Source organism: Cyclopterus lumpus, chromosome 14, assembly GCF_009769545.1.
Source record: "Cyclopterus lumpus isolate fCycLum1 chromosome 14, fCycLum1.pri, whole genome shotgun sequence".
NCBI lineage: Eukaryota > Metazoa > Chordata > Actinopteri > Perciformes > Cyclopteridae > Cyclopterus > Cyclopterus lumpus.
This window is the reverse complement of record NC_046979.1, coordinates 18,328,170-18,399,833: the sequence shown is the minus strand read 5'-3', so window position 1 is coordinate 18,399,833 and position 71,664 is coordinate 18,328,170. Positions and strand designations below refer to the sequence as shown.

The following is a 71,664-nucleotide window of genomic DNA, read 5'->3' as shown; positions in this document are numbered from 1 at the left end:
AAGCATCCAGCAACTCTTCAACGGGCACTGCACCAGTACATGCAGTTTTCTTTTTCTTTTCTTTTTTGCCGTCAAGTTGCACCTAAAAACATTCTAACTCCTGGCACTCCTGCATTGCCTCTGGATCTATTTTTATAGAGGCCAAAGTTCAATAGAGACGAAACTGCTCGGTCCTGGATTGTAAACGGTGGCCTTGCTGTGCCAAACTTAATGCAAATGTTTGACGATTGATATTCAGAAAGCAAGTGATTACTGCCACCAGTGACTCACCCAAAAAGCACCAAGCGGAGCCTTGTTTACGTCTTCTGTGTTTGTATTTAGAATACTACCCCAACTGCGAGGTGATGTTCATGGGAATGGCCAACATCCACGCCATCAGAAACAGCTTCCAGGCTCTGAGGACCGTCTGCAGTCAGATCCCGGATCCAGGAAAGTAAGTCGATCCGTTTGACCTTTCTCTCTGAACGGCTCTGCCTTCATTTGTGCCTCTCCCCACCCCTCCACCCCCCACCCCTGTTTTTAATGGCTTCACCTTGCAGTAAGGCAACACCTCGGAGAAATGGGAACGCTGCCACCATCCAGTGCTGGGGTGGCCAGCTGTCTGTCTGAACACACTGACAGTGGATACGTGTGTAATGCATTTCCATTTGGTCCTGGGTTTCCATCTGGGTTTTTCTTACAGCTCCGATTTGTATGTGTATTTTATGCGTGATTGTAGATGCATAAGTTTTCCCAGCTGCTCTGACGTCGCATCAGGTTATTTTAAGACTTGATGTTATTCTGATGGAGGTGTTTCACGATGTAGGGAGGCCTCTATCGATATAGGTCAAAGGTACCCTCCGTCTAACCCCACCAGCCTCACAACCCAGTGTAACCTAACCCTGGGTTACTACAGTATCTAGCCTCCAGACAGGCTCTATATTGATTTGTACTTATCTAATCAGTCATCTCTGGTGTTTCCAGCTGGCTTTCGGCACTTGAGAGCACCCGTTGGCTGCAACACCTGTCCGTCATGCTGAAGGCAGCCACCCTGGTGTGTTCTGCAGTGGAGAGGGACGGCCGTCCTGTCCTGGTGCATTGTTCGGACGGGTGGGACCGCACACCCCAGATTGTAGCCCTCTCCAAGATCCTGCTTGACCCTTACTACAGGACATTAGAGGTGAGAGTCTGCACACGTTGGCCCCAAAATGTATCATGCTGTTAGATTTTAGACAAAATGTCTCTTTAAGTATCCATTGTGAGTCTGACAATGTTATAGGATTAGATTGCTAAATCATATCCTCAAATAATATTATCACCCTCAGTTCTGACTACCGTGTCGTCCACAGGGCTTCCAGGTGCTTGTAGAGACCGAGTGGCTGGACTATGGTCATAAGTTTGGGGACCGCTGTGGCCACCAGGAGAACGCTGACGACGTCAGCGAGCAGTGTCCCGTCTTCCTGCAGTGGCTGGACTGTGTTCACCAGCTGCTCAAACAGTTCCCATGCCTCTTTGAGTTCAACGAGGCCTTCCTGGTGGGTGGTCATACAGCTTTTGACTTTTCTGTTCCTCTAGTATGGACTATGTACATCTTCATTTTGTATTTCACCAATAAACCGAGTGTGAGACATGTTGCTTGGCATTACATGAAACCATATTTAAAGACGGACCGTTCAAGTTAATTTATTACATGCATTCTGACTTCATGTCCAGGTCAAGTTGGTGCAGCACACGTACTCGTGTCTTTACGGGACCTTCTTGTGTAACAATGCTCGCGAGAGGGAGATGAGGAACATCTACAAACGCACCTGCTCCGTGTGGTCTCTGCTTCGCAACGGAAACAAGAACTTCCAGAACTTCCTCTACATCCCCAGTCATGATATGGTACTTACTACTTTTTACAGTGTAGTTATTATGCTATTACTGTTTTGCTATTATTCATTTGTAGTAGACCGACCTGTTAAATACAGAAACAAATGGTGGTGACTTACTTTTAGCCACTGAGCCTTTTAGTCAGAAGAGAATGTGACTTACTTAAAGTAACAGTGTTCAGTATGACGATATTTTCACTTTCATCCTCAAACTGTATTTTTCATCAACGATTTAAACTCACTTCAACATATGCCACCCTAATCCTCTGAATGATTTTTAAGAAAATAGAAATTGGTCCTAATTCTTCGGAGTACAACAGTACTATTGAAGTCATGGGCACCATCATTACTGTACGTTGACCTTCCCATCACTTGTTTGTCTGCCAGGTGTTGCAGCCGGTGTGCCACACGCGAGCCTTGCAGCTGTGGACAGCTGTCTACCTGCCCACCTCGTCCCCCTGCACTGCTGTGGACGATTCTATGGAGCTCTACCTCCCCCCGAGTGTCACAGGAGATGAACTCACCTCCCGGTCCCTGGACAGGTGTGTTGCTTTGATGCAAATCTGATCGGTTACCCAGGAACTGTACTCATTGGCCTTAGCGGTCCCTAAAGAATCATATTCCTCCGGTTACAGAAAGCCAGACTGCCCTCTACAGTCCCAAACAGAGAATTACATCATAGCCATTTCTTCACCTGTGGAAAAAGATAAACCCTTTTTAATGTATTTTTTTGGATTTCCAGACTTCCCAAGACCCGCTCCATGGACAACCTGCTATCAGCTTTTGAGAACGGGATGCCCCTGACACGTACTTCCAGTGACCCAAATCTCAATAAGCACTGCCAGGAGGGTCGCTCTGCCCCAGAATCTTCACCAGCCATGGAAGAAACCTCGGCAGACATCTCCGATGAGCTCACGGCTGACACTGGACTGGACAGCAGTGACGGGGAGCCTCTGGAACAGAGTCCTGCGAAGACCCCAGAGTGTCCCCCAGGTGCAGAGAGCTGTGAAGACGCAGTGGAGGAGCCCTGTCTCACCACACAGCCCCTGCCCTATTTGCCCCTTTCCCCGGTCCTTCTCAGTGAGGACGTCACACTCGCTCACACTCCCTTCCCCGCTCCTGTCCTTCAACAGGCTTTGCCTCCGATCACTAACCCTCCACTCCCACCACCTCCGCTGGAGGCTGAAAACACCACCAGGACTGCGGAAAGCACCACGTCACCCGCTCATAGATCAGAGCCGTGCTTATCTCTCCCCTGCAAGGGCACCGAATCTGAAGTCGCAGCACCCACCCCGCTGCTGGCCGACCACACTGACGGCCTAGCAAATGGCCTCCAGATATCCACAGACCTGCTGGTTTTTAAGCAAACACCACTCCATCCCATGGAGGACTCCACAGAGACGCTCACGGGTGAGGGAGAGCTTCCCCCCGCCCTGCCTCTCACAGCGAGCCGGGACCTCACTGAGAATAGTTATGATGATGATGATGATGATGATGATGATGAAGAGGAGGAGGAAAAGCCTGAGCCACAGACCCAGGTTCAACCCCAGAAAGGGAAAGAGTCCACAAGGACAGATGTAGTGAAAGTAAAAGAGTGTGTGTTAACAGTTGCAGTAGCTCCTGTAGACGGCAACCAGGCGGCACCTCGCCACCTGGTCTCCCAGAGCCAGCTCACAGACCTGTCCCTGCTCGGCTCCCACTGGGAGAGCGTCCAGGGTCTGGTACAGTCCGCCTGCAGCAGTGCCAGCCACTATGGCGTCAGCCAGGCCTTGCAGCACAACACCTACCAGAGCCGTCGGCTTGCCAGTAAGCTGCTCCGCTCCCAGGGCTTCGCCATCGCCAACGGGTCACAGTGCTGCCGCAGAGACGCTCTTTGTCATCCCAGCAGCCCTCTGCAGGCTGGGTGGCTGTCCACTGCCAGGAATGCAGGCTACACCGCCGCCGCCGCAGCCCTGAACAGCTACTCCTTGGCAGGGCATCAGCTCCTGCCCGTGTCGTACTCCTCGCCCTCTGCTTCCAGCTCCCCTCCCCCACCCCAGGCCCCAGCTTACCTCGATGACGACGGGCTCCCGGTGCCCATGGATGCCGTGCAGCAGAGACTGCGGCAGATCGAGGCAGGCTACAAACAGGAGGTGGAGGTACTGAGGCAGCAGGTGCGACAGCTGCAGATGAGGCTGGAGAGTAAACAGTACAGTACCCCTCCCTCGGAGCCCGACATTGACTACGAGGACGACATTGTGAGTGCCATTATTGTCATCACTGAAAAAGCTAGAATGCCCAGTCCTGGAAGCTCTTTTCTGACGGCAGCGTTTACAGAAGTTACTTTTGATCCTCAGGAAGTGTTCTCTCTTCTGTGAGCTCGTCTTCTCTCTGTTTTCAGACCTGTCTGCGGGAGTCGGACAACAGCAACGAGGAGGATTCTTTGTCCACCCACAGTGAGGACCGTCTGTCTGAGGGCAGCTGGGATCGAGTGGAGCGCAAGGACACAGAGGTCAGTGTCCTACAATAATGCTTTCTGTGTCCGCTTCACACCTTCCTTCTTCCCCCTCACCTGTATGGCTGGGAGCATCTCCATTTACAGCACTGTTCTGATAGAGATGTCTGTGTGTAGGTCACAAGGTGGGTGCCTGACCACATGGCCTCCCACTGTTTCAACTGTGACTGTGAGTTCTGGATAGCCAAGAGACGTCATCACTGCAGGTGGGGCTTCACTGTGGTTTACTTGCATATATAAGAACACAAAGAATCTCACTTTCTCTTCAATTGAATCAACTTCTTGTCCATTATTGAAATTAGCTATAGTTCATCTTTTGTTACAGTACCTCAGCAGCAAGTGTTTAGTTTGAAACACACTGTCAGTAGCTAAGTAGCTCAGAGTGCACACACACTGACGTCAGAATTAATTTTGTTCCAGGCCTGGCTGCTGATTTAAAAAATGCAGAGCACAGATTTATGTAAAATACATAAAGTATAATAACTTCCTTTTGTGATCTTCATCTTCAGGAACTGTGGCAATGTGTTCTGTAAAGACTGTTGTCACCTGAAGCTGCCCATCCCAGACCAGCAGCTGTATGACGAGGTGTTGGTCTGCAACACCTGCCACGACCTGCTTCTCGAGGCTCGCAACCGCGAGATCCGCAGCCAGCAGCTCAAGAAGGCCATCGCCACAGCCTCCAGCTGAGAGAAGTGTTGTGTAGCATGGCCCGCCTCGGCTCTGTCCGGCTCCTTTTGGACTGGTTAGCTGAGCGCCCCGTTGTAATCCCCAACCCACTGTGGTTTTGGCTGCAGGGGGAGAGGGGAAGCTGCAGGAATTCTTGCTCTTTGGGAGGCTCGGTTTGGGAGCGGAGATGCTCTGTGAGACGGTCTGAGAGGAGGAGGAGGAGGAGGAAGAAAGGTGTGAGATGGAGGAGAAGGAGGAGGAGGAGGAAAGGTGTGAGATGGAGGTGTGTCGGCGGGGGAGGTTTTCCTGGAGAACAAAACCTTCTGTTCAAAGACATTTTCAGCCTGAAGCACTGAGGCGTCGAGTGGCCTCCACACAGCTCGGTCCTCTAGCGGTGCCCTGTCCGAGACACATCTCCACCCTGTCCACCCCATTAGAGTCACGCACCTTTAGTACCAAACACCTGCACCCTCCTTATAGACACAGTCTCGTACTTCAGAGGACAATCTATCACCCTTCCACGTGTCGGGGACTTCAAAGCCTTTACCTGTACTACTGGAGGCTTTCAACTTTAAAAGAAAAAAAAATTGCTGCTACAGTATTTAAAAGTCTAATTTTGTATTCTTATTTTGTGCACTAGCTGTTGTGTATTTGAGGGGATTTGAGACCAAACTTGAGCAAAAAGGGAGAAATCTGCTGTTTACTTAGTCATTGCATCGTATTCTTGGAGCCTGAATGTAATACGTAATGGATAACTGGATCGAGTTTATGTTCATGTGCATTTGGTGGGTCGTATATGTGTGTTCATTGCTGCGATGTGTTTTCAAAATGATGTATATGCACAGTCAATGTGGTTCCGTCTTTATCAATGCTTTTCTCCAGTATAGCCACGCCGTGGCATTCGACGCTCTGAGGGATGCGCGTGCGCCGATGGATGCGGCGTTGCCCGTTTGTTTGTTTTGTGGGAAGTGTGCTTGACGTGTTGAGAGGAAGAGAACGCGGTAACGTTGGGCAAAGCAGATTTCTGTAATATCTACTTCTGATGTGAGAATATTGCATTCGAAGGTACAGTTTGGCGTTCTGTGGTGGAGATGTGTGAATGAAAGGTGTCCACCTGACTGATGACGCCTCCTCAGATCGCTAACTGGCGGTGAAGGCTGCGCGGGAAAAGACTGAACAAAGTGCTTTGAGTTTCTTGCTCTGCTTAGGGGAGTTTGGCCACAGTCCTTTTTAAAAAGATGCGTCTACTGGTTGTTGAGACGATGGTGCCATATTACGTTCTGTCTAATTTTACAGCCTTTTTTTCTCATCTGGATGGCAGCAGGTTTCTAATTGGTCACCTATCTCTTTGTTTTAATGGTACAGATAGTTAGGAGCTTGATTGAGACGACTAAAGATTAACAGATGGGTCCGATTGATAATGAGGCTAACCATTTTAATGGATGATGGGATGTCACTGAGTTATTTAACCTGTGTGGTTATCCATTGTTCTTTTTCACACGGTGTTCATGAAGTCAAAATCTGTAAGAGGAACTCAGAAAATGTAACATACAGAGGTTTCTGATCTGTAGTGGTGGCTAAAACATGTCACTTAATGAATAATTGTTGTAAAGAAATGCACTGTAAAAGTTAAATCCCATGGGTTAAAATAAAAGATTATATCCTGGATCTCTTTCCTATCTTGCGTGTTCTTTACAGAAAGCCTTCTCAAATTCAAACTAAAATGCTAAACGTTTTAATAATATACACAACACCTCTTCTTTTTTTTTTAGATGTACCATTCAACATTTTCTTCTTGACATACTACGAATTTTTAAAGACTCTTTTACGTACTGTAGTATAACTTTTAATGACTTATTTCAAGATTGTATACTATGACGTTTTCTCACATACTACAGTATGACTTGTTGACATAATATAACTTTTAAATGACTTATTTTGACATACTATATGGTGTGTGTGTGTATATGTGTGTGTGTGTGTATATATATATATATATACACGTGTGTATGTGTGTGTATATATATATATATATATATATATATATATATATATATATGTGTGTATATATATATATATATATATATATATACATATATACATATGTGTATATATATATATATATATATATATATATATATATATATATATATATGTGTGTATATATATATATATATATATATACATATATACATATGTGTGTATATATATATATATATATATATATATATATATATATACGTGTGTGTGTATATACATGTATGTGTATATATATACACGTGTGTGTGTGTATATACATGTATGTGTATATATATACACGTGTGTGTGTATATATATACACGTGTGTGTGTGTATATACATGTATGTGTGTATGTATATATACATGTATGTGTATATATAGACATACATATACATATACAACTTTCATAGGATTCAACAAGGCCCCGCCTCCAACGCTGTATCCTGTTCTTCTTATGGCATTACGGTGTCATGTGGCACGGCCCACCAGAGGGCGCTGTTGTACAGAGGAACGTATAGGCTTTTCACTATTTCAGACACAATAAAGGCAAACTTAACTCTGTCTAGATCGATAGATACTTTATTCATCCCCAGGGGGGAATTTGTTTGAAGCAGCAGCAAGCATGTTTACAATATATACAATACAATAAAGTAAAATAGCAGGCCAGATTACATTTAAGAATGTATATAATAAAGGAAATGAAAAAATACAAATAAAAGTGTATATAAAGTATATCAAGTGAAAGCGGTGCAAGGTTTATTGATGTTCAATTTGAGGAGAATAGGGCCAGAGGTGATTTATTGTACAGTCTTATAGCAGTGGGCGGGAATGTTCTCCTGTATCTGGAATGTTCTCCTGTATCTGGAATGTTCTCCTGTATCAGGAATGTTCTCCTGTATCTGGAATGTTCTCCTGTATCTGGAATGTTCTCCTGTGTCGGGAATGTTCTCCTGTATCTGGAATGTTCTCCTGTATCGGGAATGTTCTCCTGTATCTGTCCTTGTGAAGCGGAGCTGAAGCAGTCTGTTGGAGAACGTGCTCCGCTGTCCCTGCAGCAGGTGGTGAAGAGGGTGGTCCGGGTTATCCAATATGGACAATCATTTCTCCAGTGTCCTCCTCCACTGTGTCGACTCATCCCTTCTCGTACAGCGTTGATGTTGGCCTTCCAGTTCAGTCACACACGGTCCGGATTGCACCACCTCTCAGTCTTAACCTGCAGCCCCGAGCCCTCCTCCGCAGCTCCTCCGGGATCTCAGGCCTGGCGCCGGGCAGGAGCCGCGGTTTGCTGATCACGGGAATGGCCAATGGCCCCGGTCATTGTGCGCGTCTCTCCGTCACAAACAGAAAAGTAACTGAAAAGCCACGAAAAAAGTTGAGAAAAGTTATACGGTCCGCTTTCTGACCGTAATTTAAACCAAACGTAAAAGAAAAGTGAGAAAAAAAGACAATAAATTAAAACACACACTGCACGGCGTCATCTACGCCATACCCTTATTCTTAAAGGTTTCTTATTAATGTTTCATCATAACCTGAATTAAATAAATTCTCTAGAAACATAGTGTGTGTAACTTTGTCTCTGGCCCTATTACGTTTTTACCGAACTACCCCTGAACATTCATATATTGTTTTCCTAACTTCCCAGGAACGTTTAGTAGAACCGGATTATTGCAACGTTTCTGTAGAGTTCATATCTTTAGTCATATTTACAAAACTATATTGTCTACATTCATGTTCTACAGCTGTTGTTGTGTAGCTCTTCCAAAGCTTGGGTTCAGTACTGGACAGGGCTACTGCACCCACACACAGCCAGCAGCGCTGTCCATGGTCCTGAAACAACAGCTCTAAGTACCAAAAGGTCCTTGTTCTTACATTAGAAGTCTCTATTACGGTTTTTTGAATACAGCTTCGAGTTATATTTTGTGACATCACCCTAAAGAAAGAATCAATTAGTCATTATTTTGGTATACACATTTTCTGCCATGAATATAACTTGTCAATGCATGCCTCTCTTCTGTGTGCAAGTAGTTGAGAAAAGTACATATATACATATACATACATATATATATATATATACACTTTTGTTATACAACTTTCATATGATTAATCAAGGCCCCGCCTCCAACGCTGTATCCTGTTCTTCTGACATTGACTGACATTGTTCTTTTGCATTACGGTCCCATGGGGCACGGCCCACCAGAGGGCGCTGTTGTACAGGGGAACGTATAGGCTTTTCACTATTTCAGACACAATAAAGGCAAACTTAACTTTGTCTACTACATACCCTTATTCAAAATGTTTCATCATATTCTGAATTAAATGAATTCTCTAGAAATATAGTGTGTGTAACTTTGTCTCTGTGCCTGAAGCTGCTTCCCGTTTCCTCTTGGTGGGGCACGGCAGAACTGGCCCTACTGCACTTCACCTACTGCGGTCAACCTGAACCTTTTAGACCTTGAGTTGGGCCTGAGGACCAGGGCCCCTCTGAGCATCCCATTGGTTGATTGTATGGTGGGAGGGAGACTGCAGGCTAAGGAACCATTTCCATACAACCGTATTTAAGGCCACTTTAGCCATTACTCAAAATTAACTTATGGATTGGATTGCATTTGCAATGTTTACAGGGATGAGGTTGCTCAACAGATGACAGCTGCACCTTTCATTGCTGTACCTGAGTCTGTTTGAGAGCTCTTTAAGATAAGATAAGATAAGATAAGATAAGATAAGATAATCCTTTATTAGTCCCTCAGTGGGGAAATTACAGGATTACAGCAGCATTGCTCACAGTAATGAGTAAAACAAGTAGTATAATAACAGAATTAAGATAAAAGAGTAAAAAACAAGAAGAATATTATATATACAGACGGAGTAGAAATAGAATAAAGTGGATAAAGTGTATAAAATAAATTTAAAAATTAAAAAGTACTTAAACGTATTAGTATTGCACAACTGGGCTAAAGTGCTGTTCAGTGTGAAGTCCAAAGTGTTCAAGTGTTTGTGGCCTACTGGGAGCTCAGCTTGTTGTGTAGCCTGACAGCAGCGGGGAGAAAGGACCTGCGGTACCTCTCCCCCAGACACCGGGGATGAATCAGCCGGTGGCTGAAGGAGCTGTGCAGCGCTGCCAGAGTACCCTGCATGGGGTGGGAGGGGTGGTCCATCATCCTCCTGTCTCCCACCACCTCCACAGTATCCAGAGGACACCCCAGCACGCTGCTGGCCTTCCCCACCAGTTTGTCCAGTCTCCTCCTGTCAGCTGCTGTGATGCCGCTGCACCAGAAGACCACTCCATAAAAGATGGCTGATGCCACCACCGAGTCGAAGAAGGTCTTCAGGAGTGCTCCCTGCACCCCAAAGGACCTCAGTCTCCTCAGCAGAAAGAGTCTGCTCTGTCCCTTCTTGTAGAGTGCATGAGCGTGGTCAGACCAGTCCAGTTTATTGTTCAAGTGAACACCCAGGTACTTATAAGACTTCACAATCTCAATGTCCAGTCCCTGGATGCTCACTGGTGTTGGAGGAGAGCGTTTACCACGGCGGAAGTCCACCACCAGCTCCTTGGTCTTGCTGGAGTTGATCTGGAGGCGGTTCCGCTGGCACCATCCTAAGAAGTCCTGGTTCAGTTCCCTGTACTCCCTGTCATCATCGGCCGAGATGAGGCCGACGATCGCAGAGTCGTCAGAGAACTTTTGCAGGTGGCAGTTGGCAGAGTTGTGTTTGAAGTCCGATGTGTAGATGGAGAAAAGGAATGGAGCCAGAACGGTTCCCTGTGGAGCCCCTGTGCTGCAGTACACCCGATCTGACTCACACTCCCGTATCCGCACATACTGTGGACGGTTGGTGAGGTAGTCCAGGATCCATGCAGTGAGGTGGTGTTCCACCCCGGTCTGCTTCAGCTTGTCCCTCAGGAGCAAAGGCTGAATGGTGTTGAAGGCACTGGAGAAGTCGTAGAACATGACTCTCACAGTGCTTCCAGCCTTTTCCAGGTGAGAGAGGCATCTCTGCAGCAGGACGATGACGGCGTCATCCACCCCGATGCCAGATTGGTAGGCGAACTGAAGTGGGTCCAGGGATGAGCTCACCAGGGGCGGAGATGGACAAGGACCAGCCTCTCCAGGGTCTTCATCAGGTGGGACGTCAACGCCACCGGCCTATAGCTGTTGAGGTCCTTGGGCCGCGGGGTCTTTGGTACCGGTACCACGCAGGATGTCTTCCATAGCTGTGGTACTTTCCCCAGCCTCAAGCTCAAGTTGAAGATGTGCTCCGCTATCCCGCACAGTTGATCTGCGCAGGATTTGAGGAGCCTTGAGCTGATGCCATCTGGACCCGTGGCCTTCCTCACCTTGATCCTCCTCAGTTCCTTCCTCACCTGGTGACGGGACACGCTGGGGGGTGTGGTGCTGTGAGGTGTTGGAGTGGGGGTGGGTTGCCGGTCGTAGAGTGCTGAGTATGAGTATGAGTATGAGAGGTGTGAAGGGGGGCCGAGTGCTGTAGAAAGGGGGGAGGTGCAGGGGGAGGGGGGGGGGGGCAATAATCCGCAGGGGGTGCAAAAGATGGGGGCTGCAGCGGCCGCAGCAGGGAGGTCTGGGTGGGGGGAGGGGAGGATGGCTGGTCAAATCTGTTAAAAAATGAGTTCAGATCATTCACCCACTTATGGTCCCCCTCAGGCTGTTTGTTGAGCCCCTTGAACCCAGAAATCGTCTTGAGGCCCTTCCAGACCCCGATGGTGTTGTTCTGCTGCAGCTGGTCCTCCATCCTGGTCCTGTAGACATCTTTACCCTCCCTGATCTCCACCCTCAGCTCCCTCTGCACAGTCCTCAGCGCCTCCTTGTTGCCAGATCTAAAGACCCTCTTCTTCTCCTTGAGGAGGGCCTTTATCTTTGGAGAGATCCAGGGTTTGCCATTTGAGAAGCACCGTTAACTATGTCCTTTGTGGTCCTATATATTTTCATATGGCATTATTTGGCTGGTGACACAGTGGTCAAAGCAATCGCAGTGTCTCCCCTCTCTCACTCGTGCACAGTTGTGAGAGTATATATACAAAATAAATAAAAAAGGGCACCCATTTCTGACAATGCAGCATTAGGCAACAGCTGATGCGGACTGTCCCACTATATATAATACATATCAATGCTTTCCGACTATAGTATGACATCCCAGGGAGTAGTAGACAACGTTATGTTGTTCTTCACACACAAACAATACTAGATCACTTCTTCTTGGCTGCTCTATGTACAGTAAACTTTACCTTTCATTGAAGAAGTTCTTCTCCGTTGGATATTCAAGACACTTTTATTTTTTACTGTTTACCCTGATAATATGTCAAATTGATGTTATGGAGCATATACAATGTGATGCTTTGCTTTTTAGTAAATAAATGACCGAAAAGTATATCAGCTACAGTAAGCTCCACATGGACCAGCTGAAAAAAACACCAATGCTTTCCCTCCATTTTCCCACTAGATGGAGCTTTTCTATCAAGGTGCACTTTTAGAAAATCAAATCAAGAAATCTTTGCATAATTTCACAATTATGGATTTCTTTTCTCTGGTAGAGTTCCTTCCTCCTCTGAATCAACACTCATTTCCTTTCCTTCGAAAAAGGGAATGTAATGGAAACGTACATTGCTACATGTTTTATTAACACACACACACACACACACACACACACACACACGCACACGCACACACACTCTAAATGAATCCAAGACATATCATCCCCTACACACACAGACCATCATGCCCACTTCCTCATATCCCCAAGAAGAGCAACGCACGCTAACTCGTGTTTTTTAGGAGCAAATTCTAGTGTCCCTCCCTGTACTCACTCAGCATGATCAATAACTCAAGCTCAGGGTAGGTTTCCACTCACTGAATGAAAATAAAGATGACAGCTTGAACCTTTCGTTGATGAGAGATGATGAGATGTCTTTGCAAAGTGTTGTACTGACTCTACAGATTTATGAATAGGGCGTGAAAATAAACCTTTTCAAAGACCTCAGGTGAAGGTGTGTGTGTGTGTGTGTGTGTGTGTGTGTGTGTGTGTGTGTGTGTGTGTGTGTGTGTGTGTGTTTACTGCTCGGTCTCACAGTGTTTGAATCATTAAACCCCACTGAGCTGTGGATCTGTCAGCACAAACCCCAGAATTGTATTTCAATGTAGATCCCACACTTTCCTATATGAGAATCAAAAGTACATTTGCTGCTTTCTTACAATTTCAGGTACTTGAGTATTTTCTTTTTACACTTCCAGTCCACTACAAATATTCGACTTATTACTGCACTACATTTGATTCAAGGCCAGTTACCTTTTTTAGAATAAAACTCAAGATCGCTTTATTTAATATGCTGCATTATAATAGAGTTATTAGCCCCACAATCACAACTAACATAGTGTATTAATACATACACAATAGCTGTCCAATACACTCTTCCCTCCATACATGTTGTTGCTAATACTTCTCTAATCATGTTCCTTTGCAAAGCTATTTTAGGCATTCTATAGCTTCAATCTGGGACACATCAGGTATACTATACTGACCGTGTGAAATACAAGGACATTTCTAACCTTAAATGTAAAGGAACACAGGGACGTAAGAGATGAAAAGGTTCAGACCACTCACAATCATATTCATATCTCCTCAAAGTTAATCTTCTGAGGGCCACCTCCAGTTACTGGAGCAATGAGCTGCCCCGCATTGATGATTAACTCCATCAGATTCCCCTCAGGGCCATATACCTCCCCAATCACCAGGATGTATTTCTATCAACGCCGTGACTAAAGATTGTATTTGGCTCCTGCACACCATGGAGCCCGTTGATGGGGCCCCGTCATTGGAGCTCTTATCAGTGAAGAGCTTGATTAGAGACGATGCTCGAAAGGGGAGGGGCCACTCTCTTTCTTTCCTGTATGCTGATGGATAAGTAGAAGACCCCCTGCGAGAATGCGATCACACTGGAAAAAAGAAGTCATTGTGTTGCCTTCCCTCGGCCGAGTCAGCCCCAACATGCAGCAACTAATCCTGCCCGTTCTCCTGGCATCATGTTGGGCAACCTGCGCCGGAGCTGGAGGTAAGGCTGCTTTCTTTTCATGGGCAATATGTCAAACAACGGGGTTTCTTTACATGTCATTTGCAACAGGAAAGGGAATTGGTTAATTAACTGAATAAATAGATATGTATCCTCTAATATTACTGCAGAATTTACGCCCTGTCTTTTATGTCTTTCTTATATTTCTGATCAAAAGCTGGGAGCCATGTCATCTAAGAATGAAAGTGATTGATTGTCAATATCTGTATGTAAGATATAGTTAATTCCTAGTAACACTGAACAATACCGTGAATGAATCAGAACGCTTCTCAATAAGACCATGAAGGATCAAGTTGCTTCTCTTGTCTTTTCTTTTCTTACACCACGTCACTATTCAATTAGAAAGTTGATCTATTGCAAAATCCCGAGAAGAACAACAACAAAAAAAGGCAGAACTCCAAAAATAGATTCAGAAAGATGTTCTGCAGTGGAAGAAAAAACAAAAAAAACGAGCCGACGGCTCCCCAGAAGACAGAGAGGCTCGCTGTGCGCCAAACGCGCCTGCGTGGCGCTCTCCACATGCGCACCTGCCCTGTCCAAAGCCCCGTGGCACCCCGCATTCCTCCTTATGGCCCCATTCTCATGCGCAACTTGTATTTTCACCTCGGGTTCCGAGTTCAAGAGCAGATCAAATTCAGAGAAGCTGTCAGCTAAGACAAAGGCAAAAGCTGCAGATATGAGATTCCCTCAGTACCACTGTGGTCTCTCTCTCTCTCTCTCTCTCTCTCTCTCTCTCTCTCTCTCTCTCTCTCTCTCTCTCTCTCTCTCTCTCTCTCTCTCTCTCTCGTGCACCTGCTCAGAACCACACTGAGCCAATGACGGTCCTTTGCGTCCTGGTTGCGGCAGACAGACGCGTCGAGCTGCGCACCGCCGCTTCGCAGCAGGTGATTCCGCGGCGTTAACTCCAGAGAAACAGACCCGCGCGCTGCGTTCTCTCTGAGGGCTAAATGAGACCCGGCTGGCGGCTGAAGTGACGGAACCTTTTGGTCCGATCAATCATAGTCACCCCGGAACAAATGCGCACATTTGGACGAACATTGCACAATCGCTCCCCTGATGTGTTTTTCTTATGAATTCCAAATGGGGATATTTTAAATATAACACAATTAGGATTTATTATTAATGTCGGGATACTCCAAATGTTGTGAAGTCAAATTAAGCAATTTTAAGAGACAGACCAACCCTCTAGAATGAATACAGCAGAGGGGTGGTTGGCCGTGCAATGGGAGAGACGATACTTTTTAATGTAGTCCAAAGCTTCAATATATAATAACTGACCGGATCTTTTGAGTTATTTAACGACCGTTTATATAACTGTAAATGTATAAAGTATCGTTTTTTTGTGATTTTTGTGGCCCATTCTTTGCTATTTGATGCGCCGCTGCGCGTGCAGCGTCCTCGCCTTCAGCGCCTTGTCATGGAGTTGTCGGTGTATTTCATTGCTAATAAACACCCGCAGCCATATAAGAAACGCGTGTGCTTAAAAACTAATTGGGGACCCTGAATCTTTCCGCCCCATCTCGCAGAGCAAGCCTCATCTCTCCTTTCCAACCGTGTTTTCGTGTGAAATGCAGCGTCCGCGTGAGCACAGTTCACGTCTGACTCAGACGACACGATGGTATGAAAAGATCCGCGGACTATTTGTTTTCCTTTCGTCCTCTTTTGTTTTTCTCCTCGACAGTTTCCACAGGTTGCTCTCTTGACAAAGTTCTCGGGTCCATTGAAACACGTTCATATTGTTCACGTGCACAAGAGATCAAAGCAGAGCACCGATTGGTCAAGAATTGTGCGGACAGTAATCTGATTGGCTGATAGAAAAACAAGCGACGAGGACAACACAAATATTTCTACTAATAGATAGTGATGGACGAAGTATTCCGATCCATTGACTTTTATACAAGTAAAAGGGGAACACAAAACATAGGCTAACTAATGTTTCAGTAATTAGTCATTCATTTGTTGTTATTAATTTGTTATTATTAGTTGTGTGCTGCTCAGCAGCAGGTTCAGAGTCGGAATAACTCATAAAAGTGGTCTGATAGATTAAACCAATGATTCGGTAAGATTCCCTCATCTGTGTTCCAGTAACTCATCATGTTCTACTATTGTCCTCAATTAATAATTATTAGGGGACTTGTTAATGATTCAAACAATATTACTTCAGTAAATAGCTCATATGATTTGTATGAAATATAGTAACAAGTACCTATGGCTGCCAAATAAAAATTAAATACTAACATACTCACATTTTTTACTTTATTGCCATATTGAATACATGTACTTTCTGCTTATGAAACAGGAGAAAACATGTGGCCTGGCCTCAATGCACATTTCTGAGTTCAGAGAACGACACATTTCCACATATGATGGCACCAGTGAATGCAATCTGAAACACCTGCCAAAGCAACAACCCGTGTTTATGTTCAGTACCCATTCTCATGGCAGAGCCGGAGGAAACATCTAACCAGCATGGCAACGAAAGCAACCACTGACTTCCTTCACAAACACCGGGAGAAGTCACCGGTCGAATAACAGAGCGGGAGCCCCTCCCCGCGTGTTTTTCATAAATATTAGATTCGTGAGATAGCTGCAGATATTTGTCTCTGAGTACGGGGTGGAAACATGCAAACCAATTGTGAAATATTAATAAATCCTCAAACACGTGAGAATGTGACGCAAAAGATTGTCTCTGTTTATCCTGATGGCACGGAAAGATAAAGCTCAAACACAAACTTTTGTGTGAATAGGAAGACAATTGCTTTGTACTTTGTATGGCCGGGAATAACAGCAGCCAATCCCATACATTGGAGAACAATTCACTGTTGGCTATAGGGGAATATAAATATTATTATTAATAATACTAAAGGATACATCTGTAAAAACACAAATAATCTAGCTGGACAATTGTCAGTGTATTCTTGGAGGAAACATCCCATCATGCCCTCACAATAGAGACTGAGGCTTGTGTCAGAGGTTAGCAGGCTGATACCGTGTGTGTGTGTGTGTGTGCGCGCGTGTGTGTGTGTGTGTGTGTGTGTGTGTGTGTGTGAGTGTGTGTTTTGTGATCTTTACATTATTGGCTGTTGATGTTGATGTTGAATCGTCTGTGTTTCAGATTGGTGCTATCAGTCCCAGTTCTCCTGTGATCATCAGTGCAATGGTAAGCTTATTTAAATACAAGAAGTGTAACAGTATTTGATCATAACAATAACTTTATTTATATAGGTACTTCAAAGTTACAAAGTGCATCACATTGGACATAAATCCAACAGATGTAAAGAGCAATAAAATGCAAACAATCAAAATAAAAAGCAATTTCACAAATTAAATAAAAAAGAACAAACGCAAGGAAAACACAGAATAAAACTATTTGAGAAAATGCTATTCTAAAATCATGTGTTTAAAAGAGGATAAAGAGCTCACCAGCCTGATTGCTGGTTGTTTCCGTAGCCGAGGGGCCTTGATTGAAGAGGCTCCTCTGGGTTTCAGCTGGACTTGGGAATGACTAATCGAGACACAGAGAGCTATAGGGCTGCGCGTAGGCTCATAGGGAGTTAGTAAATCAGAAATATAATCAGGACACAATCCCATCCAGGCCTTCTCCTGTTGGTGAGCATTACATTAATCGACTCTGAAATGTAAAGGTTACCCGATGTACAGATGCTAAGTGTGAAGACATTTTACAAATTTAAGAATCTGAACCAATTATAATAACTTCGGATCACCTTTTTTTAACTTTTCTAAGAAAGACATTTGGTTTGCTCAGTTGCAACATTGTTAGCTTTTGAAATAATGTATCTAAAGGTAACATATTGATGGAGAAGACTGACGAGTCACTGCGGTACTCCATACATTGAGGACGTACAGCTGGCTTCAGGCGCACAAGGTATCTATAATTAAAACCCATCTCTATTACCCAATGTGCCCCAATGCTTCAGACATTCAACTAAAATCAAGTGCCCATCTGTGTCAAAAGCAGCATTGAGATCGATCAATAAAACACGTTAATGCCAACGTCAGCTCCTAAAAGAAGGTCATTACGAACCCTGATAAGTGCGGTCTCGGTGCTTTCACTCACTTGAAAACCAGCAGTCTGACTTCTGTAACTTTGATCTTTTTCTCGTGTTAGTGCCGAACAACTGGTACCAAGCCCACACCGACTGTGGAGGAAGAAACCAGTCGCCCATCAACATCGTCACCAGAAAGACTTTAAGAGACGAGCGGCTGACCCGTTTCCGGTTCGACAACTACCAGCAGATCTTCAGAGGCACAATCAAGAACAACGGCCACTCGGGTGAGCATTTTTTCCATTTTCCATCACATGAGCCACCGGTGCTGTGCAGCCGTTGTGTGATGTCCGTATATCCCATGCGTGCCCACTCCAGTTCAGGTTGGAGTTCCTATCCTGAGCACCATCTCAGGTGGAAACTTGCCCACCAGCTACAAGGCTGTGCAGTTCCACCTGCACTGGGGCAGCAATGGAGGGCCTGGCTCCGAACACACCATCGATGGGGAGCAGTATCCCATGGAGGTATACCTTACTATGCAAAACACACTCATCCTGTCTTCAAGTTATCATCTGCAGCTGGTGAAGGTTTGCTAACACTTAGCAGCTGGAAACCCAACAAAAAAACAAACCAACAATTTGAACTATTATAAAAGGGCAGACTTTCCCTATAAATTGAGCAATTAAAATATGTATGTGAATATACTGTACATTTAAAGGGTAAGGCTGGTGATGCTCTATATTTTTTCCCATTATTAAAAGACCAAGACAAACAGTGCATTAGTCTGCCCTTCAATACTTCCTGACCTCTCTACACTGGCTATGGCTCCCAGCCTCAAGTCCATTCATTCTTTACTCAAGACATAAATCTTTAAAACAAGAAGGCCACAAATACATAGTTGTTTTTTTTCAATAGCTCCCTGGACATTGAAATTTTAGCATGGGCATAAATACTGCATTTGTGTTTTGATCTATTTTCTGCCACGGATTTGACGTGCTCGTGAGTATTTCCAGCAGCAGGATGGTGAATGAAGGGCTGACTCAAAATAAACACACTGCCAGTGTGTTGCTGCAGTAAAGGAACCTGTTACCCAGTCTGATGATGTGGCATATTGATATCTTATTGTTTTAAACGTCTTTTTAAAATAATGGAGCTCCATATACACACAGACTTGCTAGTAGGATACATTAATTGTTGTCTTTTTGTGGAATTTGTTATACAATATATAAAAATCACCAGACGTATCCTAGCCAAAAATACTGATTGGGCTATTAAACTTGGGTACACCAATTTCCTCTGTTACTAAGTGGGGATTGTTGGATTGGTTGTGAAAGCTTTATCTATCAATTAAGTCCTTTAAGACCCATTTTTGATAAAGAACTGAGAAACTTGAACTGATATCATATGCGTATTGTTCGAGCAGGAAATATGCTCCACAAATGTTGCAATGGGGCTGTAAACTGATCCAATCGTGACTTTTCTTACGGGCCCCATTTACAACAGTATTCTACACACACTGTAAAAGATTACTGTGAAAAAGCGGTAACTTCAGTCCTTTTGTCTCGACAGCTGCACATTGTTCACATGAAGCACCATTACACGGATCTGACCACGGCCCTCTCAGACCCACAGGGAGTGGCAGTCCTTGGGTTCTTCTACGAGGTAATCATATCGATGACGGTTTGGAAATCAAACTGCTGAGACCGAACTGATCTCAAGTCGACATGAAACAATGTTGAAATGTGTCTGTTTACATTCTCAGAGGTCCAATAGTGCCAACCGGAAGTACGAGCCCATCATCGACGCTCTGCAAAGCATCAAAGCTGCAAGTACGGACTTTAAAATAATCAACTAAAGACATGGCTGCACAGCGGCGCTGCTCACGTTTCATATGCGGTGTTTCTGTTTTCAGATGGAAACACGTCTTTGCATTCCATCTCCTTGGCTCAACTAATCCCACCTGAGCACAATCTGACCACCTATTACCGCTACAAGGGCTCTCTGACCACCCCAGGGTGCACCGAGGCTGTGATTTGGACTTTGTTTGAGAACCCCATCCCTCTGAGCATGGAACAGGTCAGGATCATAGACCAGAACAAGTGAAGGAATTTGGTGGAACTCATAGACATCTAAAGTTTGACAAGGGGCCCCAACTAGACACTGCTCTTTTGTAAACGGTCGCATAACATGGGGTAACCACTGGTTACCAATGTATGGTATTTCATAAGCATTTGTGTTCTTGCATCAATTCTTAATCAGTAAAGTAACTTTTAATTAAAGATGTCAGATAAATGTAGCGGAGTAAAAAGAACATTTCCCTCTGTGGAGGAGAAAATGGAAATATTCAAAGTGTTATGAGTAAATGTACTTAGTAACATTCCTAAATGTACAAGTCCAGAAAAAAAACTCAGCATGAGCGAGCTCAGTCAAATTACACACCTTGATAAGCTCTTTCCAAATTCTGGGGCATAACTCATATGTTTATCTTCTGCTCCTCCAGCTGCGGGCGTTCTCTGAGCTCAAGTTCCACAACGGGAAGCAGATGGTGGGGACCTTCAGGCCGGTCCAGCCCCTGAACGGTCGGCAGGTGTTCCGGTCTGGAGGCGCAGTGGTCCTGGCCACTTCCGCCCTCCTACTGGCCGCCATCGCCACGGCCCTGGGACTGTCCCAAACCAACTAGAGAGAGGCATCCCGTGCTGCACTGCGACATCCATGAACATCTTCATCGCCTGGTTGCTAAGGACCGACCATGTCGCAGTGCAGCCACGACTCACCTAGTGTTCCTCCCTTACAACACAAATGACAAAGGCGTTTGAGGAACGCCTTACAAACTGTGCTGTGAGGGTTTGATCAGCACTCATGCATGCGTAGTCAAGCAGTAGGTCATATTTCAGCGTTATGAATGTGCCATAAAGCAGGATATCAAGCACTCAAAGTGACATCTGAATTCAAACTCAACATCCCAGATCCCGTAGCCGTGCCCTACATTTTCACACAGCGTCATCCCATAAACACAAGCACACCCTCGAACCCTTTAGACCTCATCCTCCTTGTCCAATGTCAGGTAAATTTAGTCTCTGCTCCATAACAGTGCGAGTCGCCCATGGTTTGCGCTCGGAGTGCCAATGTCAGCCCAATGACCCGTCACGTGGTTCGTTGTTCTCAGCCGGCCATGTGAACGGCCCGGAGCTATTAATAGCAGAACTGAGTCTAATAAGCACGCTCCATTTCAAAGCTAGTGGTCAAAGGAGTCAGCAGTTTGACTTTCCTTTCAAAGTCCAGGAGCACATGGCACGCCCATCAGGTGAACGCCACGCAGCCGCTCAGTCAGCAGATGGTTTGAGGAAGCGGGGAGGGTGAGGGGTGCGAGGTCTGGCCTATCGCCACGGGAATCCAGTGTCAGGAGGAGAGCTGCAGTCTATTTCCTCCCATAATCAGAGGCCACTGACACCTGAGGGGGAAGACAGCGAGACTTTTGAGAATCGACCGGCGCACAATGCCACCTATTTCCAACCAACGTCATTGTCTTCATCCATCTCAAAACACTCGCATGAATCTGCATGTCCAGATGTTCCGAATGAGCTAAGTTTACATGGCCACTAAAACCGTGCTTGCCAAATTCAGACACACACACACACACACACACACACACGTGAAGTTCAGTGAGCTTGTCTTGAGAACATGCGACTGTGTTCATGGTCTGTATTACAGGGTCTCGGATGCACTGAATGTTATCGTCTGTGAATTACACCCCACTGAGTTCTCACTCATTTATTCAGGAGTTCTTTGCAATCTTCCAGAAGGATTTATTGTGCTGATCGAACAAGGAATCTGTATATTTCCCGTGGTTTCATAAGGCATCGAGTTGTATTTCTGTACTGAATGTGTATATTGATATGAAACAGTTATTGTTATTTATGTGCGAAGTTTATATATATATATATATATATATATATATATATATAGTACTGAATTCAAAATCATATATGAAGTATCAAGTTGTTTGTGAGCAATCGAGTTTACTTGTAATGCTTGAAAGTGTCATGGTGAATGTGTTCCGACTGAACAAAAGAATAAACTACGTACATGACTTTTTAATGACAGCCTCTTCTGCTTGCACAGGCACAGGTGATCAACACTGTATTCAGCATCAGGCCTGCCCCGGCATCTCTGCCCTGTGAAAACTGATATAGGAATAATACACTCTGTTGGCTCTGCTGTGTGTCTGCCAGCTCAGACACACAGACGAGCTTCTCACTCGCCTGTCCGATTCCCCTTCGGTCTGTCAGGAGAGTCTGATGGCGCTCGTGGTTCCAAATCCTTAATTAATCCTATTCTAATTGACTTGTCCTTGATGTTATAGAGGTTGTTTTTGGCCAGCATTCACTTACACACACAGACACAAACACACACACACACACACACACACACACACACACACACACATTGTTGTATCGTGCACAACTCCCTATGAAAACAACACAAACACGTTAAAATCTCTGAGACAACACGCGCCTTTCATTATCTTACAGGTGCTTTTCCAAACTTCATCCCCTTTCAAGTTGCTTGATGTCCCCGTCCCCCTCCTGTTGACCCCAACACAATTAAGGAATCAAAAGGCTTATTGTGATGGACAGGCTGAGGAGGACAGCAGCCCTTCACAGAGACATGCATGGAGAGGGACAGAGACTACAGACACAAGCTTGAATGAAAGCCTCCCGTTCATTCCACTGCTCAGGCCTCTATTGCTTCTTCAGTTAAGCATCAGGAGAGACTGGGGATCAAAGGGTGGATCCTAAATATCTGTCAGGGGTACCATTGCCTTCTAGTCAGGCTTCTAGGACAGCCACCACACCGCCTCGCTAACTCCAAAATCTCCCCTCAAATGCCCCGTGTCCCTGGGGTCTCCGGGACAAAGGGCGCCATTCTCCCCGGGAGAAACCAGAGGCATCCTCATAGTGAATGTGACCCTCCCTGAAACACACACAGCAGCCCATCAGATATCCAGCTGTAGTTAAAGGTCACTGGGGCGATGTTTGTCCATGTGGTCGAGAGAAAAATAAACAGTGTCACCTTTACTGCCTCTCTTTGTGAGGTCCCTACTTCCTGCATCTCACGCAGTCCGTCGATCGATTCCGCCGCCATGCGTGCGTCTCTACGCCAAGCTGTCACCAGGAAATATCTGTGGCCCGATCACCTTAACTCTAATCCAATTGACACACCTGCTAACCGAGTTGTTCTGCTGCCTGTGATATAGCTCACAGAGGTGTCAAGATATAACATTAGCCAGCGGGTAATGACGACTCTCCTGCCAAGTGATATAGCAGCAGCTCGCCGGCGACAATGGCCCCCACTGGAGGAAGCAATCAAAAAGAGCCAAACATTTCCTCTAAATTGAACTCAGGAGAGATTGCTTTGTCCTTTAGCACACAATGGCTTTCATTCAAAAAAAATTGCACCAAAACAGCAGGGGAACATTAACTTGTAATATCTTTCTAGGTGCCTACTTATCACAGCCAAAACGCTGTTACAGCCATTAGCTACATTTCCCATCAGTGGGGATAATATCCTTTCATTTATACACAGCGGCTGACATCAGTTCACATCCAGCGCTGTGATAAATGCAGAGAAATCCTGTGAAGCAACTTAAAGCCTTTGGATCTCACAGAGCGGGTCAAGGAGCAAATCACTGGGTTTAAAAAGCCTTTTCAAAACCTTCCGTTCAACAACACTTGAGTTTCAATTGCAGGGCAGAGCATGCGTCGCCGTGGTCAAAACCCGGGCTGACTGTGGGTCAGTGGTTAGCAGGTCCGTCTTTCATTCAGGGGGTTGGTGGTTCAATCCCCGCCCTAGTCGATGTGTCCTTGAGCAAGACACTTAACCCTGAATTGTTCCCTGTAGCTGTGTCTACAGTGTATTCAATTCAATTCAGTTTATTTTGTATAGCCCAATATCACAAATTACAAATTTGCCTCAGAGGGCTTTACAATCTGTACACATACGACATCCCTGTCCCAGGACCTCACATCGAATCAGGAACAACTCCCCAAAAATAACCTTTGACAGGGAAAAAAGGGAAGAAACCTTGTTGTATGAATGTAACATGATTGTAAGTCGCTTTGGATAAAACCATCAGCTAAATGACATGTAATGTAAAAAACCCAAATGACAGTCCCAAAGCGAGCTGCGGTGTCTTTACCTGTGAGCCCGGTTTGCACCCTGATACGTCGGCTGCTTCTTTGAGGCGTTCGAGGAGCGCCATGGCACCCTGTTTAGATGACTGAGATCAGCTGCTGCAGAGCCGATCAAAGTGGAGTCAGTAAAGCAGACTGACTTGGCTCTGAGGCCGGTCTGTGAGAGTCAGCTAAAGGGATAGATTAACCACTTTTAGGAGTAGTGGTTTTGGTAAGGTGATCCTGATTAGTCTGGCCTGCTGTAGACACTAGTTCATGACGGGGTAAAAGAGGTGAATGCACAGATAAGGAAGAAAGCCCCATCACACTAATAGAAGAAGATAACTAAATGAAAAAAGAAATCCCCTTTACAGATAACTGGGAACACAATCAGTTCACCTCTCTTCCAAAGAAAGTTCAAAAGATAGGTGGACATTCTTTCAAGTGGGTTAGGCTCTTTCATTAGAATCAGGTAAGGAGGGGATGTAAGCTACAACTACTACATTTACTACATTTACTACATTTACGCCTAGCGTCCACACAACTCCGGAGTTTTACCAAAACGCTACCGGGTTGAGTCGTGGAAAGGGAAGACCGAAGACCTTTTGTGCTCATTTTGTGTTGATGTAGCCTTATTTATGGTCAGTATGAACAGGAGGAACAATTACAGCTACCAAAAACTCTTTAAATATACATATGGGCATGTGAGTATAGTGTTAAGATATACTTGAAAACATGTGAACCTATTCTTTTAGTTGATTGAACTTAATGCAAGTAGTTTCCAATGGTTCATAAACCTGGAAATAAACATGAAGGAGCCGTGGGTTTAGTCAGTAGAGAGTAGAGAGCTCCTTATTCCATTCACCACTGAGGTATTTCATATCTCAAAGTAATAATAGTGACACGGCAGTGTGATCGTCTCTGCTTTAAGAATAGCAGCTTATGTGTAAATATTGATAAGATGTTACCACACAACATAAGATTAGGTTCCTAAGTTGAACCCTGCCCATAGACCCGTGACATAAGTCCTGGTATTATCTGAGAGCCACAGAAAAAAATATGATAAATTGACCTCAAGCAAAGTTACTTCTATGGCCTAACACAGTTAAATAAACAGGAGAACCTTGACTATTTTTTCTCTAGGATGTTGAAGAGAAATAAATCAAAATATTGTCAACTGTGAGGACGTTGCACTTTTGTTGTGAAAGTAACACTTCATCGTGACCTGAGTACGGACTTGGAGCGAGGTGGCGTCAATCAACAGGAAGAAGGCCCAGGCTGGGGTGAGAGACAGTCCCCTTCTAACAGAAACAAAGGTACCTAAGTACCAGCGCTCACAAAGAGCCGGAGGCCGACATGGTTAAGTCGTTCTATTTTTGACAACAGTGTTATTCTGCTGCATTGTGCTGGGGGTAGTGGGTGAGGAGTCTTGTAAAATAAAGAAAATTGATGTTTTAGGTTGACTCATCATTCTTAGCTGAAACAGGTTTTCCTAAAGAGCTGCTGAGGAATCATAAGTCGTATAATCTACGGATCACCACAGTACAGTATATTCTCAATACCCATATCCATATTGTCTTCAACGTTTCTTAGTAATTTCTTGAAGATGTATTCGATAGAAAGAAAAAATGTGTCAAAGGCCCCAGAAGTCCCGCCAGCTTGAGGGGTGTGCACGACACCCCCTGTTCAAAGATTACACTTCTTAATAGTTTCCAATCGAATTCCCAAATCCACACGAGGATGTGATGATGCAAATTTTATTGGATACCTAATAAGCATAGTATCTGCAGTCATACAATTCATCCACCCATTTTCCTGGTGCCAATATTTTTGTCCTGGCTGGCGGCACACCCTGTTCACCCGGACGCCGTGAGGAAGCAGCGGGCACTTTCATTTGACATTTATTGAATTTAATTTCATGAGTCATTCTGATCATTCACGATGACAGCGAGAGGCTGCAGCCTCATGGTACATCACAACAAAACCCCACCGCCTACCAGCTACCTCCCACCCACCATCCACACCTGGCACCCAGCCTCATGCCACCTCGCTCACAGCTCTGCTTCTTACACATAAAGCTACACTTGGAGGGGGGGAAGCTAAAGAGACCCATCTTTGGCCAAAACAAATGTTTGATGTAGAAGCAAACATGTATTTCAAGAAGTAATATTTATATTTTTTAAGGAAGGAGACAGCCAGCAAACTGCAGGATGAGAGGACAAGAGACAGGAGACGGAAATGTCCTTGACTTAAGCTGTGCCGAGCTCGGTTCAGTTGGCTCTATATACATAAATATACATAACTTTGGGTTTTCAACAACAACTTCCAGTATTCACACACACTGTAAGTCTTTTTTTAATGTTTAAGTATTTAACCACCTTTACACTATTGTTAATATGTCTAACATTCTTTCAAACAAAAGCTTTGCTGTGGGACATGATGAATCATTCATTGGCCATAATTGGATGGAATTAATTTTCGATTACAATTATCAATTTGTCATAATACAAACTTTAACATGGCCAATTAAAGAATGGCTGAAGTCTTGGTCTTCGGTAACTCCTGGAAGACTGCCTGGGTCCAGCTGCTAGCTCGATGGCTAACTTCCTTCACCAGCTAACGTTAGTTGCTAACCTTGGCAGGTGTGTACAGTATGTTTATCAGAGTTTTATCGGACAATTCATTGATAGTGGTGAGACTGAATAATACATTTGACACTACATTTCACAGAAAAACCAAAACAATGAGCCAAAAGAACTTAAGAAAGCTTCAGCTCAAGACCATAATGGGCAATACTGTCTTTCCAATGCTAATATAAGCTATTTAGGACTCCAGATTGACAGAACTAATCTATATTTAAACTTCATTGATCTATCTTCTGACATCAAACTAATCAATGCATACAATTTAAGTTTTAAGGACCGTTAGACCACAGGTATGTTTTTTTTTCCATGCATCATTTTGGTAGAATCAGGCTACGTTCTCTCCAACTGATCCTGAATCAGCAGCCCGAGACCGAAACAAATCCTCGTCCAAAAAGGCACGAGACCAAAACAAGTGCGAAACTTTGGGTGGTCTCAAAACTGGACTTGTGAACTCAGCCAACAAATCCCAAAAAAGACATCTATGCTAGGTTATCTGTGAATTTTTATAAATTCCCCAATGTTTGCTTTGATGTGATAGTGCCGCCACAATGTGCTTTATTTTATTATTAAGAAATACCATGCAACATGTATAAATCACTTAAGTAAATGCAACAATTAAAACTGATCTGCTGCCAAAAACATGCAGAAGAAATTTGCGGCGCGTTCCACCAGTTAAATGTATGCTGCATCATTTCCTGTTAATCCGTACAACTAACAATAAAAACTTCTATGTAGAGAAGTAATTAGCTGTATGTCAATATATTGAATGGCTTTTGTTGGAATGTAATGTAACTCAAGGGAATATTCGAATGTTTAGGTTTCGAGTGCTGAGAATCCTGAAATACTAGATGTAGCGGCCGCTAGTAACATACGTTTACACTCTTCTTTCTGTTTCCGCCCTTCCACAGTGACTCAGATATGTTGAAGCCTCTGTCATGGAAAGCCTGCTGTGGGTCAATGGGACACTTGTGTCACCTCTCCTTTCCAGACGCTGGTGAAATGTCTTCCATATATTGTTACACCACCTCACCACCTTTCCCAGGGGAGCTCTCGAAAGGCTGAGCAAACCCTCACCTCTGACGCCTTCACAACAGAGGAAGGAAGGAGGTAAATATCAAAAGACTTCCCTCTCTTTTTCTTCCTGTTAGTGGGCTTTCAATTTTATGCTGAAGGCGAGCACTCTGGTTTCAAAGGGAATGCATCGGCAGGATTTGGAGGGTAGAACCAGATTTTTTTTATGTGGCCAATGAGGATGGTCTTACTACTGTGTATACTAACACGTAAGTACATATATCTATAGATGTTGTGGTGGATTGCATAAAGCTGAAATAGGAGAGTAGCACATCTAATTACTTTATCCCCATATATCAATTACTCCCACTCTGTTCTCCTGTCTGTCCAGCCGGCTCTTGGCACTTCATTTCTCTGTTGTGCAGTTTGGGACACTGCGAGCCTCTCAGATGTCTGCTTTAGGTTCATTCAGCCTCTTTCCTGCTGGCCTGAAGGGTCCAAGGGGGCTTCTCGTTCACTTGCTTCTGCTAACTTTGTGCATTTTTTTGGAATGAGAAGCAGAGAACTTTTCAAAGGAGTCTGCGGGGCCCCCGACAGGGTAAAGCTCCTCTCTCCGTCTCTCCACACACCCCCAGCCGCAATTGTTTGTTTGCCTGCAGCTGCAAGCGAGTGTCCTCATTCTGCCCTGGGTGATGTTGCGCAGATGACAACTTCTGTCAGCATCAGATGGCTGTTGATCAGGGGATTTCTCGGATCACGCAAACCCAATAAGACATTGAAGCCTCCAGCATATCTTACTGGTGTGAAGCAGTGACTATATGATACGACATCTGCACAGGTGGGGGGGGGGGGGGGGGGGGGGGGGTGGGGGGGGGGGGGGGTGCTTTAAGGCAGAGATTTAGCAGGAGACATACTCTCAGAATAGAGAGATGCTCTGCTTGAATTGACGTGAGCTTGTACTCCATCCTGACGTACCAGGATCACTTTGCAGTTTCTATTTGTCATGGTGATGGGTGCACATGCAGAGGAACGTGCACACACGGGGCCACATGAGGACAAACAGACAAACAGATCATGAATAGCTGCCATTCACCTTTTAGACAGATAAATAATATATGATCTATTTATGAATTAGATACAAAAGAATATACATATATCATTTATACAGCTGTTCTGGATTTGTCAATCATTTATCGACAGTTGTTTCCGAGGTCAAAATTAACTTTGACCTTCAAACTATAATAACAAATACGGAAGAAGGCACGTCTGCATGTGTAAGTATTGATCTAATAATCCAGGCAATATAATTGGTGTAATTAGTGAATAAAGTATTGCAATATCACAAATTACAAATTTGCCTCAGAGGGCTTTACAATCTGTACACATACGACATCCCTGTCCCAGGACCTCACATCGGATCAGGAAAAACTCTCCAAAAATAACCTTTCACAGGGAAAAAAGGGAAGAAACCTTCAGGAGAGCAACAGAGGAGGATCCCTCTCCCCGGATGGACAGATGCAATAGATGTCATGTGTACAGAATGAACAGCATTTACAAAGTTACATAAACACATTACATGAATATGACAATGTATGAATGGAACTCCAATCCATGAAACAGAAGGAGGTAGAGAGGAGGGGGGGCGGGGCGCATCAGCAGGGCCAACGCGGGAGGCCGGCTCACCAGGCATCAGACACCTCCAGGTTCAATGGACCCTATGAGACGTGAAGTCACAACGACTCCGGGGAGGAAGCAGAGTTAATAAGGTGCAATGGAGAGATGTAAATTCATCCATAAGGAGAGAGAGAAGAGGAGATAGGTGCTCAGTGTATCCTAAAACATCCCCCAGCAGCCTATAAGCCTATAGCAGCATATCAAGGGGCTGGACCAGGGCAAACCTGAGTCAGCCCTAACTATAAGCACTATTAAAGAGGAAAGTCTTAAGTCTATTCTTGAATGAGGTGACTGTGTCTGCCTCCCGGACTGAAAGTGGAAGCTGGTTCCATAAAAGAGGAGCTTGATAACTGAAGGCTCTGGCTCCCATCCTACTTTTTAGGACTCTAGGAACCACAAGTAGCCCCGCATTTAGTGAGCGCAGCTCTCTAGTGGGGCAAATGCTCTTACACTTGATTGATTTTATGTTATCTTTGGAAAAACAAAGCTGTGAATGCTTTTCACTTCCATTTTATGCAAACACATTTTATACATACACCTACTCTAAATATTTCAACAATCAACTACATTCATTAAAAGTCATCATGTCGTGGATAGATTCAACCCTTAGTGGTCACCCGACAAAAGTCACAATGTTTTCCTAAATCTGTCAAATCTAATATTTTCCCACAGTCATGTTGGCATTTGTAGAAGCATGTTTGGGTTTTTCTGATCCTGAAGGAGCGGCTCTCAAAACATCAGGCCCCGAGATTATTAATATTTATCATCACACATCCTGCAGGGATTTATTCTCCTGAATGGGATGACTTTTTGTCACTAGCTGATGTTGTTTATTTATAGAAACAAGGGCGCCAGTGGAGGACATTATTTGTGTCTGAACCGGCCGGGCCATGCCCTTTGACTGAGATGATGATACCATCAATGTATAATAGGCTGTTGCTCTAAGTGGAGCAGTGAATAGTGCAACACTATTCTACAACACTATCGCTGAAGAAATAACTTCTTCATAAAAGAGTGATGTAAAAGTCTTGCGGCAACTTAAGCAGCTCATTAAATTTAATGTTTCACTATAGATAGAATTCTTAATTATATTAGCTTAATTGCCTGTGAGATAAGGAAAATGTGTGTTTACCCGCTCTCCTTGTCTAGATCCATTCCCACAGCAGGGGGGCTGCCAACCTGCCCCACAGCTTCCACTTCATCTCCATATGAGACAGATTATAACAGCCGCCAGCTTTTTAGAATTCAATCACACGATAATAGTTCAGATTTGTGCATTTCACTGAGAAATACACATCCACAGATGTTGTGTTGTTAGCGGGACCTGTGATGAACAATGACTGAGACCAAAGTAAAGCAAGTCCGTACCACTTTCCAATAAGGAATACTTTCAAGGCTTTAAAGAGTTGTAACTCATGACTTTCTAAATGGTAAATTAATCCTTTTCTAATGCATTACGGAGTAATAATAAGGACTTATTTTGGTATTATGTCGGTATGTTGATCCGCTGCTTTGGTCCAGACTGATAGATGTCAACAACTACACAATTAATGTATATTCCCGTTCCCCAGAGGATGCATCCTAATGACTTTAGTCATACCTGACTTTGCCTCAGGTTTGGCTTTAGTCAACATTTGGGTTGCAAGGCCGAGAAAACTCCCTTTGGTTGGTGGATATCCTCATCCAGCAAAACATGTTTTGCCTCTTTATGTAGTAGTTTACTTAACTATAAGAAATATCCATTCAATTGACATGTCAGTGTAACCTAAATCTATTCATTAAAGACTGTTTAACATTTAAACTTCAGATATGATGAATTACTATAGTGGAAGAACCATGTATGATGGAGATGCAGCGTTCAGTTTTTCTGCTCCACATATCTGGAACAAGGTCCCTGAAAGCTGCAGGTCTGCTGAGACCCCCAAGAGACCCTCAGAGACCCTCAGCTCCTTTAAATCCAGATTGAAGACTTTTCTGTTTGCTGTTGCCTTTTATTGAACACGATTCAGGGATATCAACCAATTTCTGCATCTCACTACTGCATCTTTTTTTATCTAACTGCACTGCAACCGTTATTCTATTTCTTGCTTTTCTTACTGTTTTTAATGTTTTAATGAATGCTATTAATTATTTTTAAATCTTGTTTTCTTTTGCATTATGTTTGATGCTTTTAATGGTTTTATGTGAAGCACTTTGAATTGCCCTGTTGTTGAAATGTGCTATACAAATAAACTTGCCTTGCCTTGCCTATTAATAACATAGTAACAACAAAGCGTACTAATTGCAGGCTTGTCATATTAAGTGAGAAAAGAGCTTTCGGGAATGACTTAATGACTTTCTAATAAGTCATCAATCCTGCAGTTATGAATGTGAGTAAATACATCAGGAAGGAGTTATGGGCTTTCTAATAAACCATCAAAACAGCAGCTGTAAATGAAGGATGCATATAGTGGAAGAATATAGTTGCCCAAGGATATTAGATTTTCACAACCTGAAAACCCAAAAGGTTTCAAAAGTATTAACAATCATATTAACCTTTAACTAAGCCATAGGTTACTATTTATGTTTGTCCTATTGGAAATACAAGCATGTTTAATACTCAAACATTGCCTTTTCCTCATAGCGTTTGTTTTGTTTCAGACCCAGACCTGAACTCTCGACCTCAACCCCCAGGTCTCAGACAAATTGTGTGGGGAGACGACACAGGATGACATACTGTAGGTGATGAGTCTCTATAGGGGGTTAGAGTGAGGGACAGTGACATCACAACAGAGGGAGGATGTGAGATAGAGACCCACAATTGTTTGTTTATAGTTGGGGGCTAAGTGGATGAGTTAGAGAGCTGGAGGGAAGGAAAACAATACATCATCCGCTCATTTCATATTCTTCAGTTAGGTCATTGCATGTTTGGGACACTGACACCCGACAGGCACTGTGGGATCATTTAAATGATTTATTTGAGTAAAAAGCAGGGTCAAATCTGATTAGATATTTCAAATGACGGTTGTACTCGCAGCCTAAATCCGTGGTGACGTTTCAGGCAGTTCCAGATGTTTCACTCTGGTTTGTTTATTGTGGGCGGTCTGTGCACAAGGCCACTACTTTCTCATGATTACTGTCTCTTTCCCACTGTTGCCACTGCATATTCAATCATAACCTTTCCTAGCCCTCCAGCCTCATACCCCGTGTTGGCCGTGACCACATGGCCTACACAAAGAGCAAGGTGAGGGAATGAGTCCGTCTCTTTCCTTGCATGTCCTTAAGGTGAAGATAAGTGGTGACACGCACGTTGTCTTGTCAGATAAAGCCGTTGTTGATTGAGGTTCATCAGGTTGGAGCAGAGAAGGTCAGATTGGCCCGAACACACACCGTCCTGGAAACTTTGTTCAAATGTTTTGACTTAATCTGTGTCGAGGACTTTTCTACACACGTCTTGTTGTCATGAAATAAGATTAGCTAGATTGGTGTTGTTTCTGCTCAGTAATAATAATAATAATTTATGTTGTTACTGGAGGGCTGTTCCCCATTTATTTGGGAGCTTTTAAGCTGGCAATTTAATTGTCTGCGACCTTGTTTTCTCACTCTTATCGGCCTCTGTGTTCACATGTTATTCCCGTTTGTATTCATTAATGGGTTCCAATGAGGGAGGTGATACACAGTGCTACTGGCATTTTGTCAGTAAGAAAGCGTACGCATGTTCTTGTATTGATAACCAGTCACAACCAGTAACTAGATGTCTAAAAAGTGTACTTGAGCCGTTTGAGCCAAACTACCAGTTTTGTCTTTGTTCACATGCACTCACACACACACATTTATAAATGTGATCAAATACAACCTCTATTTTCAAGCTTTGATCACAGCTGAGTTTTAAGTTCACCTTCAGCTGAAAAGTCTTCTCTACAACTCAAAAATGTTCATTCAAAATCCATTGAAATATCTTAAAAAATACACAGTGTGACTGCGACACACCATTAAAATGTGGAAGTCAATAGTTCACTAACTAGTTTTGATAATTTGATAACAGCGTCACTGTATTTTTGAGCTGCTGACTGAATTATTTTTATAAAGAACATCACTATAAACGTCTCTTTTAATTAACATCGGGGTGTGTCAATGAGTTGGAAAGCTGGACAGGAAATGCACATTCCTCTGGTGCTGGTCACTAGAGCTAAGTATAATGAGATATTATCCTGGTTACTTTTTTGTTTTGTTTTTCAAATGACTAACGGAAGTGAATCTATGGCTGTGGGGCTCAATATTCCATCAACAGACCTGAAGGCTTGAAAAGCACAGGAAAGGGTAGAAGTACAGTTTGTGTGACGCAGGCCAAGGGGAAAGGTAGAGACACCTTGTCTACCCTGAGACAATGAGAAATAAAACGGTATCACGTCATGGCACACAACCATTCTTAGTACCCCGGAATACAGTAGTGATGGAGACCCTGAGCCAAGCCAGACAGGTAGTCGGTGAGTTAGAATGTGACGTCTGCAAAGACCTTCGGCCCGGTGCATGCTGGAGCCGACTGGTTCTTGTTGCATGGATGCCAGGAATAATAAATTCGTGGCCTGCCATAAAGGAAGTCAACCGTAGAGGTAGAAGAAAATATAACTGCTTCCAAAGTCAAACCATTTTCAATAAATTGCGAGATAATTTGTAATAATTCTATATGCTAATTCGTTTTTTTATATTGTTGAGAGTTAGATGAGAAGATGATCGATTCCACTCTCATATCTGTATTGAGCTACAGCCAGCAGGCGGTTAGCTTAGCGTACCATAAATACTGGATTCAGCTACTCAGGCTGTGTTCAAGTCCTAAAATCCACCGACCAATACTTCTAGTTCTTACCAACTCTTTGCATCTCGTATATTTCATTAGCACACAAACAGAAATGTAGCAAGATTAAGAGTCTGCAGCCAAAGCTAGACGCTCTGAGAGGCTGTCAAAGTGAGCATGCTAACATGTCCAAACCCATAAACGTGGTGAGATTGAGTAGGTATAATGTTTACCACATTCAGCACATTAGTTTTGCATTATAGTTGTGCATGTAGTTACTACGGGAATATCGGGTACCAGGGCCGGTGTTACGAGCCATCCAGTCCTTGTATACTCGTCAAAAAGTCAAACCGGTCTTCAGTGGATGTTGGCCTCCAGCAGGTGGTCCACCTTGCACCGATTTGGTTTGTGACTGTAATTCGACTATACCTTGAATAGGTAGCACTTAAATGCCGTAGTAGCACTTAAATGTCCCTTACCGATAGCACTTTAGTAGCACTTAAATGGCACTTACGGATAGTACTTTGTAGTTTAACTTTATTGAAGAAATTGTACTTGCTTGATTCTTGTTGTTCTGAGTTTGGACTCACGGTTTAATGCACTTATTGTAAGTCGCTTTGGATAAAAGTGTCAGCTAAATGACATGTAATGTAATGTAATGTAATGGTAGGATCTCAAGGTGCAGTTGGGGGGGGGAGGGGCAGTGTCCCAGCAAATTGGGTTCTCCAGGTTGGGAGTGAGTCACTCCCCCATGGGAGGGAGTTAAAAGTATCTCGGGGTAGATGGACAGGTGCAGTGCGGTGTCAGCAGTGATGCAGCTAGGCCTTGTACCGGAAGACAAAGCTGGAAGGAGGATGCCTGCCGCCACTGCAACCAGACCCCGGATAAGCGGAGAAGAAGATGGATGATGGATGGATGTAACTCAAATAGAAGAATGTTTATGACAGATTACCATCTTCGGAGAATGTTTCCTTTCAGGAAAAGGAAAATGGGCTCCCAATGTCCTCTTACTGAAGAGAAGGGTTCGCAGTCAACACCTGCTGTCATTGTAAGCTCCCGAATACTGAGATCTCAAGTATGTGGCATACACTCCTTCCAAGCAAAGGAATGTGTGTGTGTGTGTGTGGGTGTGGGTGTTTTTGTGTGTCTGTGTGTGTGTGTGCGTGGTTTCATGAGAAATGGTCCCCCAGACATCCTCTGTGTCTGTCTCTTTGTGAACTTTCTGGCAGTGCCTGCCTCCTATTCATTACATATCATTATTCAATCTCCACACAAGCAGGAACAGGAAGTGTTCGATTGTTTGTGGAAGCCAAACACTGATCAGAACGTACCACTCCTCTAATAACAAATTATGTCGTGAGCATAGAAATATGTGACAAATGGCACTATGATAAAGATGTAAACAAACACTAATGTATTTGTCTATAGCTGATAGTTATAGTTTTGTCTATAACGCTGCTTATTCTTAAGCCTGTCCGTTATTCTTTCTTCTATCACATCACACTACTATCCATTAAAAGTTTTCTTGTGAAATCTCTCATTTATATTTTTTTCATCAGGTCATGTTAAAGAATGCGACTGGGGAGCTTTGATGAGTCACGGCAAGGAGAGAGGGAACATTGATTTATTTGTTCAGCTGAAGACCCCATGATCCTGGTCCACTCTGGAGAACACTGACCCACACCAGAGGCATGGACATCTGAGCCACTCAGTAAATGCACACACACACACACACACACACACACACACACACACACACACACACACACACACACACACAGGAAAGCAACTCAGATACTACATGGCTTTAAAGCTGCACTCATATTAACAATTGGACCACTGACGATGCGCAGTGTGAAAAGAGTGATGAACACACAGTGAATTACCACCAGCCCTTCGGCTCTACAGGGGGGGTTTTGGTTCAGTCTCACTGCTATTATGTGATCCAGCATCATTATTTCTATTGTTTAGCCAACAACTGGGCTTTTCCTACCGTGACATTTCAAAGAGTGAACAACACCTTTCAACCTCACTTTCAGCAGCAGCAGGCAGACGTTTTCAGCCACTGTACACGACCCGCTCTGCACCAAACAGCAGAGAGATAGAAAAGGTTAGCGACTGGCTGGTGAACATAATCGAGCATTTAGCTGCTAACGAGACAGATATTTTTCTCAGGAGAGTGCACATTAGACTTACTTCATCAGGTGGTCAGAGACACAACTCTAACTGAATGCTAATGTCAGGCAACTGTTGCTTACCACCTGTGTGATCTTCAGCTCGCTGTGGATGTCTGCCCTTGAGTTGCCAAAAACACACATCCAACTGAGGAATGCTGCCCCAAAAATAAATGACCAGAAATGTGAAGGTAACTGAAGCAAATCTTTCTAGATGGCAGACATTAGTCAAATCTTGATGTCATTCCTTGGAGAAGATAATCAAACTGTTTTTTTCCAACAACACCGCCCCACACAAACCCAATAAATAATAACTTATTATGAAAAAATAATACGCTTTTTTTCATGGCAATGAAAACTACTCTTTTGATCCGGTAATTGCAGAATGAAATCTTTCAAATCTTCTGGACCTCCTGATTGACTCGTCTTACAATTCTGTTGAAGCAGTCAACCTCCTCTTTACTGCAGATGAATCAGAGGAGATGTCAGTTTTTGAAAGCCTTTGCCCTTACATATTTCTTCAAAATGTGTGTGTGTTGTCAGTATAAATTATTCCTGCAACTATATTGAATGGACACCCAGCTGCTTGGCATCATTAATATAAGGGAAACCCTCAGTGCTGCCTCAAATAGGCACACATGAATTCCCTCGATTGCCCAATGTGTTGCCCCCCCCCCCTTGTTTTGTCGTGACACATGCTGCTATACACATTCACGATTAAGAAAATAAAGTCTTAACAGTGCACATCGTAGAGATCCCTGGTGTTTTGCCACAGTTTCAATGAAACCGTTTGGGTTATAACATGTGCACATCCCGCCTCCATCGCTTTAATAAGTAAGAGTGCATCATGCTCTTTTGTCTTGGGGGGGGGGGGGGGGGGGTTTGCTTCTTCACATACATGTGAAGTGTATATTTAGAATAGTTGTGCCTAACAGTGGGAGTTGCATGGGTGGAGGTGAGGAGTTACTTTCGACACTGGAACCAATGACCCATGTTGCACAAAAACAACCACAGCAAAGACACATGTACAACTTCACAGAGAATATTTAACATGCATACACGCATACGGAAAGAGAGATAGAGAGTGTGTGTGTGTGCGTGTGTGCGTGTGTGTGTGTGTGTGTGTGTGTATGTGAGTCAGAGGGAGGAAGGAGATAAACCCAAAATGTACCCGGCGCTGCTCCCACCCCAGCGTGCAGACACAGCCCTGCGTGATGCTGCAGCGATGTATTATTCACCATCTTTAAACATGGATTCTCCTTTTCACTCCATTTACGATAGTTCCACGGTCTTCAGAGAGCTTTGGAGCAAACAAATGCATCAAGCAGAGCACGGCGCTGTGCATTGCGTTGCTATGGCAAGTGGCAAAATCCAACTCGCAGCGCAGGCGGAACACTTTGTACTCAATGAAATGTACGTGTGCTTTTTTTAGCTCCTCTGCATTTGATGGAGCAGGTGAGAGATCACTCTGCGGGGGAAGCCCTCCTCTGTCTCGCTCATCAGCATGCATCCTTTAATCAATCGCACGTATTCATTATTCACCCTCCCACAGACTATGAATTATTCAACGCTTGTATATTCACATGTGAACAGTGAGAGAAGACACGAGGAATGCCTGTTCCCTGTCTTTACTCTTACTCGCTCTCCTCCTCCTCCTCCTCCTCCTCATCCTCATCCTCTCTTGTGCACCATTGTCACTTTGACACTGCGAGTACAAAGATAGGGAGAAAGCACTCGCCTCCGATCAGTGTGCATCTTCTACCCTCAAGGTGTATAAAATGTAAAAACTGACACTGTGTTTATGTTGCTGCCAAAGCCATCATTACCAGCGACAAGTAGAATAAAGAAACTGAATGAATTTCAAGTGCGTTTATCACATTTGAGAACAAACATGTAAACAACTGTGGTAAGGTTCTTGAGAATATCTGCAGCGCTTTGTTTCTGATGCAAACCAGTCCTCATTTAGTTAATAATTGATCAAAATATGGCACACAAATAGCAGCAAATAGCAGCACTCCCACTCACTAAAAGCGACGGGGCTTCTAGATCGACGGAAAAGGTCGCTGACCTCTGTTCGGCCCCACTCCCATGACAGCTATTACGTTTTCCTCCACAGCCCCAGACGCGTGACCTCCGACGGCCATTAACAGGTTGCAATGAAACAGTTAATCTTTAGCTGGTTTTGTCCCTCACCAGCACATGTAGCTGTGGAAACAAGATTGTGAACTATTGCCTTGAATTTTGCTGAGATATTGAAAAGGTTGTCACCCATTACTGTTCTCCCTAAAAATAGCCCTGTTATCTCAGGGTCCGCTGCAATACAGCCATCATGCTGTAGATCTGCTTCACCCAGGGAGGCGATTGCAACTTTGAATTAAAAATCTCCTCATACAACACTATGGTGTCAGAAGCCGCTAACGGGCCTTCCATGGGGAAGGCCAGGGTTTTTCATTCACAAGAGAGCAATTAAGGACAAAACGTCCCGGTTTCAAATATAACCACCAGATCAGACGTACACTGACAGATGGAAACCTGTGTTGCTCTTTATTGTCCGAGCAGCGCAATCGCTCTACAGCAGAAATAACCAGCATTTCAGCTCCTCAAACTCGGCATTCCTGCAGGAAAGTGTCCGTAAATAAAACGTGGTGGAGTGCTGGCGGCGGTTCTGCAGGCTCCTGATCACAGACGGAGCTTTGGCAGTCCGTGTGAAACGTTGGCACAGAGGGAGGCGCAGCGGGACTTAAGAGAGGACTTCCTACTCTGCCATGCATGCGCCCACACAGCCAATCTGCCACTACTGCTATCTGATTGAGTCTCCCTGGACCCTCAGTGCAGCGACGCCTTATTTGGGCTTCCTCACTTCGCCCCACATGTTTCATATTTCTGGTGGGAGACAATTGTGCATGATGTAAAAAATTTTTTAAATTGATCAAAACAAATACACAATAAATTACCGAGAGTATTCCAAGGCAGAAAATGAAATATATATATATCCTGAAATTTGCCAGTAACAACCTAAATGTGTTATGTTATTAGAGTCAACATCTCTGCCATTAAAGTCCTTGTGCTTTAGCTGCTAAAAGGTCACACAGCCAACCTGTCCCACCTGACTAAATTCCAACTGTTGCATCTTAACCGCGTTTAGCAACACATTTACACAGCCATTTATAATGTTCAACCCGCTTTATAATCTATTAGTGGCTGATATTAGATACAATGCCTGATTGGAGTCTGCCAAAGAGCAATAGCATTTATATGTTCTCAGTATTTACTACGTGGTGTGAACTTTATTCTCTCATTAGGTTTTATTAAGCTTTTTATTGCGTCAGATAGTCTTGTAAAAAGTAATGAGGAGTTGTTAAAAATATTTCAGGTGTTGCGACACAACGCGTTGTGCTGAACTAAGGACTTTACAGACATGTGGAGTGAGAAAGAAAGCATACAGCCAGCTTTCCTCATGCCAGGTTTCACCTTGGAACACAATGGGCACAACTTGTGGTTCCAGTAGGGCGACAAAAGAGAATGTCCCTTGCTCTGACTGATATTAGTGAGTATTGGTGATTTTATTTCCCTGAAATCTCCCAAGAAATCCCCACAAAAGAATTTGAGTTTTGAATCGCGTATGTTCGGCCTGAAGAAGTGAGGAGCACAGCATGTCATGAGCTTGTTTTTGTGTGTGTCTTGTTTCCTGTTTTATTTTGAAGTCCTTGTCTTTCGTGTCTTCTGTTTTCCTGCACTTCCTGTCCCTGTGATTGTCTGTGTCCCTGATTGTTTCCTCCTGTGTCCAATCACCTGCCCCTTCCCTGTGTATTTAAACCTGTTTGTCTCCTGCACCAGTGTCGGTCCGTCCTGTTGAGATCCCTGGTGAGCGGCTGTTGTGGAGCCTGTTGTTTTATGTGATCTCTCAGTTTAGAGAAGAATAAAGTTTCTTTGCACCGTTAAAGGAATAAAGTTTCTTTGCACTGTTTCTTTGCACTACACGCATGATACAGAAGCATAATTAATGTTCCTTTTCGGATGTGCCACCAAGCCGTTAATGTTTATCCAAGCAGAGTGGACACTCGACAATGACAAAAAGACAGGAAGCAGAGAGCTCTATAGGAAACACATAAGTACATCCGCACTTCACAGGGACGAGTTCATTAGCAGCGGTCTTGTAATAACTGTGGAACACTATTATTAGACATGGTTTACAGAAACAACACAAATGGCTAAAACCATGACCTTCACACAGATGACTTTCATATTCATCAGTTGGTAGATCACTATCGTTTAAAAGCTTTGGTGTGCAAAACAACAACATTCCACTGGATAGAAGACAGTTGTGGTATGAAATGACAAGTTCTGCTCCATTTCATTCATAAAACTGAATGCCAGCCATCAATGACGAAAGCGTACGGATATCTTATCATCTTCTTGCCCGTCATCAGAGAACATCACATTATTAATTACATCTGCTCCAGATACCGTTCGAGATAAGGGTTTTAGACTACACCATATCATTGACAGAATGTGCAGACTGATGTACTCTGCACTTTAAATCTGCACTTTATTAAACCAGCAAATGACCTTGTGTTGTGAGGTTTGTTTTTCTTTCCATATCCGTCTATCTGTATGTTGTGGTTCTTACTCACATTTTACTGACCAATCTGAGCAGGTCAAAAGGAAAGCTGTTACTAGTCCTCACATCTCTAGATTGTAAAGCCCTCTGAGGCAAATTTGTAATTTGTGATATTGGGCTATACAAATTGAATCTGCACATGTGCTTGTGTTCTTTCACCACTGGTACACTGGGGAAAGCATATCAGCAAAAGCCCTGGCTTTGGGGAATTGTGTCGCTCTTTATTCTCTCTTTCTCGCCCTTTATAGTTCTCGCTCCCACTTGCTTTCTTATCAATAATGCATGGGTGGACACCCCTTCAAAACTGGGTTTACTGCAGACTGTCATTTATTTTTTGCCTAATAAAAAATGGATTCATAAACAAAACTGAAAGGTAAGAACAGCAGGTCAACTATGAAAATAACGAGTTCTTAAAAACCTGACGTCCTGAAATGGGGTGAATGAAACAATGTCATGTGGAATATAATAACTTGTGTTCAGATTATCATAATGATGATAATTGAGGAGCTTCTCTCTTTTTTTAATCTGGGCGTCTGGAGCTTATTTTATATTTGATTCACAACTATTGAAGCACATTAAGGTAGAAACACTTCGATGCCACTTGTATTCTTCCTGTTAAATTTACAGTAACAAAAGACACCAAAAATATACTTCTTAATCTTTAAATGTTATTCCCACAATCATACACTGCCTTGTGAAATGCAAATGTGAATAACTATAATGCCACAGAGATTCTTAGAGCACAAAGGAATGACATGTTGGCCAAAAGCTATGGTTCTATGATGCCAAAGACCTGGGTATTTTCATCTGGATCCAAAACTCAGATCAAACTTGATGCGCCCACTGAGCAACTTTCATAGGAATGGATGCACACAGTTATCTTTATATTTCCATGGCACAACCATAGTTGTCGTACCCTGATTGGAGCTGGCGGATGCTGTGCTATGATTGGCCAGTGTGCATTTGAAGGGTTGGGCTTAGCATGGGGGCACCTCAATTAATGACATTGTTCTGCATTTTTCTGTCCTGTTTGTAACTACTCGTTAAAGTGAAATAAGTTAAGAACTAGAATAACTATTTAATTATTTTTTATTTATGAGAAGTCTAGGCCCTTGAAAGAGGATGATAAGTGAGACATGGATACCTCTTTGGGGGAATGGACAGAATACATCTATTCCAGAAAAACAAAATCCAATTTATAGACCCTTCAAACTGAAATAAACTAACTAAAATCCATCAGTTCTTATTAAAGTATCAAACCAAAAACAGAAATGGAATTTAATTGTCCACCATTCAGTTTATGTTATCACCTGGGCAGTTTCACATTTGAGTGTAATACATTATCTTAATTGCTTGTTTATTTCCTCCTCGGATGTAACAGGTCTTCAAGTCAACGTATATTCAGTTCTATGAGGGCCCCCTTTATATGTTTGCATGAGTTCATCTGTAATCCAGCGTGTGGAGGGGCTCCTCGTTCTCTGTCAGAAATCAACCAAACATGAAGCGACCATATAGTAAGATGGTTGAATTTAAATTTATTTGCAATATGCAAGTAGATTCTCATAGTCCTGAATCACTCCGTAACCTTCTTGTGAACAACAACCCACCAAAACACATAACTTCAACATCATTTTTTAAGTGGTAAATCTATTTATTTGTATCTCCTTACTATTGCTAGCTTGTATATCAGACTCTGCTTCTCCTTCTAGTTATTTTTCTCTCCCATCCGGCCTCCTTTGGCCCTTTCGTTAGACTTCTGGTGCCCTCTGCGGGATATTTTGAAAACAGGCAATATAAACCCCTCAAATAAATCTGAATGTTTTCTGATCAATCTAGAGGGTAACATTTTCAATAAATAGTCATATTTACAACATGTGGCATTTGTTTACCAGTGTCACCTGTCTGCTCTGCCCTCTGTTACGAAGTGTAACAACTTAAACTCAACACATCCGGTTTATTATTGAAGATTGACAAGAAAACTATTGAAGACTAATTGTACATAACAGGCCTTTGAATGTATCCACACAAGGAACAAAACCTTTTCCAGCTTTTTTCCCCATGTCAGACTAAAATAATTTTTAAAAAAATCCAATTCTCCTGTCATATATTTATTCACAACCCTCATTCCACAAATGCTACTCTAAGATCTTGGCACACCACTATCTCCAAATACACTTACAGTTAAGTGCCGGTGTCCCTCTCACGATTCAACTACATTGGGTCACTAAGAAAACAGACAATAACACTTACATTGACCATATTTGTATATGCCTAAAATGCCTTCTGAAACCCAATGTGTTGTTAAAGGTTACTTTTGCCAATTCTATGCCAATATTTGCTATTTGACCATAGAGAGAAGACAGAAAATGAGGAGAGGGACAAATAGATCGATAGATAGATAGATAGATAGATAGATAAGTACTTTATTGATCCCCTAAGGGAAATTCAGGATCCGAGTAGCTCCAAACATCACACAAACATAATATACACATACACACTATTAAACTATTAAAAAAGATTGTCCAAAAAATTAAAACACACATTATTAGGAGTCCAGGCTGGGGGTGGAGGGGGGGGGGGGTCGTTGTGCAGAGAGCCAACATAGCCAGTAGTCATTGAAAAAGTGTCAGTGTAAACAGTGAGTAAGTAAGTTGGGGGCTGTGCAAAAGGCTAACCATTGTTCCTAGTGAACTGTCTGTCAACTGAGGTTTTCTAGTGAGGTACCTTTGATTGACAGATTGTATTTATTGTACAGTTGTATGGCTCTGGGGATGAATGATTTACACAGTCTATCAGTTCTGCATGGCAGCGAGCGCAGTCTCCAGCTGATCAGACTCTTCTGTCGAGTGATGGTACCGTAGAGTGGATGGCTTTCATTGTCCATGATGGTGAGCAGTTTGGAGAGGGGTGATGTCATTGTAGGAACTGGCAAAATAAAAGCCAAGGCAATTGAAAGATTGTAGGCAGGTAATATCACTTTATCAAAGTAATTTTTGTGTGCAGAGTTGTTGCTGTTAGCGTGTATTTTTCCACAGTATTTGTTCTTGAGGAGACGCAGAGTAAAGGTGTTCACCCTTTCTACCAGTAGATGGCAGTATAGGTGTATTTAAATTTTATTTTATTTTATTGATACAGGCATATGCTGTTTATTGTGAGATTTAATGTGCATGGTTAATTTGCAACCTAGTTATATACAACATGTATGTACTTGTCATATGTGTCATTTTAGCAATAAATAATGACAATTAAAAAATAAAGAGATATTTGGTTTATTCTTACCTGTGCTTCCCATTTTTAGCTTCATTACTGTTCTCTGCGCCATCATCACTGTTACTGTCATACTCATTCAACATCTAACCCGTTCTGTTCTAACTCTGCTGTCAGTGTCTTCGCCCCTCTGACAAAATCACATCATGATAATGTAGCACTTTGATCTAAAGAGTGATATAGCACTGTGCTGTGTGAACACTGTGGTCAGAGTTGACTATATGGGTTATTGTATAAGACTGAAACATGGAGAGCACAGCTCCTCACATTTCAAAGATGTCTCACATGGTTTAGTAGTCAAATGATTGTTGGGCGTTGTTGCCTGTTTTTAGCCATATGTCTATATCTGTGCATGTATATTTAGATAAGTCGTATTCATTATATGTGTACACACACTGATTCTGATTATATAAATAACAATATATTGATAGAGGTAGTTTGATGTTCCTGTAAAACTGAGCAACAGGGCTGTTGGGTCTCCCAGGTTACATGTCGGTAACTAACACATTGACATCAGTAGGTCATGACCTTCGTTAGCTAAGAGCAGTATAGTTCACATGTACTTTTATCTGATCCAACGACACTCTTTGGAGAGGACCTCACATTTATCAGATCCGGGAAATGGACATCACCCTGGACAACGTTTCTAGAATATTTAAGGTCAGTAAAAATACAACATTTTTTAGTTTTAAAACAATTTTAAAACAATAGTTGAAAGAAAAGGGTAAAATAGTTTATTGTATCAGTACAGAAGGCACACATACAGTATCTGAGGGTAGACGTCACACCAGTGTCAGTATCTTTCTCCAGCCTCCATCACACACACCCTCTTCCTTTATAACCACCAAGTGGTCATAAAGCAAAACACTTGCATGCATTTTCTATCTGCAGGACTCTAAGTCCTCCATCTCGGAGAGGCTGGAATGATGCAATACATTAGCAGGCTAAACTTTGCAGCTTATGAGTCAACGTCAAGCAAATGCAGCCTTTTGCAAAAATATATATAATTATACATCTTTTCTACACATTGAAGCAAATCAACTCTACAAAATGCAGAAAACTATCTCAGTACAATAACCAGTCAACTATATTGTTGAACTGGTGAATATCAACTTTAACTCAAAATGTTACGACCTTTTCATATTATGAACAAAATATTCTCCTCAAAATATTGAATTTTAAAATATCACCTTTTTCCATGTAATTTCAACCGTATCTTGAAACACCATTTTGTTTTCATAACATTGCTACTTTATCTAAAAACATATTAACTTTACACGTTTCTTTTGTAAGCAGTGACGCTAACCCAACATAACAACGAAAACCAAATAAGAACAAATAATTTCATTTTTGCTAAGGGAGTGAGTTCAAATAAACAGTCTCAGAGATTTCAGATTTTCAGTCTGACTCATTATTTTGCATCCACTGATTTGAGCTAAAAGAGAGGTTTACTTTCAATAAAATAATTCTCTGATAAACTCTTCTTACCTGGGACATACATTATGCGGGGTATACAAGTGAGACATATCACACATTGCTTAGTAATTCAGGTTCCTCCTATATAATATCTCATGTTTCCTGCAGCTGCCCGGCTGTGGAGTCTAGTATGGGAATAGCTGTCAGGGAAAGCCACCCCGGGACGCACTGCTCCCCTCACTCCGCCGGGTACGGACCTTTCTCCTTGTAGCTGGGCAGGGGGAGGCCGTCCTTCTCGCTGGGAGGCAGGATGACCTTGAGACTCGGCCTCATGGTTGTCTTGGAAAGCCAGGGAGAAAAGTGCCTCAGGGTTGCACACAAACCTACCCAGCCACCTGCAGGACGAGCCAATCAATACTACAATATGACAACTAAAATATGACTTATAATACATGTGTAAACAGTGAAACCGGCCTTTACCTTCTGCATGATGCCCTTCTCGTAGTCGTACCTCAGAGAGCGGCTCAGCTTTTCTTGATCAACACATGCTCACTCTTCCATGTAGGAATGTTTGGTTCTAAAATGACAAACATAACAAGTAAATACATTATATATACTAGGTTGCAAATTAACCATGAACATATCATATCAGAGAAAATAAACAGCATTAAATACGTCTGTATCAATAACCTAATTATCAAAGACACAGGCAAATATAACTAAATCTATGGTTTCTATACACGTATACTGCCATCTACTGGTAGAAAAGGGGAAACACTGTTACTCTGCGTCACCTCATACAGGCTTCTGCTCTGCGGTCCCTCAGGAAACAGCACAATAAGATGGAAACATAAATATGAGTGCTAACAGCAACAACTCTGCATACAAAAATGACTTTGATAAAACTATATTACTTGCATACAATCCTTCTATTGCCTTGGCTTTTATTTTGACAGACTCGTATTTCCGGGTCGCCTCTCTTCAAAAGAAAAAACAAAAGAAGGATTAGCAAAAAAAACTAAATAATCTCATTATTTAAATTTGATTCTCTTGTATTTTCGGTTTTGGATTCAGACGAAAAAACAGTATTGTATGGTATTACTGTATTTTCGTTTTTTCAACACTATAAAATAAACGATATTCATACGAATTATCCGACTGGTCACCATTCCATCCTTTCATTATGAGGTCAAACGAAGATCATCAGACCATCTGTCGGTGTATACAGTTGAGGCATTGGCCATTTTAACAGCACTGCAGTGGGTGGAGGAGGTTCAGGTCAGAAAAGTCATCATTTGTTCAGATTCCAGTTCAGTATTATTATCATTACAGTCATTTACATCAAATAGCAGGCAGGATTTAGTCAATGAAATGTACGAAACACTGTTCCGACTTAGTCATTTGGGTATGTTGGTATCATTCATGTGGGTGCCAGCACATAGAGGGGTAAAGGGAAATGAAGCAGCAGACAAATTAGCGAAGAAAGCATTGGATTGTGAGAAACAAGACAGACATTTTATTCAGCAAAACAGAAACTAAATCAAAAATCAAAAGAAACATTATACAGAAATGGCAGCACAGTTGGGACGCTGGAGGCACAGGAAGACATCTCTATGCTATTCAGAAGGAAGTTGGCAAAGGGAGGATAACCAGAGGAAACACTGCAGAAGAAAATATATTAACCAGACTAAGGATTGGACACACAAGGCTGAATAAAACCAGGCAATTAATAAATAAACACGCAACGGGATTATGTGAACACTGCAATATGCCGGAAACAGTAGAGCATATCATTTGCCATTGCCAGAAGTTCATAGTGGAGAGAGACAGGCTGAAGAGGAAGCTGGAAGTAGAGGAAATACAGTTAAAGGATGCATTAAGCTTGGGGGAGGAAAGGTGCTGCAATATCTGAAGGAAACCGGGTTGAGTGGAAGGATATAGGTTAGGTTTTAATTATTATTATTTTACATTTTTTTCTTTACTTTTACATTTTTTTAATTTTGGAGGGAGATAACTCTGGTCCATACTCCAGTACAGTAGGTGGCGGTAATGCACTTTTTGTTGGATGCCATCCGCCATAAAACCCCAAAAGAAGAAGAATTCTCCGGCCGTGGCCGAAGGCAACGCGAGAAAGCGGCTCTCCGGTCACGTGACTTCGGAACAAGCCACGTGACAGAGTCACTAAAAAGGGACCGCGGAGCTGTTTTTCCGAGTGGGACTTGGAAGAGTTGCTCAGGATGGCCAGACCTGAAGGACTCGGCGTGTTCCGCCTCTCGTGCCTGTTCGCCGTGTTTGAAGCGGCATGTCTGCTGGACACCGGCATGCTCTTCCCCCGGGAGTCGTCCTCCCGGGAGGTGAAGGAGCTCAACGGGGTGTGGAACTTCAGGGCCGACCGGTCCCCAAACAGGAACCGGGGCTTCGAGAGGGCATGGTACAAACGTCGCCTTGCAGAGGTGAGCACGGCACGAGCCGCCAGCAGAATAAAGGGGTTCACTTTGTTTTGATAAATAAAAGTTTAAAATAGCCCTCCATAACCACTGACGGCGATCTGAGATACTGAAAATGGCTCAACGACGTGCACAGTTTCTGTTTTTAAAGCGACTCCCAAAAGGGTCCATGGCAAAAAGAGAAGAAAATAAGATAAAACAACGACAATTCATAATTCATATAAACCTTATACGGAGGCTTTCTCGCCAGTAACTAATGTTCTACCACTATTTGCTCCATTGGGCAGAATGTCAAAAGCATCACGTGTTTTTAAAATGTTTTTATTAAGTTAATTTTCAGACTCATTTTTGTAACAAAGACGACATTAACAATTATCCATTAAGGTAAGCAACGAGTAAAAATAAACGGATCCAGTTGCCAGGGAGGGTTTTTAATATTCCACTGGAGAAAAGGTTTTGCTACTATCAGCTGCTTTGTGGACTGTAGTGAAGATTCAAATAGTTACGGTCATTATTTAACATTATGTCTAATATCGGTTTCACAAGGACGCTCTCAAGTTCATATACATTATTGAAACATAATTATAATACCATGGGACAGATTTCCCAACCCTTATGGACTGGGTCCCCTGTAAATGAAGCAACATCCACTTGGTGAAAAATCCACTTGGTGATCCCCCTCATTACTGTGTGTGTGTGTGTGTGTGTGTGTGTGTGTGTGTGTGTGTGTGTGTGTGTGTGTGTGTGTGTGTGTGTGTGTGTGTGTGTGTGTGTGTGTGTGTGTGTGTGTGTGTGTGTGTGTGTGTGTGTGTGTGTGTGTGTGTGTGTGTGTGTGTGTGTGTGTGTGTGTGTGTGTGTGTGTGTGTGTGTGTGTGTGTGTGTGTGTGTGTGTGTGTGTGTGTGTGTGTGTGTGTGTGTGTGTGTGTGTGTGTGTGTGTGTGTGTGTGTGTGTGTGTGTGTGTGTGTGTGTGTGTGTGTGTGTGTGTGTGTGTGTGTGTGTGTGTGTGTGTGTGTGTGTGTGTGTGTGTGTGTGTGTGTGTGTGTGTGTGTGTGTGTGTGTGTGTGTGTGTGTGTGTGTGTGTGTGTGTGTGTGTGTGTGTGTGTGTGTGTGTGTGTGTGTGTGTGTGTGTGTGTGTGTGTGTGTGTGTGTGTGTGTGTGTGTGTGTGTGTGTGTGTGTGTGTTCTCTCATGGGGTCCTGAACCATAGTTTGGGACCCAACCATTGCCATAGCCGCAAAATTAAGTTTAGGGAGACTCCAGTCCTAATTAACGCCCTTATATTATTCCTGATTTATAGTCATCCCCGTTAGTACGAACTCGCCACAACAGATCCTCTTTGACGCTTTATCCTCCGTAGACCGGCCCAGTGATTGACATGCCAGTTCCTGCCAGCTACAATGACATCACCCAGGACCCCACACTGAGAGATTTTATTGGCTGGGTTTGGTACGAGAGGGAGGCGGTGGTGCCTGGCCGCTGGATCGCCGATGAAGGAACAAGAATTGTCGTCCGAGTGGGAAGTGCTCACTATTACTCAGTAATGGTGAGTGACGCGTACCTTCCCTATCCCCTTCAATGAAGTTGGAAAAATACTTCCTCTGCGTCACTTCTTGCCGGTTCGAAAAATAAAATTAATCACACCCATCCTTTCTAAGTTTTCCACCTCTTGTAATGTGGCCACGCTAATTTGGTTAAATTTGGTTTGCAGTGGGTGAATGGGGTGAAAGTGACGGAGCATAAAGGTGGCCATCTTCCTTTTGAGGCTGAGATAGGGGCTTTACTCCGCAAGGACCCAACTCAGCCGTGCAGGATCACCATCGCCGTCAACAACACTCTGTCCCTGGACACTCTTCCACCAGGAAGCATCCAGCACATGAGCGACAAGACCAAGTAAACTCAGTCTTTTTTTTCATTTAGAAGTGAAACACTGACTAAAACAAACATTACATGTCAATTAGCTGACGCTTTTATCCAAAGCGACTTACAATAAGTTCATTCAACCATGAGTACAAACTCGGAACAACAAGAATCAAGAAAGTAACATTTCTTCAAGAAAGCCGAACTACAAAAATACCATAAGTAAGTACCACTGAAGTGCTAATCTGTTTTTTATTCAAGGTATAGTCGGAAAAGATGTGTTTTTAGTTTCCTACGGAAGATGTAGAGGCTTCCTGATGTCAGTGAGGAGCTCGTTCCACCACTGAGGAGCCAGGACAGCAAACAGTCTGATTTTGTCGAGTAATTAGCTCGTAGTGACGGAGTCACAAGTTCATTGTTAGATGCCGAGTGGAGTGAACGGGCTGGGGTGTAAGGTTAGACCATGTCCTGGGTGTAAGGGTAGACCATGTCCTGGGTGTAAGGGTAGACCATGTCCTGGGTGTAATGGTAGACCATGTCCTGGGTGTAAGGGTAGACCATGTCCTGGGTGTAAGGGTAGACCATGTCCTGGGTGTAAGGGTAGACCATGTCCTGGGTGTAAGGGTAGACCATGTCCTGGGTGTAAGGGTAGACCATGTCCTGGGTGTAATGGTAGACCATGTCCTGGGTGTAAGGGTAGATCATGTCCTGGGTGTAAGGGTAGACCATGTCCTGGGTGTAAGGTTGGACCATGTCCTGGGTGTAATGGTAGACCATGTCCTGGGTGTAAGGGTAGATCATGTCCTGGGTGTAAGGGTAGACCATGTCCTGGGTGTAAGGGTAGATCATGTCCTGGGTGTAATGGTAGACCATGTCCTGGGTGTAAGGGTAGACCATGTCCTGGGTGTAAGGTTGGACCATGTCCTGGGTGTAGACTGGACCCGATCTGTTCGCAGCGCGGTACGTAAGAACCAATGTTTTGAAGCGGATGCGGGCAGCCACTCGTAAACCAGTGAAGGGAGTGGAGTGGAGTGGAGTGGTGTGGATGAATTTAGGTTGAAGACCAGTCGAGCAGCTGCATTCTGGAGGAGCTGCAGAGGTTGGATGGCCTTAGCAGGTACACCTGCCAGGAGGGAGTCACAGTAGTCACTCCCGCAAACGCCTACATGTTGTTTTCTTGGGTGTGCTGACTTCAAAGACGCAAACTGCATGGGGTTATTATAGCAACAAAACAATTGGCAAATGGTTGCAGACAGTTGGGCAAGATTTGTTCATGTGTAAAAAAAAAAATCTCATAATTCTGACAGATTTGTGAATGTGTACGGGGATCTGTCGGTGTGTATTCAGAACCCATATAAACTAACTTTTGATTTGCTTGGATTCACATGTCACGTCATAGTATTTTGAAATACTCAATTCAGTTGTCGTCAGACATTCCTTTCAATATGGAGAGCACCCAGCGGTGACACTTTTGATGTGGTATTTAGGGCGGGATTCAAATGCGTGCAATGTTTTGTCAGTTCAGATGATGAGGAAAAATGTAATCGCTCAACAGGTATCCTGATGGGTATTTTGTGCAAAGCATCTTCTTTGATTTCTTCAACTATGCCGGCATCCATCGCTCCGTATTGCTGTATACTACTCCTAAGGCGTATGTGGATGACATCACCGTGGTGACTAACTTCTTCGATAACACTGGTAAATGAATGCATGCAGCTATAATAAACTACTAATAATTATTATAATTGATTGCACGTCATCACCAGCACAGTAAACTGTTCAACAAAGCCACATGGGAGTCTTGTAAACTACAAAGAGTATCTATGTGACACAGTTCATAGTGTTGTTTTCCCTTCATTTCAGGTCTTGTCCAATACAAGTTATCAGTCCGAGATGCCGTCTCGGCCACCATATCTGTCACTTTGATGGATAAAGGTGGCCACTGTGTTGCCTCCTCCAGCGAGCTATCTGGTGACCTCAAAGTAAAGGATGTCAATTTGTGGTGGCCGTACCTGATGCATGAGAACCCGGGTTACCTTTACTCTCTGGAGGTAAGACTACATGCTTCCATACATGTGACGCAATTCAGTTGGCTTGAGAAAACATAATATGTAATTGATCATAGTTGGCCATTATGAGGGTGAACGTTGTGAATACACCTTGTGTTCAAGCTTAAGTCAGGAGGACACGTTCATGTTTTATAACTGTCTCGTAAAATTGACCTTTTTCTACCGCCGACATTTTGCTTGTCAGTAGAAACGCCTGAGTTTTTTTATTTCCTAGAGGTCAGCATCTCTAGTAATGTGAACATTGTACCATTTGTATACTGTGAACTATATTTATAGTTTGACTTCCACCTTCACGTTTCTTCCTTACCTGATCTTGTGTTTCACCACTTGGACTCTCCAACCCGCTGTAGTTGTCAGCCAAACCTCTTCTGTTTGCAAAGAGATGTCTCTGACGTTTCCATTTTTAACATCTAGGTCCGCTTAAAGGCCGCCGATGAGAAATCTGCGTACGAGGATGTGTACACTCTACCAGTTGGCATCCGCACGGTCAACGTCACCAGCACCCAGTTCCTCATCAACAACAAGCCCTTCTACTTCCATGGAGTCAATAAACACGAGGACTCTGATGTGAGTACCACTAGAGGAAAGCAAGACTGTCATTTTTTTTTAATGCAACATATCTGTTTTAATGCAAGCTAACATCCACAGACTATCTTTACCCTCCTAAAAATGGACACGAAATATGGTAGAAAAGGTTGTTCCGGTCCCATTATCCAATCCTGACTTTCTCTGTTCATGTTGTGTTACAGATTCGTGGAAAAGGCTTCGACTGGCCCCTCATTGTCAAGGACTTTAACTTACTGAAATGGCTGGGGGCCAACTCGTTCCGTACCAGCCACTACCCCTATGCAGAGGAGATCATGCAGATGTGTGACCGCCACGGCATTGTGGTGATAGATGAGTGCCCGGGCGTGGGCATCAAAGACATGTAAGTGTCACCGCTCGCATCGCTGTGACCTTTAGGTGTGTTTGAGGGCAACATCATCGCAGTGTATGAGGACAGGAACAGAGGCCAGTGCGCTGTCCAGCTCAAACCTCCGGACTGCTGTTAACATAGAATACAACTGAATTAAGGGTTGAATTAAGAGTTTAAAAAGGCAACTAATGATGTCAGGTCACAAATACAATTTGACCTGTCCTCATGGTTTTTGCATACAGATGTTGATGGTGCTTTGCGGGCTGGTTTGGGACCAGGAAACCCCAAATGACGTGTGTGTGTGTGCAATTTGTGCCCTGCCAATGTAGCCGCAGTTTTGGAAACGCCTCCCTGACCAATCACCTGGTTGTCATGGACGAGCTTGTGCGTCGGGACAAAAACCATCCCTCCGTGGTCATGTGGTCAGTAGCCAATGAGCCGGCTGCAGAGATGCCCCCTGCTGACTTCTATTTCAAGTGAGTGCTGGTCGTTTTGCTGAGATGTGAAGCCCTGAATGGATCCACTCATCATACACAAACTGACTTAACAGACTGATGCAAGATCGTTCCCTATGCACTGAGTTTTTAAGACGTTTCTTTTTGGGCGTTTGATAAAGACGGATAAGAACCGGGCTACCAGGATGCCTTTCAGCTACCCAAACCTTTAGAACGTATAAAGCTTTAAACGTTTTGTATGTTTGTTAGTCAGTCACAGCCGATCCCTTTACTCCGATATGTGGAATGCAGTAAGAGTAGTTATGAACCAGCCCTGAAGACAAACAGGAGCTCAGGAATAGCCGGCAGCTTCTGGAAGTACTAGTAGACCCGCCCAGGTGCCATAGTTACCATCACATCACGTAAAGCAGAACACGCACAGACATCCTTTGTCCCATTGAAGTTGTAAAAAACACTAAAGCAGTTTCTTCAAATTAAAGAGGTTAGCACAGTGACATTGTAGTGATTTTATATAACACTGTAATCATAAAATGTGCTTTTTCTGCAGGACCGTGATACAACATACCAAAGCTCTGGATCCAACTCGACCCGTCACTTTTGTTTCAGACAGTAACTATGCCAGGGATAAAGGGGTGAGTTTTATCAAACGTGAAAACCTTTCTTGTTTAATACATTAGTATCAATTATTTGTATTGATGCAAGTGGTGTCAATGTATGAAGAATAACTTAAATGGGTCAAAGAAAATGCAAAAGGCCGGTTTCCTATGTAGATATGAATACATGGATGAGGTTCTCAGATTCACACTAATAAAAACATGAATATGGACATTATACTCCATTTCTGCCAATAGACCCTCCTTAAATCCTGCACACTGGTCCTTAAAGACTTTCTTTTGCAAGCTTCCGAACTTGCTGCAGTGAGGTAGAAGTGTAATCCAGGGTGTGTCGGTACACAGTGACATCACCATGCCAACCTCTCCCACCAGTGATGCACGCTGAGGTGAAACGAACAAGAACGGAGCAGCGAAACACTGCTTCCCAGTCTGGTGTTAAGCTACCTACGAGCATACAGATACTCAGACTTTTCACATTTGTTTTCTGTAATATAAAATATAAATTGACTCTATATAGGCAAAAATCAAAGTTGAACTTTGGAGGGAAAAAAAATAATTATCAGTAAAGTATAATACAATAATTTCAATAATTGGGACTGTGTGGGTCGGCTTTAGTCAGATTTGCTTGAATTTAATTCAGTTTATTTTGTATAGCCCAAAATCACAAATTGCAGTGGTGGAATCAGCAGGGGGCCGGCCCACCAGGCAGGAGGCCAGTGGAGGCCATCTCTCTGATTGACGGTGCTGGCAACGTAAATCAATAACGCGACAACTTTCGTCAGATTCTGATTTTAAATAATCTATTATTATAAAAGACAAAATCGGCTGCTGCTTCCTTTTTTTTGGTAAACTGTCAAAGTTTGCCTGTGAAAATGTAAACGCAGGCTCTTCCAGTCTGCGTGTGTAACTCGTTTTGAAGAACTGGAGAGAAAAGCCCAATCCTCGCATTCCTTTTCTGTGAGGAATCTCTCTTGGGGTTTACTTGGTAGCCTAAAGGCACCGATTAGTTCAGACTATTCATTTACCTCGGGGCGATTAGCTGGGGGTGACCGCTGCCGCTCCATAGGGAAAAACATTCACTTTAGTGTTATGGAAATACTGGTTTGTATTCACCCCATCACAGGTAATTACTACTATTAGAAAATATGTTGCTTCGCTATAGAAAGAAAATGCAGGGATCTATGGAAAGGGCTTATCACAGCGTTTATTTACAATGTGTGCTCGTAGAGAACTGAACAGGGATGTCACGTGTCGAAGAGTCTCTCTAAGTCTTTTTGTCTCGTTTAGGCTCCCTACGTGGACGTCATCTGCGTGAACAGTTACTTCTCCTGGTACCATGATCCAGGCCACCTGGAGCTCATCCCCCTCCAGCTCAACACTCAGTTTGAGAACTGGTACAGAAAGTACCAGAAACCCATCATTCAGAGCGAATATGGAGCAGATACGGTGCCGGGGCTCCACAGTGTGAGGACTCTTATTCGTACACATCCAACTATCTGAAGGCTGACATGAATTTCTGATTTTGCTCGACCACATCGGTCTTGGCATGTTTGTCGGGGAGGGGAGGGTTAAGAAAGCTGTCTTTTTCTCTTTGCAGGATCCCCCCGTGATGTTTACTGAAGAGTACCAGAACATCGTCCTGAAGAACTACCACAAAGTGTTCGACGAGAAGAAGAAGCAGTATGTCATTGGTGAACTCATCTGGAACTTTGCGGACTTCATGACTTCACAAGGTACTGCAGCTGGAGAACACAGCCACCCGTAAAACCAGAACTGTTTCCATCTCTCCACCTGTTGGTGTGCCGAGTTAAGTCAGCGATTTTAATTTCTCTCCGTAACACATGGAAACAACACGCCGTTGACTACGTGAATACAGCGGTTTGCACGTAAGGCACCGTTCACGTTCGTTACGGTGGCTCCCGTTTCCGGGCATGCTGAAAATCTGATTTTATCAACTGTAGCTCCGACAGCATTTGCAAGTTATTGGCAGTTGGTTTATGGCATATGAAACTAAAAGATATTCATTGATGTCTCGCTGTAAAGTCGCCCCGTTTGCAATCCGTTATCATCAGCGCATGCGTAGTGGACACATATGATGCATTAATCCACTTCTTCAGGCTGGACAGTTGTCACAAATGTTTTTTAGTTTTAAGTTAATGTTTTAAGTATTTCATCATCTTCATTAATTCATTTTAGACACTAAGATAATAATACAATGCTATGTTATATGATATAGTATTGTGTAATTATATTACAGGTCTATAATGTTGTATTATATTACTTGAATGAATGATTAATGTCAGTTCTGGTTATTTATTGGTAAGTGGAATTATCGATATATAAAAATGTTAGAATCGTACTGGAAATTAGTGTTTTTTTAATGTTGCGTAACATTCAAAAAGGTTCCTCTGTTTTGGGCTCTATGCATGACGAGGTTCTTGTTGATCCCTCATGTCTGCAGGGGTCCTACGCGTGGTGGGGAACAAGAAGGGTGTTTTCACCAGGCAGAGGCAGCCCAAAGCCGCAGCATTCATCCTGAAGGAGAGGTACTGGAGACTGGCCAATGAAACGGGCATACTCCCTCCTTGGACCAAGTACCCCTGCTCATTCTGACACCCGGTCCAGGACGGGCCTGATCCTATGTGTTACTATGTGCCTCATAAAAAAAACAACATGCAGTTTCTCGAGGCAGTTTAGTTAAAGCGCTTATAGAATACTTAATTGAATCGCACCTTGAAACCGTTTTGAATACGCGCAACCGATCAAACCACCATGACATTCAGCTACGCTTCTCATGGTCTGCAGTTATGAACTAAACCATCAACACTATCGCACATTTGAATCATTATACAATTCCCATGTTGGTGATGTGGTCTCCTGAGGATACCCATGACTGACTAACACTTTATTTAGCTGTTAGAGGATTTTCTGATTCATATGTGTGGCAGAACTTTCCAATGCCATCTTAAAAAGGTCACGGTCACAATCCTTCATCACCGATTGGCTTCGACCTTTCTACCGGTCAGGTGATGAGTTCACCTGGCAGAGAAAGCACACACCACAATACAAGCAAATGTGTGTACCGTTAATGTGAATTGCAGTGCTGAATCCAATCATACGTGTTTTTATTTTTATATGTGAAAATCTATTTTTTTTGTATATGAATCTAGCTATTAAAGACAAAATAAGAACTCTATATGCAAACTGTTTTGTTTTGTAGAGCACATTGAAGTCTACTGAAGTGTTCAAAACATACCCAACATGCACCTAAAGGGTTAAGTGGCATGATGGAGGTCGATGGCAGCATGACTGCAATGCAACTTTAGAAGCATCGGTGACTCTGCATGTACACTCATCCCATGGTTGACCTTCACATTCCAGCTGAACAAATATTAAGACCCCGCTTTCGCTTTCCTTCAAACGTACAGCGGCTTCCAGCAGCAGTACACGCATACAAGATGTTGTCGACATTTTATGAAAAGGCCCTTTTCAATGCTTTTTGGATTTAATCGCTGTTGCACATTAATGTTAACCTTTTCTGGAAAAAACACACTTAATCCAATGAACTGACTCTGTATCAGCACTTATTTCTAGTCACAGTGACACAGAGGTTCAGACACATGATTCTCTCAACAGGAGGGATACTGTATGTTCATACTGATATGTAATATCCTGTCACATGAGGGTTGGCATTTAATTGCATCTGCATCCATACATAACATGCATTATGTTTGTGATAGAATAAGGAGCTCGGATATCAGGGGGGAGCTTGGAGTCGAGTAGCTGCTCCTTCGTGTCCAAAGGAGTCAGCTGAGGTGGTTCGAGGCATCTAGTCAGGATGCCTCCTGGACGCCTCCCATTAGAGGTTTTCCGGGCACGTCCAACTGGTAGGAGGCCCCGGGGAAGACCGAGGACACGCTGGAGGGATTATATCTCCCGGCTGGTCTTGGAACGCCTCGGGATCCCCCAGAATGAGCTGGAAAGTGTTGCGGGTGAGAGGGAAGCCTGGGTCGGCCTGCTGAACCTGCTGCCACCGCGACCCGACCCCGGATAAGCGGCTGATAATGGATGGGTGGATGTTTGTGGTTTAGGGTTCAGAAAAGCAGTGAAGTAAATGTTAGAATAATCACTTTTAAACAAAGAATGATACTCAAAGTGCTAACATCTAGCAATTGCCAGATTTAGAGATGATACAACATTTTAGACTTGGAATGAGCTTTAAGGGGGAAAAAAAAGTCATGAAGTTCCCTCTCAGGGATCAGGGGTGAAATCCGTCGTGGGATAATTTGTTGCTCTGGAGGAGCAACAGAATGCAGATCTGCCTTAAAACAATGTCCACAAGTACCTTGAAACTTTGTCTTCTCATTGTAATAATTCCTCCTGTTCCCTTCTTGGCACACTTCCATTGGAAGGCTTGGGGGACAAAATCCACAGCCCTCGTTCTGTGCCAATATATAAAACATTGTTTATCTGAAGTTAAAGGGGCTTCAACAACATATACACAGATATAATCAAGCGGGCATCTTCCAAGGTTTCCTGTCACAGGGACACAGGAAATACAAACACTAACTTTGGAAATTATTAACCTTTTTGTAACAGATAAACTTTGGAATACAGTTTTACACAAAAGGGGGCTGTGGATTTTGTCCACACGCTTCCCTTGGGAGCACAATAGGAAGGGATCCTCTTAATGGACTATTAGAGACAAATACATGTGCACTAATCCTTTTAATGTCACAGTAACAATTACATTTAGCAGTGAATCCACTTTTTGCGTGGTCAGTTACTATATGTGTAACAGTATTTAATGTATTAAAATAACTTCAAATGAGCGGTAGTTTCAGAGGGAATGTTTTAATGGTAGATCATTTCCACATGACAATGACACAATTAAAAATGTTCTCATGTCAACCACAGTTTTCCCTTAAGGTAAGATGATTTGAACAGATTCTTTTTTTGCACCCTCCTACCATTCATGTAACACTTTTCCATGTAAGAAAATACAGCATTTTAAAACATATTTGGCAAGACAGAAGCAAACCCGGTAAGTTTCCCTCCACAAAGAAATTTAATAAACATTGTATGCTGACATGGATTCCAAGCCCCCCCAACCCCTCATCTTTTTATTATTTTTTTACTAAAAATAACGCAGAATGTTAACAGTCTATACAGCTAAAGGGCATAATTAGGGAGGGGAAAAAAAAGAACATTACAATCATGTAGTTTAAACAGAGTGTATTAACAAACATGTCCTAGCTAGACAAAATAAACATGATAAGTGGAGTTCAGGAAGGGAAATGGGGATGACCATTGATTTGACAGGGGCATTTTGTCTGGCAATTTCCGAATGGATTAATGCACCGATTCTGGATAACTCTTTGGGAATTACCAATTTATCAGATTACATTTCAAGGAAGGCAAGCTTTTGTGCCCGTTACAGTTACCATTCTATATTTTACAAGGCTATTACTGTTGCTCGTCTTTGGCTCAAGGCCTAGTGATCAAACAGAAGGCACTTTTGTTGGCATTGGTGATGCAACTAACATGGCAGTTATACCTCAGGGCCTAAATGAATATTCTTGAGAATGCAGTATTGATCGTTTTGACCTCCTTTTTGACATTAAACCATCACACAACATGTGTTTACCAGCCAAAGGTTTTCAAACTTTTGACCCGATTCCTGACCCATTTTCTTGTAAAGTAACTGCACTCAACTCGTGTGACTGGAATCATGAACGTGATGATACCTCCTGTGCACTTGTCAGTTCTATGGCCTCCAGTACTCACCGGACCCATAGTTGTTGCCACAGAAACAGCAAGTTATGTCAGTTTGACTTGTGCAAGTGAATCCATAGGAGACTTGTCTTACATGCGGGTGCACAGGCTTCGCCAGACAAAGACAAGACGGTGCGGTTGTTAATCTTTTTTTCAGAGTCGAGATGGAAACAGAACCTGATGTAAGCCCGACAAGGCAATACTGTATACGGAAGATCTTAAAGATGACTTGCTGAGACATGATGCAAACATTTGAATCATTCCTATGGAGGACCGTACAGCAGTTTTTTTTTTTTTTTTTTTTAAAAAGGACTGTACTGGTGCTTGCATGTTTTGGGGCCAGTTTACAACCAATCGTGCCAATGTAACATAACTGCCGACCATTTTCCAAAGCAAACTAGTGTTTGAATGAGTTTCTCTACCAGGCCGCCATTGGTTCCCACTCGTTCCCTATATGCCATGGAAAATCAACTTTCAAAAAGAGAATGACTGTTTTAAAGGGGGTACTCCACAGAAATGTACACATCGAGGTTTGCTCACAGGGCGGGGGGTCCTACGGCGTACGTTTGCTATGTTAGCCACTACTGGCACAACAAACCCAATCTCCGGCTGAATTGTCAGTGGTCGAGTTGTATTGTGGGTAATGGTAGCCTCCCCCCTGTGTCAACGGGGAAGAAGACTACATGGAATAAATAAAAGATTGCTGGTTTTGCTGCATCAGTTCTGAATAAATGGTAAGCGTGCATGCTAAAATGTGGAGTACTCCTTTAAGATTAGGTTATCCATCTCGGAATGACTGAAGTCTTAGACTCAATGCCAAACTGCAATCACATCAAAACAGTTATGTTGAAACTCAAGGATAAATATTGACATTGTGAACAGTACAGAGATCTCCACTGTGAGGGATTGAGAGCTGGAAGCGTCTCTTCACGTGTATCCCATCACATAGTGAACAGAAACCAGTCTGCCTGGTGTGGAGGGAGAAACTATTGTGCTTTGGAAAATGGGCAACACCAACGTAACACAGCATAAATATATATATATGATTAGAAGTAAATGGTTACAACATGAACAAACAGACAATTTCCCTTGATAATATCCTCACGACTTCGCAGGTCGTCACAGGGAACATGTCACCGAGATTACTTTCCTGGCAGTTGCGATCATCAACACTTCAACAACCCTCGCGCCACAAAAGACTGTCAGGGAGAACTTGAATGCCATCAGAGTGAAGGGGCATGGAGACTAGGAGCAATGGGAACCATTACAAGCGGTTTGACGCCGCAGATGAATCACATCGTTACAGTTATTACTACGACTGCTCTGGATCTTTGAGCGTGAGACTGTCCGATGTGTCCAACATGTGCTTAAAGCAAGGAGACAGTGTACCGTGCATCGGACTGGTAGGATGCTGTAAATCCGTGGATTCTGGATGGAAGAGAGACAATGGTCTGACTCGGTGACTGCTGGACTGAGCTGGCAATACTGTGGATTCCTTCTAGCAAAGCCTCTACCAGCTGTGGTTGCTCGCGCCAATACGGGGACTAATCTCTGTACAAACGTTGCTATGTTAGAGATCAACCACTTCATGAAAAGCCTCTGTGTCGCTCGGCAGCTCATCTTAGAAAACCGCCAGCGACCTGGATGTCTTTTCCCGCAGGAATCAAATAAAATCCCACAAACTCTGCATATGGCTTAACGCACTGCTGTTTTCGTCTTACGGCACTTACACCCCCCGTTACGCCTCTGCCGCTCATGTCAACATAAAGCATTACATGGTTTCTTTTGTTCACATCCTGTCAAATGAACCGTAACTCCTCAGCTGGGCAAGATCACCGCTATCGTTCAATTGACATCAAATGTGTACAGGCTGGGACAGTGAACAGAAGCCAGATGAGCATTAACACATTGAAACAGCAGGATAAGAGATGCCTCTGCCACTCTACACTTCAGCAGAGACAATCACAGTGTAGCAGCCGTTGCTACCTCATGAGGACTATTAGGGAGGGAGAAACACTTAACTGGTATCTTAACGTACAAAACTGTGATCATAAAAAATAAAGCCTTGGACCTGTGACAATAAAACAACGAGGCAGACCTGGTGTTAACATAACATTACCCCACCCCCCCCCCCCCCCTCCAAAACGTAAGGAAAAATAGAAAACAGGAAAAAAAAGAAATTAAGGTAATTCACCTTAACACTCCTTTAGGCACATAAGTCTTTATGGATCCCCACTTGTGTGGAGGTCAGGAATGCTTTTCACATAATAACCCCCCCCCAGCCCCCAAAAATAAAAAAAAAGAGTGAGGGTGCCTTTATGCAAACATGGTGAGAAGAACCCATAGTTCTGTCTAAAAGACTTGTGTCGGTGGCTTCAGATGAAACGGTAACCACTTGCAACAAAGAAATCCACACAACTCTGAACTGCATGCCTGGCCAGGATTTCCGGACGGAAGACGTCCCAAGTACGTCTTCAGACTCCTCCACCTACAGGTGACCTTTGTCGCTTATTTTGTTCCCAATTTACTGATGTTTTCTCCCGTTTTGTTGGTGTTTTTTCTTCATTTCTGCTCCTTAAGGTTTGTGTCAACGCTAAATCACAATCTAGCCTGGAATATTGCTCAGCAGCTATTTACAGAATAGCAATAACAAACAATTCTGAGTGATCTACACACAATTTTCTCACATTGTTCTGTGTTGATTTTTAGTGGTCCTCTTCAGAAAAGAAACGTACTACAACAGTGTAAACATGAAAACAAACTATTCTGTATAAATGTTAATCATTTTGCCCCCCCCCCCCCCACACACACACCTCTCCTCCCCCTAGAACCTTATCTGCAAACTGTAGGAGAACCTAATGAGTGTTTTTTATTTTTGTATTATTATTTTGGGACACATTTTATTCGGTTCTGAGTTTAGTGCCGATCCGCTGTGCAGCAAAGGACCTTTTATTACCGTTTCAAGTAAACCCCTTTATTGTCCCGTTTTCTTCATTCTGCGATCCTTTTGTTCGATAAGAGAGCTGTCCTCCCTCGTTCGGTATTGTGGCCTTCTGCCGCTGCTTAGTCGCGTTGATGTGTTTCCCCAACACACAAACACGGCGCACACAGCCAGCCCCTTCCTTAAGTGAGTACAATGTTAAACAAGGAAAAAGAAATGAAAAGAGAGAAATCATCTTTCACTTACAACTCCTTCCGTGTTTGCAAACATTGAGATGTCCGGCCCAACATTTAAGTTAATTTTCTTCTTCTTCTTCTTTTTTTTCCTTTTTTTTTTTTTTATTTTCTTCTTCTTCTTTTTTTTTTTTTTTTAACACACAGCAGAATAAACATTGTTTGGAAGCAAGGTCTCCTGGTGGCAAGTCAAATGTTCAGAGGTCACATTTCTTTTTTCTTTTGTTATTCGCACTTTTCTTGCAGCTTAGTCCTGCTTGGCCTGAAGCTGCTGCTTCCAGGCCTCGTTCAAGTAAACAGTCGCTTGTAGTTGAGAATAAAGAGAATGAAGTTCAGCGCGTATGTGGTGATGCAGATGATGCAGAGGTCCTTTAGGACAAAGTAGAGGATGTAGCCCAGGTAGAGCGAACCCACCACCGACAAGATGGATGTCGTCATGAGAATAAGGGCGGCCATTGCACTGACAGTCATTCCTACGGCGAGAAACACAAACTAAAGCTTAGGCAAATAACCGGAGAAGAAGAAGAAGAAACAAAGGCAACCGTACAACACACAAATAACCTGATGCGTCCGCTCTTTAGCTTTCAGCCTCAGGACACTTTCTCATTTATGCAACCAGCCTCCTCGTGATGACATTCTGTCTGAAGACTGGTCATATTATTCTGTTGTCACATGAGGTCCAGTCTTGGCTCTCAGGCTTCTGAGTTTCCTCTGTGTTGTTGCTTTTGATACATCAGTAGGGCTCGTAACAGTTTTGGCTGTTGCACTAAAGCCGAAATGGTTTGATCCTGGTTTTGTCTGTACTGGCAGAATACCCAGCCGAACCGTTTCTGGCATGTCTGCATGAGTCCCGCTTTTGTGAAAATCGGCTTTTTGTGAAATCGGCTTTTTGTGAAATCAAACGGTGTTATTTGGCAAGCTTGATTTCATTTTAAAGCTACAGTGTTCAACTAGAATCAGTGTGTTGGACACATTGTCATTTTCAGTGATTACTAATCATAGAATAGACATAAATACAATGCCTTACGGTCAAGTGGTAAAACGTTTACTTAAGTACCAAATTTGAGGTACTTGTACTTTAATTGAGTGGTTTTATTTTCAGCTATTCACTACAATTATATCACTACAATTCAGAGGCAGAAACTGTACTTTTACTTCACTACATTTATTCTAAGCTTTACTTAGTTTACTTTGCAAGATTTAGATTATTAAAACTAAATGTGATCCACAAGGGTAAAAGGGGTATTATTATTATTATTATTATTATGATAAGATTCAAGTAGCCAGCAGTATATTAAGTAGTTAAAATTAGTCTCACCAGCTGCAACTTTAAAGAGATACATTAATACATCAGTGATCCATATAATCGAATACACTGCATAGTATTCTGAAATGTGCCATTTTCTGCGTCATTAGTACTTTTACTTTTGATACTTCTGTACTTTTACTCAAATAAAGCTTTGGATGCTCATAACAGTATTTCTACACTGTGATATTGTGGTATTACTTTTACTTCAGTAAAAGGTCCGAGCACTACTTTCCACCACTGGGGGGGTCAAGCAGGTGATAACTACCAGACATTAATGGAAGTTGTGGTAGTACAATATGTTCTGTTCTCGGGGTGGTCCATATCTACCATGAGGTGAAATAAACTAATCAAATGTCAAAGATTTTTTCCATGCCATGTATGGTCTATGTGGCCAATGAGCACACATCAATAAGCACCAATCAATGTTATGGAAAGTATCACACAACTACAATAATTGCAGGATTGTGATGAAGTACTTTGTTTTGGGATTGTGTGTCTAGTTTCAACATTAGGGTGTGCAGTACAGTCCTTTTTGTTTTTTTTTACAGTATTCAAATGCTGTACACCGGCATTAATCAGAGGTTAAACTTTAAATATGCAAATTCTTGAGTCATCCCTGCTCACAAATATTGAACTGTCCAAGGCCATAAGAATAATGAAACTTCTGAAACAGAGTGGTCTTGCCTATAATATGGAAATCTTGACCCGCTGTAGCGGTTTGGCTTAACTGGGCTGCTATTGTGTTGGTCAACTGAGTGGTAACTTTTGTGGCTAAAAGGACCTCTTGTTACGTGCCAGCGCCGGGTGGACGGGCGAGCCTACAGGCCACTCGGCAGGAAAACCAGCATGACTGAGTTAAAACAAGTCACACACACACACACACACACACACACACGGGAACATGTTTAGGATCACTCTGAACTGTCAGTGCCCAATTACACTGGGACGAACACAAAAGAATGAGGCCGCTGTCTGGAGAGCAACTATCGAGGTATATTGATCAACTCCCTTACACTCATACGTCATCGCTGCAGTCTTGGTAGAAATTAATTAGAATGAAGTCTAAAAAGCTGATCATATTGATTGCAGATCGGGTGAGCTTCAACAAATATGAGCCGCCTGAAACTAGATTATTATATTTACACATGTATGATGTCAGAGTGTCAGGGTCATGTGAGTCAATTTGGGCAAATACAGCAATGACAGAAGAAGGCAAAGTGTTGAGTAAGCACTAGCTGCTAATGCAATGCTAGGGAGATTGTCACCTGAATATGCAACTGAATAAAATCATATCTTACCTAGTAGAAGCTGAAAGGCATAAAAGGCAATCCCGTAGACACTGTTGGGTTGTTCAGTGCACTGTCATTTCCAAAAAATTGAGCCCAGGAGTCCAAACCCTCGGCCCCACCTAGACAAAGAAGGCAGTTACAACTTTACAGTACAGAATCTAACAAAGTAAACAGCCTGGAAGTGAACTGAAGTCTATCAGTTTGTCCGACCAACAGTCCAAAACGATAGCTGACGATTCTCTTTCTGTTTATCGACTAAACTATCTTTTTGGGAGAAATCTTTTTTTTCTTCAGGTGCAATGAACAGATGAGAACCCCTGAAAGGCAACACAAATTAAGTGTGTCTGATCCTATGAACTCAATGAAGAACTGTCAAGACGCCATCGTCAAATTAAAGCTGTTGTGCTGCTGCTGCCTGTTATTTTTAATGTACTGATGGAGTTCTTTCCAAGAAAAACCGCAAACATCCAGCACAACAAAAGATGAGATAGGAGTGCGGCCATCATGCTCAGGCTATTTAAAAAGCAGTACAAGTTTCACTCAATGATAAAATTTTACTTACAAAACATGTTCAGGAACATATTTTTCCTATGCTTTTTCTATAGTCTAAAATGTTTTTTTTCTGCTCTGTAGTGCTCCAAACATTTTGAGAGTGCATTTAAGTTATTGCATAATATAACAACTCAGACATGTGCAAAGTAGAGACCCTGCTTACTCAGGTTGTCCTGCCATATTAATCAACGAGTAAGTTCCAGCATAGAAGTGTACGCTCGTCTCTTTACGCACAGCTGTACCGGTACGATCACTATTCATATACCAGTTATTATTTATATATCATGTTTTGGTGAACATCAGATTTAATGAATATTTTAAGTTTTCCCGTGTCTAATCTGAGGCTTTACAAGCAGGAGCATGGAGATAAGAGGCTGGTTGAATAACTCAGACCGTATTTAAAATCTTCTCATTTAGCACAACCACATGTCCAAAGCACCAAGGTGGGCCGCAGTCCACTTCTAAACACTGTGCTTTCAAACATTGGGAAGAATGCCATTACAGGTCGGAGATAATGAAAGTTGTAAAGCCTCCGTGCAAGTATTCTACCATTTTAAAATCTCCTTACCAAATACAATTACACACTACATCACACATACAGTGTACAGTAAGCTGCATCATCAAATATAGGGTATTCACTTTTTTAGAAACCTTGATGGCAGCAAAGATGAGACCAAAGGTAGAAACGGCCACGATTCTTCATCTGAAGAAATTGTGTCTTTCGTTCAGTCCTCGCCTCATTATTCGTGAACACACTCAGTCAGAAGTGAGGGGTCGCAGCTTATGTTGGGTGACAAAGGCCGGACTGTCTCTTAATGCTCCGACTGGGAGTTGGCTCACTCATCTTACAGGTCCTAGACAGGTTACATTCCAGCCATGCCATAAGTGTTTGTTCACAAGGGCTGCAACGACTCATTCAATGCCACAGACTAGGTGGGGTTCCCTCGAGTCAGCAATGGTTACCAACAGTCGAGCTGTGCATGAGGACTTGACAGCATTTGTTACAAGATACTGTCACCATAAGGGTGTAAAGGGGGGCTTGACTGACTCAAGTCTTTGTGAGTAAAACAACTCTGATCAAAAAAAGAAGTAACAACATTGTGGCGGACGCATGAAGTTAGCTAAAGTAAAACTGTCCCTGAGACCGCTGTGGTATCAAGGTGTGACGGTTAGCAGCACTGACACTTTAAGGGGGCCACCGCGGTCACAATCCCTTCCTCTGACCTCTGTGGCCATTCCGCGCGCTGTCCCTCTGCCGTGTAACGTAAAGGTGTAACGTTCGTGGGTTCAGCCCCTTCTGGACTGACCCACAATAGCACGGCAGCTAGTGGCAGTCAGTGTGACAGCTAGCGCGAGCGCTAGCTACAAGGTTACAAAAGTTGCCCCGAATCAGCCAAACGAGGCAAGCTAGCCACCAGAAAGCGGCGGAATGAATGGACACAGCCGGCGAAAAGACACACGCGCGACAATAACGTCGGTCCGAAACAAGCTGCCGTCAACTTTTGTGCTAAAGTTGTGCGTTAAAGATGTGTTGCCCCCTGTTCATAAACACAGAGCACCCGGTACGACCGGGCACCGTTAGCTAGCCTATCAGCAACGGATCAATTGATTGGCTGGATGAAGAGCTGACGGCTCCCTGTTGACAGCTAACCGTCGCCGGCTAAGAAGTAACGTCCAACGTTATCGAACGGGTTGCGCTCGCTAACGGTTAGCAGGGTTAGCTTGTTCGAGCTCGCCAGCTAACAAGGTGCTCTGGTTAACCGACGAGCCGAAAGTTAACTTGTTCTTTCACCAAGTGCCGGCTCGCGCGGCACGCCGGCTGTTACAGCTCGCAATTAGCCTGAGCGTTAGCAGGCAGCCGGCGCCGACGCTAGCTGCGAGCCGGTGACAGTTTGAACCGCGCAGCCCTTCCCAGATTGGCACAATAGCGGGCAGCTTCATTGAGCGCTCTTTGCTGAATTCAAATTACCTTGAGCTGAACACTTTCGAACAGCTGATGGAGCTGCTGACGTCGCACATGGCCTTGAAACTCGGATCCCGAGCCTTTTCCCTCTCGACGTGAAAGGCGTATAGAGACAGCAGTATGCCCAACAGGCAGACGAGAAGCCTTGCTATTCTCTCCCACCGAGGGGTGGACACTCTCAGGACGGGCGCCGCCATCACTCTCTGGCCTAGCTGGAGACACGCATACATACGCAGCGAGTTCGCCTGAGACAGGACTGCGACGTGGAAAGGCGTCAGGACGTGCCACACCGTCGGGGGGCGGGCCGCTGCGCCGAGGAGCGAAACATACAGAAAGCCGAATTTCTATGCGGACACATTGCAGTGTAAATTATTACTATAACGTCCTTGAATATTTATTTATTTTCTTATCGCAAACACATTTTAGTCGTCAGGTTCCCTAAACGTGGTTACCTGCCCGTTTTAAACATTGTTATTACAGCATTTTTTATTCCCAACATTGATTCGATATGAATGTTTAATTTTCCGTGCATGCATATAACACGCGTGTTTAAAATACAAAAACACCCAATCAAAGATTAAATCCAACATGGTAAATGAGGACAACCCTGCTGAAATAAAACGAAAATAAATGTAGAACAAACAATTAAAAGCAATATTTCCAAATAACCAGCAAACAAAAAAATATTAAATCATACAGTCCATATTCCCAAAGTAAAAAAGTGGCACAGCCGGGATCACGTGACTCCATGTATATAAACAAAGGGTGACCTCATCTGTTTACACGCTCCGAGACTCGCCTGGTAAAAGCCGCTTCATTCCGTCTCCAAATGGCTACAGACATGGAAACATTCCTTTCTTTTGAGGAAACATATTACGATCAATATGACTATTATAATATTCGTGAATACTCATGCCATGCTTGTGGCAAAGGGAGATCCAAGCGAGAAATCGAGCTGAACACAAACCGCCATTGTCCCTCCGGACACGAGAGGAAGATAGCAGAAAAATTTCACAACAGCGAAGTGAAACGCAGGAGACCCAAAATCGTGTCTTGATGGCTTTCGGTGTTTTCAGGTAACAATGTATTGTGTTTATTATTTGTTAAAATATTTGTTGTAATTAAATATGCAATCGGCCTTTGTGAAAAACAACCTCATTGGATATTTACGCAACTAAAGATATCCTGCAGACTAATGCAGCAAGCAGATTCCTTACATAAATGCCAGGTGAACAACCTACTTGTGTAATCAAAGCCACAAATACTTTTTTCTTTATCCCACCTATTACATCCCTCTAATATGCAGACCTGAGACGTATACAATGGATCAAGCATTTCCATTGTTGCATGTTTTTATTCCCCTTTTCCATTTTGAATCCTAATAAAATCAAACCATGCTCCGTTTGCAGCAAAGGTGGAACAATTGCTTCTTTATACCTTAAAATCGGATTTGGTGCGATTAGTTTTCAACATAATAGCTTATTAAAAAAAAAAAGAATATGTCAACATGGGTTTTGGGGAAATCGAGATGGTCTTTTCTGGCATTTTAGACCGAATGATTAATTAAGGAAATAATATGCGGTTGAATAGATAATGAAAATAGTTGCAGGATATGATTTGGCGTCACCATTTATTTCTGATCTTCACACAGATCCGGACACAAAGTCGGATTCCCGATGTTGACCATGGCCGAGGTTCCCTGCCTTCCCTGACCCGTGAATGGAGCGCTGTGACACCGGGAACATGCCCCGTAATCAGTCACGTGACACCTCTCCGTTCCATTCTCTGGCGCTATTACTCTCAAGTTACAGCCCTGCAAATGTACTTTGTGTTGAGCTATATAGGTCAGTGGTGTGTGCTTGATAAATGTATAGAGGTATGTAGTTAATTATGTAGGTGCTGAATATATTATACTGTATTTTTTATTCAATAAAAAACTGATGCTAACTAAACCAGCTTGGAGTGTTTTATGTATATTGCTCAGAAGGGAATAATTGTTTAGCTGGTTTAGTATGCATGTCTTACAGGTTTGTTACTGTTTTGTGTTTTTAGTTGTTCTAAAAGCAGAATTTATTCCTCAGTAATTATGAGATAGTAAGTAATAATTATGAAATAGTAAGTCAATATTATGAGATAGTAAGTCATAATTGTGATCTACTATAAGCTATTAAGTCATAATTAAGAGATGGGTGCTAATGGGATAATAAGCCATAATTATGAGATACTAAGTCAGCATTATGAGAAGTTAATGAGAAACTAATTCATCATTATGATATACTAATTCATAATTATGAGATGCTAAGTCATTATTTTTACGATAGTATCCCAATACTTACGGGATCTTTATTTTTTCATCAGTGACGAAAATGGGCTTCCACCATAAAAGTCAGATACCTTTATTTTGAAGGAAGGATTTCCCAACCGGAATTGATATGATTCATTTCCTGTTCCTCACACACGCATGAGAGGACCTGCCCTTCGAACATATGAACCAATTTGTTCGTCACTTATTTTGTTTTTACGCTCCAGGATGCAGTTATGCAGTGTGTGCCGCGAACACACACCGAAATACAAATGCCCAGCCTGCAAAATAAGATAGTAAGTAACTTAAAATAACTTTCTTAAAGCCTTCATTTAGTGACCGAGTTGTTTGGCTAAAGATAACACTATATCGACCATGAGCTAACGTTAAAAGCTAACACAATTAACCATTCAGTTGACGTGACAGTGCTGTAACTTAACGTAACGTTACGTTTTTAGGCATGCATGTCGCGTGCCACTTTAAAAACAAGGGGACGGCTGTAACTAAAAATGAAGAAACCAGAACGATATGCGCGTGTTCACAGACCGTGCTGCTGCAGTGACACGTGCAAAACAATTTGGACATCAACACCACATGGGACGGAAACCTACGTAGCTCCAAACGATGTGCGTGTTGACGTCACAGGTCTATTCCCGCTGTTGAACGAATCATACCACACATTGTTGTGATTGATAAATTAATTGATCCATTAACTCATTAATTCTCACTAAGTTAGTAATAACCTACTTTCATAATAATATATGGTATCCCCTATTTAGAAGGATCACATTGAAACTCGTGAACATTTTACAGTATCTGTACACTACCGTGATTCAGTATTATTATGGAGTCATTATAATGATCTGCCAGATAAGTGTCTGTTTTTAATTAGGCCTCTTTTTTCCCTCTCTTCCAGTTGTTCACTTGGCTGTTATAAGAGGCATAAAGGTAAATGAGCTTGAGCTCAGTTTATTAGTGATGTACTTATGTGCCATTTACACAAGCTGCGATCATAATCGGGACACATTGCAATGTTTATCCATCCACATTGAAATTCTTTTTGTCCTTAGAC

The 71,664-nt window shown here is 43.1% G+C and overlaps 5 protein-coding genes and 1 long non-coding RNA gene across 16 annotated transcripts in view; 5 read left to right on the top strand and 1 right to left on the bottom strand.

Moving 5' to 3' along the window:
• The window catches only part of mtmr4 (myotubularin related protein 4), a 30,897-nt gene extending 24,219 nt beyond the window's left edge, over positions 1–6,678 (top strand). For 5 of the 11 annotated variants that reach the window (XM_034549788.1, XM_034549784.1, XM_034549783.1 and 2 more), the window contains 9 exons: positions 322–433; positions 964–1,159; positions 1,329–1,514; positions 1,693–1,863; positions 2,238–2,392; positions 2,593–4,087; positions 4,231–4,341; positions 4,462–4,550; positions 4,854–5,031. In XM_034549788.1, coding sequence (XP_034405679.1) covers positions 322–433; positions 964–1,159; positions 1,329–1,514; positions 1,693–1,863; positions 2,238–2,392; positions 2,593–4,087; positions 4,231–4,341; positions 4,462–4,550; positions 4,854–5,031 — 2,693 coding nt within the window. Of the gene's footprint in view, positions 1–321; positions 434–963; positions 1,160–1,328; positions 1,515–1,692; positions 1,864–2,237; positions 2,393–2,592; positions 4,088–4,230; positions 4,342–4,461; positions 4,551–4,853 lie in introns of all 11 variants that reach the window. The other 6 variants (XM_034549793.1, XM_034549785.1, XM_034549794.1 and 3 more) reach the window with 2 other exon arrangements.
• Positions 6,679–13,914: 7,236 nt separating this feature from the next.
• ca4a (carbonic anhydrase IV a) lies at positions 13,915–20,795 on the top strand. Its single transcript, XM_034550623.1, has 9 exons — positions 13,915–13,932; positions 14,009–14,090; positions 17,224–17,268; positions 18,238–18,402; positions 18,494–18,639; positions 19,685–19,777; positions 19,878–19,944; positions 20,028–20,191; positions 20,616–20,795. The coding sequence occupies exons 1-9, from the start codon at positions 13,930–13,932 to the stop codon at positions 20,793–20,795; spliced, it is 945 nt and encodes a 314-aa protein (XP_034406514.1). The 5' UTR covers positions 13,915–13,929.
• A 26,294-nt stretch (positions 20,796–47,089) lies between these two features.
• On the top strand, positions 47,090–57,424 carry gusb (glucuronidase, beta). Its single transcript, XM_034550679.1, has 12 exons — positions 47,090–48,323; positions 49,675–49,860; positions 50,026–50,207; positions 51,730–51,872; positions 52,038–52,225; positions 52,658–52,810; positions 52,993–53,171; positions 53,489–53,635; positions 54,162–54,246; positions 55,516–55,692; positions 55,826–55,961; positions 56,690–57,424. The coding sequence occupies exons 1-12, from the start codon at positions 48,108–48,110 to the stop codon at positions 56,839–56,841; spliced, it is 1,944 nt and encodes a 647-aa protein (XP_034406570.1). The 5' UTR covers positions 47,090–48,107; the 3' UTR covers positions 56,842–57,424.
• A 6,000-nt stretch (positions 57,425–63,424) lies between these two features.
• vkorc1l1 (vitamin K epoxide reductase complex, subunit 1-like 1) lies at positions 63,425–68,609 on the bottom strand. The gene is given in 4 exon segments (XM_034549782.1): positions 63,425–63,477; positions 63,480–63,650; positions 65,785–65,894; positions 68,297–68,609. Coding segments are annotated over 4 exon segments (558 nt in total). The 5' UTR covers positions 68,521–68,609.
• Positions 68,610–69,033: 424 nt separating this feature from the next.
• LOC117742436 lies at positions 69,034–70,242 on the top strand. Its single transcript, XR_004611035.1, has 2 exons — positions 69,034–69,366; positions 69,942–70,242. It is a non-coding gene; the product is annotated as an uncharacterized LOC117742436 (long non-coding RNA).
• A 503-nt stretch (positions 70,243–70,745) lies between these two features.
• Positions 70,746–71,664, top strand: part of znhit3 (zinc finger, HIT-type containing 3) — a 2,304-nt gene continuing 1,385 nt past the window's right edge. The window contains exons 1-3 of the mRNA XM_034550176.1: positions 70,746–70,888; positions 71,509–71,540; positions 71,663–71,664. The exon at positions 71,663–71,664 is cut by the window's right edge and continues 64 nt beyond it. Coding sequence (XP_034406067.1) covers positions 70,752–70,888; positions 71,509–71,540; positions 71,663–71,664 — 171 coding nt within the window. The 5' untranslated portion in view covers positions 70,746–70,751. The remainder of the gene's footprint in view (positions 70,889–71,508; positions 71,541–71,662) is intronic.

Excerpts from the sequence above, each read along its gene's own strand:
- ca4a (XM_034550623.1), top strand. Across the intron at positions 19,778-19,877 it reads TCCTTGGGTTCTTCTACGAG|AGGTCCAATAGTGCCAACCG; the intron begins GTAATCATATCG and ends TTACATTCTCAG. Across the intron at positions 20,192-20,615 it reads TCCCTCTGAGCATGGAACAG|CTGCGGGCGTTCTCTGAGCT; the intron begins GTCAGGATCATA and ends CTGCTCCTCCAG.
- gusb (XM_034550679.1), top strand. The coding sequence starts at position 48,108 with ATGGCCAGACCTGAAGGACTCGGCGTGTTCCGCCTCTCGTGCCTGTTC. Across the intron at positions 53,636-54,161 it reads CCTGCTGACTTCTATTTCAA|GACCGTGATACAACATACCA; the intron begins GTGAGTGCTGGT and ends CTTTTTCTGCAG. Across the intron at positions 55,693-55,825 it reads CGGTGCCGGGGCTCCACAGT|GATCCCCCCGTGATGTTTAC; the intron begins GTGAGGACTCTT and ends TTCTCTTTGCAG.